Below are 54,984 nucleotides of genomic sequence, written 5' to 3'. Positions count from 1 at the left end.
TCTGAGAGCAGAAAACATAGCTAACTTTCTTAAATATTTTTTAAGTGTACTTATTTATTTGAGGGAGAGAGAGAAGGAGAAAGCTGGGGAGGGGCAGAGAGAGAGGGAGAGAGAGAGAATCCCAAGCAGGCTCCACACTGTCAGTGAAGAGCCTGATGCAGGACTTGAACTCACAAACCATGAGATCATGACCTGAGCTGATCTCAAGAGTTGGATGCTTAACTGACTGAGTCACCCAGGTGCCCTAACATAGCTTACTTTCTTAGCACAGAGAAACAGACACAGAGAGGCAGACAAAATGAAGAGACAGAGAAATTTATCTCAAATGAAAGAATAGGACAAGGACATAGCCAGAGATCTAAGTGACACAGATATAAATAACATGACTGATAGAGAATTTAAAGAAATAATAATAATAGGGATACTCACTGGACTTGAGAAAAGACTGAAAAACATGAGTGAGACCCTTAACACAGAAATAAGGAATAACATAGCAGAAATAAAGCTCAATAAATGAAATGAGAAACATGATTCATGGATTGAACAACAGGCTGGAATAAGTAGAAGAACGAATTAATGACCTAAAAGACAGAGTAATGGAAAGTAATCAAGCTGAAAAAAAAGAGAAAAGAGAATTACACAAAACAAGATTAGATTTAGGAAACTCAGTGACTCCATTAAATGTAATAACAGTTGTATTATAGCAGTCTCAGAAGAAGAAGAGAGAGAAAAGGGAGTAGAAAATTTATTTGAAGAAATTCTATCTGAAAACTTCCCTAATCTGGGGAAGGAAGCGGACATCAAGTTCCAGGAGGCACAGAGAATGCCCATCAAAATCAATAGAAGCAGACCCACACCAAGACATATTGTAATTAAATTTGCAAAATATAAAGAAAAAATCTGTAAAAACAGAAAAAGTAGTCAGCAACTTACAAGGAAAAGCCCATAAGGCTAGCAGGAGATTTTTGAACAGAAACTTTGCAAGCCAGAAAGGAGTGGCATGATATATTCAACATGCTGAATAGGAAAAATCTGCAGCCAAGAATACTTTATTTAGCAAGCCTACCATTCAGAATAGAAGAACAGATAAAGATTTTCCTAGACAAACAAAAACTAAAGGAGTTCATATCCACTAAACTAGCCCTGCAAGAAATATTAAAAGGGACTGTTTGAGTGGAAAGAGAGAACAAAAGTGACAGTATAAAGGCAGGAAACACAAAAACAGTAAAAACTAACATTTCTGTAAAAAAATAGGTCAAGGAACTCACAAAAAAGGATATGAAGTATAATAACATATACCTAAAATGTGGGGGGAGGGAGGAGAAAAGAATGGGTTCAGATTTAAATGACCATTCAACTTGATATAGACTGCTATGTGCAGAAGAGGTTATATACAAACCTAATGGTAACCGTATATCAAAAACCGCTAGTAGATATAAAAAGAATAAAGGGAAAGAATTCCAGATATATCAGTAAAGAAAATTAGCAAAATGTGAAAGAGAGAAAGAAAGGATCAGAGAAAATCTTCAAAAATAGCCACAAAACAAGTAATAAAATGGCAATAAATACATATCAATTGGTAAATGCTTTGTAAATAGACTAAATGCTTCAATCAAAAGACATGGGGTAACAAAATGGATTAGAAAAACCACAAGACCTGTCTATATGCTGCCTATAAGAGACTCACTTCAAACCTAAAGACACCTGCAGATTGAAAATGATGGAGAAACATAGATCATGCATATAGATGTTAAAAGAAAGCTTGAGTGGCAACATGTGAGACAAAATAGACTTTAAAACAAAGACTGTAACAAGAGACAAAGGAGGACACTGTATAATAATAAAGGGGACAATCCAAAAAGAAAAAAATAACAATTGTAAATATTTATGCACCCAACATAAGGAACCCAAATACATGAAATAGTTAATAACAAACATAAAGGAACTAATGAATAATAATACAATAATAGTAGGAGACTTTAACACCCCACTTGCATCAATGGACAGATAATCTAAACAGAAAATCAAGAAGGAAACAATGATTTTGAATGACACTGGACCAGATGGACTTAACAGATATATTCAGAACATTTCATCCTAAAACAGCAGAATACACATTCTTTTCAAGTGCACTCAGAACATTCTCCAGAATAGGGGTGCCTGGGTGGCTCAGTCAGTTAAGCAGCTGACTTTGGCCTGCGTCATGATCTCATGGGTCATGGGTTCAAGCCCCGTGTCTGGCTCTGTGCTAACAGCTCAGAGCCTGCTTCAGATTCTGTCTCTACCTCTCTCTCTGCCCCTCTCCTGCTCACTCTCTCTCTCTCTCAAAAATAAACATTAAATTTTTTTTAAAAGAATGTTCTCCAGAATAGATCACAGAATAACCCACAAAAGAAGCCTCAAAAAATTTAAGAAGATTGAAGTCATACCATGCATCTTTTCTCACCACAATGATATGAAATTGGAAGTCAGACACAAAAAATCTGGAAGGACCACAAATGCATGGAGGTTAAATAACATGCTACTAAACAATGAGTGAGTCAACCAGGAAATCAAAGAGGAAATTAAAAAATACATGGAAACAAATGAAAATGAAAGCACGGTAGTCCAAAATCTTTGGGATGCAACAAAGTGGTTCGAAGAGGAAAGTTCATAGCAATACAGGTCTACCTCAAGAAGAGAGAAAAATCTCAAACAACTAACCTGATACCTAAAGGAGCTAGGAAAAGAAGAACAAATAAAACCTAAAACCAGCAGAAGGAAAGAAATAACAATATAGATTATAGCAGAAATAAATGATACAGAAACTAAAAAATAATAGAACAGATCAGTGATACCAGAATCTGGTTCTCTGAAAAAATTAATCAAATTGATAAACCTCTAACCATACTTACCATAAGAAAAGAGAAAGGACCCAAATAAATTCACAAATGAGAGAGGAGAAATAACTAACACCATATAAATGCAAACAATTATAAGAGAATATTATGAAAAACTATGTCATAAAAATGGACAACCTGGAAGAAATGAATAAATTCCTAGAAACATATAAACTACCCAAACCGAAACAGGCAGAAATAGAAAACTTGAACGGACCAATAACCAGTAAAGAAATTGAGTCAGTAATCAAAAATCTCCCAACAATAAAGTCCAAGTCCAGATAGCGTCACAGGCAAATTCTGTCAAACATCTAAAGAAGAGTTAATATCTATTCTCCTCAAACTATTCCAAAAAAATTGAAATGGAAGGAAAACTTCCAAATTCATTCTATGAGGCCAACATCATCCTGATACCAAAACTGGATACAGATCCCACTAAAAAAGAGAACTACAGGCCAATATCTCTGATAAATGTAGATACACGTATCCTCAACAAAATACTAGCACACTGTATCCAACAATACATAAAAAAAAATCATTTGCCATGATCAACTGGGATTGATTCCTGAATTGTAAGGGTGGTTCCATTTTCCAAATCAGTCAATGTGATACATCATATTAATAAAAGAAAGGATAAGAACCACATGATCATTTTAATAGATGCATAAAAAGCACTTGACAAGTACAACATTCATTCATGATAAAAACCCTCAACAAAGGGTTAGAGGGAACATAACTCAACATAATAAAGACCATCTATGAAAAAACCCACAGCTAATATCATCCTTAATGGGAAGAAACTGAAAGCTTTTTCCCTAAGGTGAAGAATAAACGAGGATGTCCATTCTCACCAATTCTATTCAACATAGTACTTGAAGTCCTAGCCTCAGCAATCAGACAACAAAAAGAAATAAAAGACATCCAAATTAGCAAGGAAGAAGTCAAACTTTTACTATTTGCAGATGACATGATACTCTATGTAGAAAACCCAAAAAACTCCACCAAAAAATTTCTAGAACTAATACATGAATTCAGCAAAGCTGCAGGATATAAAATCAATGTACATAAATCCGTTGCATTTCTATACACCAATAATGAAGCAGCAGAAAAAGAAATCACGGAATGGAGCCCACTTACACTTGCATCCATAACCACAAGATACCTAGGAATGAATCTAACCAAAGAGGTAAAAGACCTGTATTCTGAAAACTATAGGACACTTATGAAAGAAATTGAAGATGACACAAAGAAATGGAATATTCCATGCTCATGGATTAGAACAAACATTGTTAAAATGTCTATACTACCCAAAGCAATCTATAGATTTAATGCAATCCGTATCAAAATACTACCAGAATTTTTCACAGACTAGAACAAACAATTATAAAATTTGTATGGAACCATAAAAAAACCTTGCATAGCCAAAGCAGTCTTGAAAAAGAAAAGCAAAGCTGGAGATGTCACATTTCTAGACTTTAAGTTATATTACAAAACGGTAGTCCTCAAGATAGTATGGTACTGGCACAAAAATAGACACATAGTCAGTGGAATAGAATTGAAAACCCAGAAGTGAACCCACAACTGTGTGGTCAATTAATCTTTAACAAAGCAGGAAAGAATATCCAGTGGAAAAAAAGTCTTTTCAATAAGTGGTGCTGGGAAAACTGGACAGCTGCATACAAAAGAATGAAACTTAGACTACTTTCTTACACCATACACAACAATAAATTAAAAATGGATGAAAGACCTAAATGTGGGATGGGAAACCATCAAAATCCTAGAGGAGAACACAGGCAGTAACTTCTTTGACATCAGCTATATCTTCTTTCTAGATATGTCTCCTGAGGCAAGAGAAACAAAAGCAAAAAATAAACTGTTGGGACTTTATCAAAATAAAAAGCTTCTGCACAACAAAGGAAACAACCAACAGAATTAAAAGTCAACCTACAGACTGGGAGAAGATATTTGCAAATGGCATATTCGATTCAGGGTTTGTATCTAAAATATACAAAGAACTTATAAAACTCAACACCCCAAAGCCAAATTATCCAATTAAAAGTGGGCAGAAGACATGAAAAAACATTTCTCCAAAGAAGACATACAGATGGCTAACAGACATATGAAAAGATGTTCACCATCACTCATCATCAGGGAAATACAAATCAAAACCACTACGAGATACCACCTCACACCTGTCAGAATGGCTAAAATTAACAACACAGGAAACAACAGATGTTGGCAAGGATGTGGAGAAAGAGGAACCCTCTTACACTATTGGGAATGCAAATTGGTGTAGCCACTGTACAAAAACAGTATGGAGGTTCCCCAAAAAGTTAAAGATAGAACCAGCCTACAATCCAGCAATTGCACTACTGTGGGTATTTACCTAAGGAATACAAAAACACTAATTCAAAGGGATACATGCACCCCTATGTTTATAGAAGCATTGTCTACAATAGACAAGTTATGGAAGCATCCAAAGTGTCGATCGACAGATAAATAAAGAAGAGGTGGCATATACATACAATGGAATATTATTCAGCCATAAAAAAGAATGAAGTCTTGCCATTTGCTACATGGTGGATGGAGCTAGAAAGTCTTATGCTAAGTGAAATAAGTCAGTCAGAGAAAGACAAATACCATATAGTTTCACTCATGTGGAATTAAAGAAACAAAACAAAAGATCATAGGGGAAAAAAAGGAGAGACAAACCAAGAAACAGACTCTTCACTATAGAGAACAAACTGATGGTCACCAGAGGAGAGATGGGTGGGGGAATGGATTAAATAGGTGATGGGGACTAAGGAGTGTACTTGGGATGAGCATAGGGTGATGTATGGAAGTGTTGAATCACTATATTGTACACCCCAAACTAATATTACACTGTATATTAACTAACTGGAATGAAAATAAAAACTTAAAAAAATAATCAAGCTCAGAGTAGAGAAACCACCTGAAAACTAGTTGGCTTTTGATTTCCAAGTGTTAGAATGAAATTTTGGGTTGAACTCCAGAAAGGCCAAGAATAGAAGACTCAGACCACAGAATTTAAAAAATGAAGGCACAAAATAGGGAAGTAGCTATAAGAACCATTTTTCCGAGGAGAGACATGTGTATCATAGGTAGACAGGAAGAAGTGTAGGCACCCAAGTCTGATGAGGCCTGGATTCTCAGGGGTATGTCGTGTCCCCAGTAATTGGGCCTTGGCCCAGGAAGGTGGTCTTGGGATGATGGTTGGGGGCTACTTCAGGACACAGAGGCAGTGCCATATTCTGGAGGTTGCCTGGAAATAACATGAGCACCAAAGATAAGCCCATGTCCAGCACACTGCTGTTGGTCCTGTGGAGAGTAGACAAGAAAAGGCTGAGGGAGATGCCCCAAGGCATCCTCCAGGGAAGGCCCCATGCAGTGCATGCCAGGAATGTTGAAGAGAGGTCCTGGAATTGGTTTCTATAAGACCCTGTAGCAGGTGTGGCCTGGAGGAGCCAGGGTCACGACAGGAGGTAATGGCACCAGGCCAGCCAGCCGCATGGCAGTGATTACATACAGGGGAGACCCTAACTCTGCCCAGAGCTGCTGAAGAGTGGAGAGTGAACTCTGGGGAGCCTCTACAACCTCCCCAAACTTAGATCACCCTCAGGGATGAGGGGAGCTGATGGAGAATTGGGGGAACCTTGACATGCCAAGCATTTACCCAAAGGAGCCTGAGTTAGCTTGAGAGGAACTGAGATTCAATTCAGAAATGACTAAAGGGACATGTAGGCACAAGTGTGTTTACAGAATCTGTGGAAACAGAGGATGTTGTCCAGTAGTAACTTCATTCAATTATGGATAAAGAGCCATGCATTTATGTGCCTCTGAGTTACAATATGTCCATGTCAAAACTTCCGCATTTGTGAGACAGAGAAAAGCTCAAGAAGGGATTTGGTTAAGTAGGTTAATTTAGCTTCACATCATGAAATCCCAGATAGCCATTAAAAGGTGGTGCTTGCTTTATATGCACTAACTTGGGGAGATGCCCTTGAGATATGATTAACTGAAAAAAAGTACAAATGACAGAGCAAACATTGTCCCTTTAAGTGAGAGAAAGGAAGGCAGATGGGGACACAGGTGGGAAGGATGAATAGATCTCAGGACCTGCCAATTGAGACACTGCCTCATGGTCAGGGTGCTGCTGTTCCACTCTTCAGGGCCCACCTGAATGGAGGAAGAGGAAGATGCCCAGGTGGAGCCCCTCCCCCTACACACACCAGCAGCCCTGACCCCACCCTACAGGCCACCCTACCTGCTCATCCTCATTCCCTCCCCTGCACAGGGCACAATTGTGATTTCATTTACCCCTGAGATTGGCCTACATGGGGATAGTACTGGTACTCAAATACCTAATGGGCTATTGTGGAGAACAGGATTTGATTTCTTCCATCTGTCTCTGGTGGAGGGCAACTTAGGAACACAGTCTTTTTGAATGGTTCTAGTTTTCTAAAGGCCCTGCATAGTTGAAACCATATATTTATCAAGGTTAATTTTTCTGTATTTTCTCTTCTCCACATTGTCTCTTTTACCTCACAGACTCTCTGGCATTATAGCATGTCATACTGTAGTAGAAGTTTCATTGGCTTCATAACATTGTAGCACATGTAATTTCAAGCACTGATTCTTATTTGTGTTTCTCAGCTCTGGCACTAATGTTGCCACCTAATGAATGTGGTACACTACTGTGGTACTTCTGGGAAACACAGCTTACAGTATGATAAGAATTTTAAAATAGTATAGTCACATTGTAGAAAGAAAGAAAAAGAAAGAAAGAAAGAAAGAGGGAAAAGGAAGGAAGAAGGAAGGAAAGAAACAAAAGAAAGGGAGGGAGAGAGAGGGAGAAAGAAAAAGAAAGAAAGAGGGAAAAGGAAGGAAGAAGGAAGGAAAGAAAGAAAAGAAAGGGAGGGAGAGAGAGGGAGAAAGCAAGCAAGCAAGCATAGTGAGAGACCACTTGCAGGTGAGATGTGGGGATATTGCAGCCTGGGTTTCAAGATCCTAAGCAACTGCAGCAAAAATTTGGTTACTTCCTAAAGGGCGCCACCGTGTGGCTATATTGTGCTGTGTGGCCATGAACCTAAAACTGCTTACCTATAAAAATCACTGGATCTTGAGAAACTCAACAGAAGACCACAGGGGAAGGGAAGGGGTAAAAAATAGTTATAGAGAGGGAGGCAAACCATAAGAGACTCTTAAATACAGAGAACAAACTGAGGGTTGGTGGGGGGGTGGGGGAGAGGGGAAAATGGGTGATGGGCATTGAGGAGGGCACTTGGGATGAGCACTGGGTATTGTATGTAAGCAATGAACCACGGGAATCTACCCCAAAAACCAAAAGCATACTTTACACACTGTATGTTAGCCAATTTGACAATAAGTTATATTAAAATAAATAAATATTAAAAATGAAAAAAATCACTGCCATTCGCAATGACATGCATGGAACGTATTATGCTAAGTGAAATAAGTCAGTCATAGAAAGACAAATACCTTATGATTTCACTCATATGTGGAATTTAAGGAATGCAATTATGACGAACACAGGATAATGTATGGAAGTGTTGAATCACTACATTGTATTCCTGAAACTAATATTACACCGTGTGATAGCTAACTGGAATTTAAATAAAAACTTAACCAAAAAAGTCCAGAAACATAAAAAAATCCAGAAACATACGAAAAAAAATCACTGCCCCAATATTTTTTTAATTTAGAAGGATTCACATTATTTTTAAAAACCGTGCACAAAGAGAGGACTTATGAATGATTTTTAGCATGCAATTTCAAATTCACATAATTTATACCTATGGAGAAGAGCATACTTAGGGAGAGACGAGCTGCACTACTTTGAAGAAGAGCTGTGTAGACAATGTGAGTCAAGAGGGTTCATCTTTCCCCTTTCCACCGGTGCTTAGGGGCGTGTGCCTAGAGAAGAAAATCCCTCTTTAAGATAGGTGACCAATCCAGTTATATTTTACTGAATGCTGACTGGCCAGCCCCCATGGTAAGTACTCCATGCATTTATTTATTTGCTTATTCATTCAGTAGTGACACCTTGCACTCCTACTATGTGACAGGATCTCAGGATATAGGGGTGAATGAGTAGGAGCTCCTTGCTCCTTTGTAATCTATTGGCCTCACCACAACTCTGTGAGGTAGGTACTATATTCATCTTCACTTTTCTTATTGGAAACTGACTTGCCCCATAGCATTACTCTGTCGCTAGTTTGGACATGCCCCTGCCATTTTATGGTCCCAAGTAGGGGCCATCTCTTTGGGGATGCATCATGCAATCAGGAAGGGCCACAGAGGTGAGGAGCACTGCCTGGTATGCCAGATCTCCACACACCTCCATTATCTGTGGATTTTCTACTTACTTGCTCATGCAAGAAGGACCCATTAGGCCTGTATAAGGAGCTCTTGTAGACACATGTATGAATGACCTCTCAGGGCTACTCAGTGGGAACTTTAAGTTGGAAGGGCCATGAGAGGTGATAGCTTGTCCTCTGACCTTGCACAGTACCCTCTGCATGGGACCTCTGCTTTGGCTTGCATCCTTTCAGTGATAGGGGCTCAGCCCTTGTAAAGCAGCTGGTGAAACAAGCCAAGCTTCCCTTTATATCTGAAGAAAACCACAGAAGACCCATGATGAAATGAATCTTTTACTCATGAAATTAAGACTTACTTATTTCTTTGCAAAAAAATGCAAAATACTTAAAATACAGAAATTGAGTCACCTCCTCAGACCCTCAGAACTGTCAAGCTAGGACCTGTTTGAAAGTTGCATATGAGCTAGGTCTGTTTCTGGGCTCTCTGCTCTATTCTATTGGTCTATTCATCTATCTCTGTGCCAAACCATCTTCATCATTATGGCATAATCAGGAATAATCAGGAATAAATCCTGATGTCTGGTATAGCAAATCACATCCCTTTAGGCTTTTTTGGAAGTGTCTTGGTGATTCCAAAATTTTTTTTGAATATAGGTTTTATTATTATATGGGTCTGGCTAGGCCAACAGATGATGAAGTCATTGTCATCGAAAAGATCCCAGGAAGAAGGTACATGCTGCCACACTAAGGGGCCACAGAGGGAAGCATAGGGTCAGCAGATTTAGGATTGACTAGTTTGAATAATTTTAGGGGGCTCTGGATGAGATTAGAGCAGGTGGCAGAGTGTGAAAGCCAATAAAGGAGGTGGTTGGGGGTGGTCTCTGGGTTATGTGGTTTGCATATGAAAGATGCACTCTCTCTCCTGGGAGTTGTTCGCTGTCTCTGGGAATTGGGAGACCCTGGAGGGGGAGCCCCTCTGGCGTCCCCATGACTCCAGATGTCAAAACACCAGAACCCAGAAAATAAAAGACACCATTAATACTGTACCCATTTAAAGCTTTATTCTAAAATTTAGTTACAATAAAATTTTGTGATATGCAGTTTTGTAAATTTCATCTAATGCATAGATGGGTGTATCAACTACCCTAATCATGATACACAATTTTATCGTTTGCCCAAATTCCTTTATGCTGTCCTGCAGCCCCAACACCTGGCAACCACGAATGTAATTTGCCTTTTTCAGAATATTGTACAATGCAATCATGCAAGAGGTAGGTAGGCCTTAGAAGTGGCTTCTTTTACATAGCATAAGGCTTTTGAGATTCATCTAAGTTATTGTATCCATAATTCATTCCTTTTTGTTGAGGTAGAATTCGCATAACAAAATTCACTATTTTAATCATTTTGAAGCGTACCATTTAGTGGGACTTAGTACTTTATAATGTGCAACCATCACCAATATCTAGTTCTATAACATTTTCATCTCCCCAAAAGGAGATGCTTTCTTTATAAAGCAGGCATCCTGATTCCCCCTCTCCTCATCATCTGGCAACCACAAATCTGCTTTGGGTCTCTGTAATTTGCTTGTTCTAGATATTCATAGAAATAGAACCATGCAGTCTGTGGACTTTTGTGTCTGGCTTCTTTCACTTAGCATTGCTTTTGAGGTTCATCCATTTTGTAGCACATATCAGTACTTCATTCCTTTTTGTGACTGAACTGTATTTTATTGTATGGATAGACTGCATATTTATCCATTCATCTGTTGATAGCCATTGAGGGTGTGTTCACCTTTTGTCTACTGTGAATAATGCTGCTATGAACATATGTGTACATGTATGTGTTTGAGGGCCTGTTTTCAATTCTTTTGGGCACATGCTTAGAAGTGGAATTGCTGGGTCTATGGTAATTCTAACTTAATTTGTTAAGGCACCATCAAACTGCTTCCCATAGCAGCTGTGCCATTTTACATTCCTGCTAGTAATGTATGAGGGCTCCAATTTCTCCATGTGTTGGCCAACACTTGACATTTTTTGTTTTGTTGATTATGGCCATCCTAGTGGATATGCAGTGGTATTTTACTGTGGTTTTGACTTGCATTTCCCAAATGACTAATCACATCGAGCATCTTTTCATAGGCTTGTTGGTCATTTGTATATCTTTTTTGGGAAAATGTCTATTTCACCTCCCTTGTCCATTTTTTTAAATTGAATATTTTGTCTTTTTGTTATTGACTCAAAGGAGTCTTTTATATATTTTGGATACTAGAACCTTGTCAAGATATATGATTCCCAAATATTTTCACCCATTCTTTGTTTTTTTCTTTTAATGTTTATTTACCTTTGAGACAGACAGAGAGACACAGTGTGAGCAGAGGAGGGGCAGGGAGAGAGGGAGACACAGAATCTGAAGCAAGCTCCAGGCTCCAAGCTGTCAGCACAGAGCCCAACCCCGGTCTCGAACTCACTGACTGTGAGATCATGACCTGAGCTGAAGTCAGATGTTCAACCGACTGAGCCACCCAGGCACCCCTCCTTACCAGTTTTAAAATCTGATTCAGAACTAATAAATACTTGTTGTATTTTCTATTATTTTCCCCAGGATATAATTCTTTTATGACCTCATTTGAAATATTTAGTTAATGAATATATCTGGGGTTCATTTGGCATATAAATTGTGGAGTTAACATAACTATTTTTGCTGAATTGTTATATATTTACCACAATACTTCCCACTACTCTATACCTACTTCCTTTTTAAATAAGCTTACTGTACAAAAAAAAAAAGAATACACATATATCATCATCTTTCTTTTTTTTTGGTTTTCCAGTCTGTTACTGTACTCTATATTTCTACTTTTGTACTCGTGTCAAAAGCTTTAAAGTTTGTTGTTTTATAATATGCTGTAATATCTGCTCTTATCTGGGTGGTCTTTTGCTATCTACTTCTAGTACATTTTTTTAAGGGAATTTTAGAATCATTGTGTTAAAAACATCCTTTGAGGATTTAGATTTCAATTTCATTTGGTTTGGTTGCATTTAAAAATGTATTTACATCTTGGTAATTGTGATTATTTAATATTCCTCTCCCTGTACTTGATTTTTATCTATTTCTTCTAATACAACTTTGAAGGTTTTTTTTTTTTATAAAAAATGACTGATTTTTAAAAATTAATTGATCATATATGTGTGGGTATGTTTTTGGACCTCATTGATCTATTTGTGTATTTTTATATGAATGACAAACTGCCTTGAATCCTATGGTTTTTTAAAAAGTCCTGAAATCAGATAGTGCAAGTCTTCCAATTTTGTTCATCTTTTTGAAATGTATTTTGGCTCTCCTAAGTCTTTTGCATCTCCATATGAAACAGGTCATCATTTTCTATTAAAAAAAAAAAAGCCTGTTGAAATTTAAATTTAGATTGCATTAGATCTATAGACCATTTGGGGAAGAATTGATACCTTAACAATATTTCATCTTCAGGTCAATCAACTGAGAGTCTTTCTTTCTTTCTTTCTTTCTTTCTTTCTTTCTTTCTTTCTTTCTTTCTTTCTTAATTATTTATTTCTCTTAGCAATGTTTTGTAGTTTTCAGTGTGCGGGTCATATGTATTTATTATCAGACTTATTTGCAAGTTTAAAAAGTTAATTTAATTTAATTTTTTAAAAGTTTGTAATTAAATTCCAATTAGTTAACTTATGGTGTAACATTAGTTTCAGGTGTACAATACAGTGATTCAACACTTCCATACAACACTAAGTGCTCATCACAACAAGCACATTTCTTACTCCCCATCACCTATTTCACCTATCGCCCCCCCACTTCCCTTCTGGTAGCCATCAGTTTGTTCTCTGTAGTTAAGAGTCTGTTTCTTGATTTCTTAATTTCAATTCCAGTGTTTTTTATTTATTTTATTTAATCTGTTTTATCATTTTTGTTGATTTTTATATTTTGAATTCCAATGGTCTTTGTGAGTCCATAGAAATATAATTGATTTTTGTTTATTGATTTGGTATGGTGCAACATTGCTAAAGTCACTTATTTCTAGTAGTTTTTGGTAGATTCCACTGGAATTTCTATCTAAAAGATTATGTCATCTGCGAATAAAGAGTTTTACTTCTTTTAAAATCTAAATGGAAATCTTTATCTTGAGTTATTATACTTTCTAGAGCCTTTAATGCAATGTTGAATGTAACTTGTGTAAGGAGATATCCTTGCCTTGTTTCTGATTATAGAGGATAGCATTTGGTCTTTCACTATTAAGTGTGACACTATTAAGCAGTCACACCAGAGGCTGCACACTACAGGGAAAGCTGAGTTTAAAGGAAAGTCACTGAAAAAGCAAAAAAGAGTAAAAACAACATTCCCTAGGGGACCAAAATTCAGAATTACTTCAATCTGATATTTACAGTTTCCAGTATTCAAAAAAATCTATACAATCTATACCAAAAAAATCTATACAAAGAAACAGGAACATATGACTTATAATAGGAAAAAAAGTTAGGTAATAGAAATTGTCTTTAGAGGGCCCAGATGTTGAAATTAGTAAACATATTTCAAAGCTGTTAGTATAAATATGTCCAAAGAACTAAAGAAAACCATATTTAAACAATTAAAGAAAATTATGACAATAATCCATCAGATGGAGACTACCATTAAAGAGGTAAAGATTATTAAAAAACAAATGAAAATTCTGTAATTAAAAATAAAATGACTGGTATGAAAAATTTCTAGAGGTGCTCTAGATTTGAGCTGGCAGGAAAAAGAATCAATACCTTAAAGACAGAGGAATAGAGATTATGCAATCTGAAAAACAAAAGTTAAAACAATGAAGAAAAAGAAAAAGAGCCTCAGAGTCTTGTGGGACACAACTAAGCATAATGGGAGTACCAGAAGAAGAAAAAGATTGAAGGACAGAAAAACAAAACAAAACAAAAAAACCCTCAAGTAATATTGGCCAAAAATGTCCCAAAATATTTGATGAAAAATAATCCATACATCCAAGAAGTTCAATGAACCCCATGTTGGATATATTCAGTCATCCACACGGTCCCCTCATCGTCAAATTGTTGAAAGCTAAAGATAGTGAGAGAGTTTTGAAAGCAACAAGATAAAGCTAACTCCTCAGAAACAACAGAGGACACGTGTGTGATAATATATTCAGTGTGATGAAACCTCTCAGCTAAGAATCTTATACTGAGCAAAAATATTTTTCAAAAATGAAGATGAAATAAAGGCATTCCCAGATAAACAAAAATGAAGAAATTAACTGTTAGCAGACCTGCATTACCAGAAATAGTTTAGCAAGTTTTTTTTCAATGTGAAAATAAGCAACACCAGACAGTAAATGAAGAAAGAACAAATATCAATAAAAGCAAGTATGTAGATAATTATAAAACAGTATAATTATACATTTTCTCTTTTTTCTCTTATGTTATTTAAAAATAAGTGCGTAAGACAATAATTATAAAATTGTATTGTTGCTTTTTAGCATATAAAGGAACATATATATTATCTATATCAATAATAGTACAAAGGGGGAGGTAGAGATGAAGCTATAGATTTTTTTTTCTTTTCAAATTTTTATTTAAATTCATTAGTTAACATACTGTGCAATATTGGTTTCAGGAGTAGAATTCAGTGATTCATAACTTACATATAACACCCAGTGCTCATCATAACAGGTACCCTCTTTTTTTTAAATGCTTATTTACTTTTGAGAGAGAGAGAGAGCGAGCAGGACAGTGGCAGAGAGAGAGGGAGGCACAATCCAAAGCAGGAACCCAACTCGGGGGCCCAACCCACAAACTGTGAGATCATGACTAGAGCCGAAGTCAGACTGAGCCACAGGCGCTCCAACAGGTACCCTCTTCACTATCCATCACCTGGGGCATCTGGGTGGCCTAGTCAGTTAAGTGTACAACTCATTATCTTATGGTTCATGAGTTTGAGCCCTGTACTGGGCTCTGCACTCCTACCTGGGATTCTCTCTCTCCCTCTCTCTCTGTCAACCCCACCCCCACCACATGCTCTTTCTCTCTCTCAAAAATAAATAAATAAACTGAAAAAAGTACCCATCACCCATCTAGCCCATCCCCCACCCACCTCCCTCCATCAACCCACAGTTTGTTCTCTATCTTTAAGAGTCTGTTATGGTTTGCTTCCCCTTCTCTTTTTTCTTCCCCCACTCCCATATGTTCATCTGTTTTGTTTCTTAAATTCTATATATGAGTGAAATCACATGGTATTTGTCTCTCTTTGACTTATTTTGCTTAGCATGATGCTCTCTAGTTCTATCCATGTTGTTGCAAATGGCAAGATTTCATTCTTTTTGATGGCTGAATAATGTTGCATGGTATATATATACACCACATCTTCTTTATGCACTCATCTATGGACACTTGGGCTGCTTCCATAATTTGGTTGTTGTAAATAATGCTGGTATAAACGTAGGGGTGCATGTATCTTTTTGAATTAGTGTTTTTATACTTTTTGGGTAAATATCCAATAGTGCAAATCCTAAATCATAGGTTAAGTTCTATTTTTAATTTTTTTTGAGGAACCTCCTTACTGTTTTCCACAATGGTTGCACCAATTTGCATACCCACCAACAAAAGCGAGGGGGTTCCTTTTTTCTCCACATCCTTGCCAACACTTGTTGTTTCTTGTGTTTTTGACATTAGCCATTTTGACAGATGTGAGGTGATATGTCATTGTAGTTTACATATGCATTTCCCTGATGATGAGTGATGTTGAGCATCTTTTCATGGGTCTTTTGGCCATCTGGATGTCTTCTTTGGAGAAATGTCTGTTCATGTCATCTGCCCATTTTAATTGGATTATTTGTTTTTTTTCAGTGTTGAGTTGTATCAACTCGTTATTTGTTTTGGATACTAGCCTCTTATTGGATATGTCGTTTTCAAATATCTTCTTCCATTCAGTAGGTTGTCTTTTAGTTTTAATTTTTTTAATGTTTATTTATTTTTGAAGGAGAGAGAAACAGAGTGCAAGTGGGGGAGAGGCAGAGAGAGGGAGACACAGAATCAGAAGCAGGCTTCAGGGTCCGAACTGTCAGTACAGAGCCTGATGTGGGGCTCGAACTCACGAACTGTGAGATCATGACCTGAGCTGAAGTTAGACGCTCAACCGAATGAGCCACCCAGGCACCCCATTGTCTTTTAGTTTTTTGATTATTTACTTAACTGTGAAGAAATTTTTTATTGATGTAGTTCTAATAGTTTATTTTTGCTTTTATTTCCCTTGCCTCAGGAGATATATCTAAAAAAATGTTGCTATGGCCAATGTCAGAGAGATTACTGCCTGTGCTCTCTTCAAGGATTTTTATGGTTTCAGGTCTCACATATAAGTCTTTAACTCATTTTCAGTTTGTTTTTGTGTATGGTGTAAAAAAGTGGCCCAGTTTCATTTTTTTTTTTTTTTTTTGCATGTTGCTGTCCAGTTTTCCTAGCACCATTTGTTGAAGAGACTGTCTTTTTCCCATTGGATATTCTTTCCTGCTTTGTTAAAGACTAATTGTCCATATAATAGTGGGTTTGTTTCTGGGTTTTCTGTTCTATTCCACTGATCTATGTATTTATTTTTGTGCTGCTACCATTCTGTTTTAATTACTACCGCTTTGTAATATAACTTGAAATCTGGAATTGTGATGCCTCCACTTTTGTTTTTCTTTCTCAAGATTGCTTTGGTTATTCAGGGTCTTTTATGCTTCCCAAGTTTAAAACTTGTTACAAAGCTACAGTAATCAGACAGTTTGATAGTGGCATAAGAAAAGAGATACAGGCCTGTGGAATAGAATTGAGAGGCCCAGAAATAAACTCTTACATTTAAGATTAATTGATTTTGAACAAAGGTGTCAACACAATTCAGTGGGGGTAAAGGATAGTCTTTTCAATAAATAATGCAGGACATCTGGATAGCTCAGTCACTTAAGTGTCCAACTTCAGCTCAGGACATGATCTCATGGTTCGTGAGTTCGAGCCCTGAATTGGGCTCTGTACTGACAGTTCAGAGCCTGGAGACTGCTTCAGATTCTGTGTCACCCTCTCTCTCTACCCCTTGCCTGCTCACACTCTGTCTCTCTCTCTCTCAAAAATAAATAAGCATTAAAAAAATTATAAATAATGCTAGTACCTCTGGATAGCCACATGCAAAAAGATGACTTTGGACAATTACTTTACATAACACACAAAAGTTAATTTAAAATATATCATACACCTAAATGTAAGAGCTAAAGCTACACGATTTCTAGATACAAAAAACAAAAACACAAGAGCAAACCTTTGAAACCTTGTATGTAGGAAAAATCCTCATTCTTCCTTCTGTGTGTTTCTCCATTACTCTCACATGGCTACCACAGTCACATTTCTGACACCTGATGTGTGTGGGATTTCCCAACACCAAGCAATTCTGTGACACAAGCTGGGTTTCCTACCATTTAATTCCACTCTGACACTATCTACCTGGAGATAGAGTCAGATCCCACAGGTTAAGGGCTCAGTCCCACAACACTGCCCCCACTTTAGATGCTAACTGCAAGTAGTAAGTCCCTAGGTTACCCACAACTTCTGTCCAAGTTGGCTATAGATCAGAGGTTCCCATCACCCCCTTCCTCTTTGATTTGATTATTTGCTAGAACAGCTCACAGAACTCAGTGAAACACTTATGTTTACTGGTTTATTATATAATAAAGGATATAATAAAGGACATGGATGAACTGCCAGGTAAGGAGATACATTGGGCAAGATCTGGAAGGGTCCTGAGAGCAGAAGCTTCTGTTCTCACAGAGTTGGATCACATCACCCTCCTGGTATATGGTTGTGTTCACTGACCTCAAAGCTCTCCACACCCTTACTATAGAGATTTTATGGAGTTTTCTTTACCTAGCCATGATAAATTATTAACTACATTTCCAGCTCCTCTCCCCTCTCTGGAGAAATACAAACTTTAAAAGTTCTCCTCGTGAAATCTCAGATGAATATGAGGAATATGTTATTGCAAACTGGAACTTGGCCAATCCTGAACTTGGCCAAACTATGTTTCCATGTGTTGTGAAAAGTAGAACTTGTAAGTGTTGAACTTGGATATTTGGTTGAGGATATTTCCAAGAAAAATGTTGACAGCATGGCTTGCACTCTCCTGACTGCTTATAGTGAAATGTGAGAGGAGAGAAATCATTGAAAAAGGAATTATCAAGCAAAAAGGAGCCAGAATGTGAAGATTCGAAAAATTGTTTATCCATATTGCAAAAAATGAGAAGCTGTGCTCATAGAGAACACCATGTGTGGCTGAACAACCTCCACTACAGAGATTGTGGGTGTGGAACACGTGGATTCAATCAGCCATCTCAGTAGAAGCACTGTAGCTTGGATTGAGGAGGGCCAGAGGTGGGATGAAATGAAGAAAGCCCATCAAACTTCTGGAATTCCATAGGCAGGAAATGGAATGGCATAGCTCTCTGGATGTGAACATGCATCATCCCTCAGTAACAAGGAAAAATGACCCCAAAAGGAGCTCAGAGGTCAGCAGGGCTGTCACTGCCCCCATGGGTTTAGAGGCAAGTGCCCAGGCAGCAAGACTGTATCCTTCTTCATTCTAGAGGGTTTGGGGCTGCAGCTCAGGGCTGAGGGAGCAGGGCCACTACCTTGGCTGGTCTGGAGGACAGAACATTTAAGCCAAAGAGGATTATTCTCTAGCCTTAAAATCTGGTGGAATTTCCCACAAAAGCATCTTGAGATTAGCTGCATGTATTTACGTTGATAAATGAGTTCTGTAGAAGTATTGCAGGCTGAAGAAGCAAAGATGTGAATTCTAGTGCTGATGTTGATATAATACACTAAATATATGAATAACTTACAAATCTAATGGAATTTGCCCTGCTAGGTTTTGGGCTTGCTTAGGACCTGTTACCCTTCTTCCTTCCAATTTCTTTTTTTTGGGGAATGAAAATTTCTATCTTATGTCTGTCCTACCGTTGCATTTTGTAAACAGATAACTTGTTTGTTTTCACTGTTTCAATACTAGAGAAGAATTTTGCCTTAAGATGAACCGTACCTCTAATCTCACCCATACCTGATTTAGATGCTATTCAGGTGGTATTTTGGACTTAAAGTTGATGCTGGGATAGGTTAAGACTTTTGTGGCTGTTGGGATAAGGCAAATGTATTTTGCATGGGTGGACATGAATTTTGGAGAACCAAAGGATAGAGTGCTATGGGTTAAATTGTGTCTTTGTACAATTCACACTTTGAGGCCCTGAGTACCTCAGAATGTGAATGTACTTGGAGATAGAGTTTTCAAAGTGGTAATTAAGTTTAAATGAGGTCACTGGGGTGGGTTCTAATCTGACATGACTTGTTCTTATAAGAAGAAGAGGCTAGGACACACACATACACAAAAGAAACAACATGTGAGGGGCATCTGGTGACTCAGTCAGTTAAGTGTCCGACTTTGGCTCAAGGTCATGATCTCATGGTTTGTGAGTTCAAGCCCTGCTTTGGACTTTGTGCTGACAGCTCAGAGTCTGGAGCCTGCTTTGGATTCTGTGTCCTCCCCTCTCTCTGCCCCTCCCTCATTCACGTTCTGTCTCTCTCTCTCAAAAATAAATAGACATGAAAAAAATCAAAAATTAAATAAAGAAAAAAAGAAAGAAAGACCATGTGAGCACACAGGGAGGAGACAGTCATCTACAAGCCAAAGAGAGAGGCCTCAGAAGAAATCCACTCTGCTGACAAGTTGATCTCAGCATTATGAGCAAATAAGTTTCTGTTTAAGCCAAAAAACCAGTAATAAAGTATTAATACATGTTACTACATAGATGGCCCTCAAAAATATTATGCTGAGTGAAAGAAACTCAACACAAAAGAACACATATTGTAAGAGTTTGTTTATGTGAAATGTCTAGAAAAAGCAAATTTACAGAGACAGTGGTTGCCTGGGTCTGGGAGTAAGAATGGGGAGTGATTGCAAACAGGCACAAGTTTTCTTTTTGGGTTAACAGAAATGTTATAAACTTAGATTTTGGTGAAAGTTACATACTTTGTAAAGATACTAAAAATTCTTGAAGTGTAATCTTAATATCAGTAAATTTTATGGTGTGTACATTATGTCTCAATAAAGCTGTTTAAAAATTAATGGTTGAAAAGAATTATTCAACATGGTATTTGTTGGATCACAGAAATATGATTATGTTTTACTTTATTGTGTCTACAATTAAGATTTCTTTCTTTTAAAACTTTTTTTAAAAATTTATTTCTGACAGACAGAGAGAGAAAGAATGTAAGCAGGGGGGATGGTGAGTGGGGGGAGAGAGAGAGAGAGAGAGAGAGAGAGAGAGAGAGAGAGAGAATCTGAAGCAGGCTCCAGGCTCTGAGCTGTCCGCACAGAGCCCGAAGTGAGGCTTGAACCCATAAACCGTGAAATCCTGACCTGAGCTGAAGTCAGACCTCAACTGACTGAGCCACCCAGGTGCCCCAAGATTTATTTCTTTTTTTTTTTTAAACTTTTTCTTAATCTTTATTTATTTTTGAGAGAGAGAGAGAGAGAGAGGGAGAGAGAGAGAGAACGAGAGAACGAGCGGGGGAGGAACAGAGAGAGAGGGAGACATAGAATCCAAAGCAGGCTCCAGGCTCCGAGCTGTCAGCACAAAGCCCGTCGTGGGGCTTGAACTCACAAACTGTGAGATCATGACCCGAGCTGAAGTCAGACACTTAACCGACTGAGCCACCCAGGCACCCCAAGATTTATTTCTTTAACAGAGTAGAGGGCTACCTTTAAACACCTAGGATAATTTCATTCATTTTGTGGTAGTATCATGAGTTTTTCCTCTTTTTTTATTTTAAAAAGGGCGTTGAAGCACAAGAGGCTGATGAAACACTGGGAGGTTGAAAAGTCAATATTGTCAACATTTTTTTGCATAAGAATGAAGGTCCAACTCCTGGGTTTTAGAAACCGTTTGTATATCTCATTAATGTACATCCCTTTAGATATAGGTTATATAGAATCATATTTCCTTCTGTTTGCTGAGAGCAGTACAGATTGTCACAACTACTTTGAAAAACTACTTGGTCTAATAAAAGGACTTGGGTCATTCACTAAGTGATAATAATCGAAATGCAGGCAAAAAGATTTAAAAAACAACAACAAAGAAGCGGGGGTAATTATTAGAACATCAAAAACTTTTAAATAGTCTAAGTATTCCAAAGTGTGCACCATCGAACTAATCGTATTAACTTCAGTCAGAGTGTTTGTAAGGGAGCTGACTTCTGAGTTCCACCTCGCATTGCCAGGTCATGTCTCTTATCCCATAGACTCAGACTTAGAAAAGAAAGACACAAAGGCCTACAGGATCTGTTAAGGTGCAGAAAACAAAGATTAGGGTGAAGAAAAGCCTGACCTTGAAAACAGGGATCAAATTTTAGGCCCAGATAATATTGCTCTTAGGTGTCTAAAATGATATCAAGTTGCTACCTCTAAGTTCTGATTTTTTTTATCCAATGTGTTCTTTTTTATTGAGATATGATGGACAGACAACATTTTATTTCAGGTGTATAACATAATGATTGGATATTTGGATATATTGCAAAATAATCACCACAGCAAGTCTAATCAACACCTATCACCATTCATAGTTACAGAATTTTTCTATTGTGGTAAGAACTTTTAAGACTTAGTTTCTTAATGACTTTGAAATATGCAATGCGGCATTATTTTTTATGAATATAATTTATTGTCAAATTGGCTTATATACGACACCCAGTGCTCATCCCAACAAGTGCCCTCCTCAATGCCCATCACCCATTTCCCCCTCCCTCCCACCTCCCATCCACTCTCAGTTTGTTATCTGTATTTAATAGTTTCTTGTGGTTTGTCTCCCTCCCTCCCTGTTTGTCTCTATTTTTTTCCCCTTCCCTTCTCCCATGGTCTTCTGTTCAGTTTCTCAAGATCTACATATGAGTGAAAACATACGATATCCGTCTTTCTCTGAGTGATTTATTTCCTTCAACATAATACCTTCGAGTTCCATCCACATTGCTGCAAATGGCATGATTTCATTCTGATTGCCAAGTAGTATTCCATTGAATATATAAACCACATCTTTATCCATTCATCAGTTGATGGACATTTAGCCTCTTTCTATCATTTGGCTATTGTTGAAAGTGCTGCTATAAACACTGGGGTACAAGTGCCCCTATGCATCGGCACTCCTGTATCCCTTGGGTAAATTCCTAGCAGTGCTAGTGCTGGATCATAGGGTAGCTCTATTTTTAATTTTTTGAGGAACCTCCGCACTGTTTTCCAGAGTGGCTGCACCAGTTTGCATTCCCATCAACAGTGCAAGAGGGTTCCCATTTCTCCACATCCTCACCACCATCTGTAGTTTCCTGATTTGTTCATTTTAGCCACTCTGACTGGTGTGAGGTGGTATCTCAGTGTGGTTTTGATTTGTATTTCCCTGATGATGAGTGACGTTAAGCATCTTTTCATGTGTCTGTTGGCCATCTGGATGTCTTCTTTGGAAAAGTGTCTATTCATGTCTTCTGCCCATTTCTTCACTGGGTTATTTGTTTTTTTGGGTGTTCAGTTTGGTAAGTTTTTTTTTGGATTTTGGACACTAGCCCTTTATCCGGTATGTCATTTGCAAATATCTTTTCCCATTCCATCGGTTGCCTTTTACTTTTGTTTATTGTTTCCTTTGTAGTGCAGAAGATTTTTATGTTGATGAGGTCCCAATAGTTCATTTTTTTGCTTTTAATTCCCTTGCGTTTGGAGATGTGTCGAGTAAGAAATTGCTGCTGCTGAAGTCGAAGAGGTTTTTGCCTGCTTTCTCCTCTAGGGTTTTGATGGTTTCCTTCTCAAATTTAGGTCTGTCATCCATTTTGAGTTTATTTTTGTGTATGGTGTAAGAAGGTGGTCTAGTTTCATTCTTCTGCATGTTCTCCCAGCACCATTTGCTAAAAAGACTGTCTTTTTTCCATTGGATGCTCTTTCCTGTTTTGTCAAAAATTAGTTGGCCATACATTTGTGGGTCTAATTCTATGTTCTGTATTCTATTCCATTGGTCTATGTGTCTGTTTTTTGTGCCAATACCATAATGTCTTGATGGTTACAGCTTTGTAGTACAGGCTAAAGTCTGGGATTGTGATATCTCCCACTTTGGTTTTCTTCTTCAATATTACTTTAGCTATTCAGGGTCTTTTGTGGTTCCATACAAATTTTAGGATTGTTTGTTCTAGCTTTGAGAAGAATGCTGGTGTAATTTTGATTGTTATTGCACTGTGTAGATTGCCTTGGATAGTACTGACATTTTAACATATTTATTCTTCCAATCCATGAGCATGGTTTTGCTATTTCTTTGTGTCTTCTTCAATTTCCTTCATAAGCTTTCTATAGTCTTCGGTGTATAGATTTTTCACCTCTTTGGTTAGGTTTATTGCTAGGCATTTTACAGTTTTTGGTGCAATTGTAAATGGGATCAATTCCTTGATTTCCTTCTCTGTTGCTTCATTATTGGTGTATAAAAATGCAACCAATTTCCGTACATTGATTTTGTACCCTGCAACTTTGCTGAATTCATATATCGGTTCTAGGAGTCTTTTGGGTTTTCCATGTAGAGTATCATGTCGTCTGTGAAAAGTGAAAGTTTGACTTCTTCTTTGCCTATTTCATGCCTTTTACTTCATTTTGTTGTCTGATTGCTGATGCTAGGACTTCCAACACTATGTTAAACAACAACGGTGAGAGTGGACATCACCAACCAACAATGGTGAGAATGGAGATCATGACCTGAGGTGAGGTCAGATGCTTAACCAACTGAGCCAACAAGGTGCCTCTGATTTTTTTTTTAACAAAAAATTAAAAAAAAATTTTTTTTACATTTATTTATTTTTGAGAAACAGAGTGAGACAAAGCGTGAGCGGGGGAGGAGCAGAGAGAGTTGGAGACACAGAATGTGAAGCAGCCTCCAGGCTCTGAGCAAGCGGTCAGCACAGAGCCTGATGTGGGGCTCCAACCCACAAACTGTGAGATCATGACCTGAGCCGAAGTTGGAGGCTCAACCGACTGAGCCACCCAGGTGTCCCATAACAAAAAATTTTTTTAACGTCTATTTATTTTCGAGAGACAGAGCATGAGCGGGGGAGCAGCAGAGAGAGAGGGCGACAGAATCCGAAGCAGGCTCTAGGCTCTGAGCTGTCAGCACAAAGCCAGTGGTGGGGCTTGAACCCAGGAACTGTGAAATCATGACCTGAGCCAGTCAGGTGCCCCTACAAGTTCTGATTTTATAAAATGTGTCTAGAATCCTTACTTCCCAGGAAAGGGGAAGGAGAGACAAGAAGGAGTAGCTGGAAAGTCAGGTTCTAGGGAAAGGGAAGAGGGTAGGTTAGGGACTCCACTCTGGTGTCCCACGCCTAGCCAGTTCCCTCCTGGGGTCCTCCCGCCTCCTGAACACTCAGGTGGTTGTACCATCCCTTAGGATCTAGGCACCACAGATTCTGAGTGGTTTGACCTCTGGGTATGGGGGGCTAGAGTAAGCACAGGTAGACCCTGGTGTTGACTCTGAATCTCTGGATTGGAGGGAGCACTCCTGAGCCTGGAGCCGTTCCTGGGTTCTGGGAACCATGGTGTTGCACCTTCCCCACCCCCAAAGGAACTGGGGCCTGGCTGATGAAGGGCGGCTGTGCCCGCAATAAGCTGGTCTATTTCGTGCCTTCGATGAGAAGCAGGGGTTGGGAAGCGACCTGGGTGCGCGCGCCCATCCCTCCTGCAGTACTCGCGCGCCCCTTTCTTTGTTCACACGTTCCAAGGACGCGTCATAGGCGGGACACCCAACAGTGTGCGCTTTGCCTGGCCCCTTTGGCAGCTAACGGAAACCTGAGCCACTGACTCCATTTGAAGGACCCGACCTTGCAGAAGTGCTCCTCATGGGCAGTTACCTGAGCCGGCCCCGCCCTCGGCCGCTGTCCCCTTCTCTGGTAGGCGGGGACCCGCCCGAGACGCTTGAGAGCCTCGGGCCCGCACACCCAGCCCGCAGTGTTCCTCCGACTTGCCGAGTTCACTCGGCGGCCCCGACCCTGGACCTAACTCGCAGGCCGTCATGCGAGAATCTTGTGGCTTCACCCCGTCGTCGTCGGTACCGTCGGCGGTTTGCCATAGTCCATCTGCGGCAGTATCCAATCCAGCAGGCCCGGTGTTTATTTCTGGGGGTCTTTTCCTCAGTGCCCCACACCCGCCATCCGAAGCCTGTGCTGTCTGCCTACAGGTCCAAGATGTTCTGCACTTCAGTGATCCTGAAGATGGCATCTGCTAAGGGCAAGCTGACGCTGCGTTTGGCTCTGAAGGAGACAGTCCTCTGTATGTGGTCTTCGCTGTCTAGTCACCTCCCAAATCCTTGTGTAAGGGAGACCTTGATGAGGGCCCTCGAAGAGAATGGTCAAGCGAAAGCCAAAGAAGAGAAAGACCTGACCTCCCTGGTTGAGAGCAGGGAAGAGCTGGCAAAGCCTGGAGAAGGGTACCCAGTCCCCAAGAGGCAGGATGATCTGAGAGGGGATGCCGAGTGCAGTGGGAGCATGCAGTCAGCATTTAGGCGCCTGATGGTCAATGGAGTCCTCTCTTCCTTTGTGCCCAGGCCGGGGCCTCTGAAGAGAGACTTCTGTTCTACCAGCTTAGAAGACAGCCTGATTAGGAAATCCCACACCTGCTTTTTGAGCTCATGCAGCAAACGCAATGCCATCACCAGTTCTTACAGCTCCACTCGAGGGTTCCCACCGCTGCCGAGGAGCTTCCCAGGCACAGCTGGGATCCGAAGCCCAGCCTCATACCAGCCCCAAGTGGCCGCAAAGAAAGCCAGTGAGGAAAGCTATCATTCTAGCTCTTCAGCCTCAGTAGAACCACAAAGGAAGATCAAGCATGAAAATGTTGCAGATGCACCTTCTGGGCAGAAGCAAAGTTTGAGGGATCGCTCACCTCTACCTGACAGCTCCAGGCCCCGGAAGCGCAAGATTCCTCTGCTGTTGTCCTCTAGGCGACATGACCCACTGATCCTGCTCCCACCACCCCAGGTGGGTTATCGAGTCACTGCTGAAGACCTTGACTTAGAGAAGAGAGCTGCGATCCAGTGGATCAACAAGGCCTTGGAAGGGTAAGACTGAGGCCATCTCCAACTGTAGCGCCCCTCAGCTTTCCTGTTTGTCCATACCCGCCTGTGGCAGGCACTCCCTCCTCCAGCTCCCAGCACTAATTCACAGCAGAAGACTTCTGGCAGATGCAGAACTCCCCAGGCCCAGTGGCCTTCCCATAGTTGGATGGAGGGGCACCTCCATGGGCTGTTTTTCTTGGTTCTCTCTAAACCTTTGCCTTACTTGGCTTGGCTATAAGAAAGGGGTCCTCCTTTCCCTGGTCCACCAGGGTTTATTCCCCAGTACTTTGTGCAGGGCCTCACTGGTTCTTTGGAGGAGCATTGTAGGAAACCATCAAAGTTCTGCTATGCCCAGGGCACTGTGCCTGTGGGCCAACTACCCCCATCAGGTAGCTGTCTCCATAGAGACAATGTTTCATTCCCATTGTCTTTCTGCCTGATGTGTCCCTAGAAATTGGGTGGCTGGAGCTTGTTAGGCCGGCCCACCCAGTGATCCCTGCAACCGAAGAACAAGATTTGGACCAGTTTTTCTCTAGGCAGGAGCAGGCAAGACAGCCTTCAGTCTTTCTCTTTCTACATATGAACACTTGGTACCACATAAACATTCAATAAATGAACAAAGTTGTATATGTCACACACATATATAGTCATATATGTTTATATGTTATATATGTTTTATATAGTCATATATAATATATATGTATATAATATGTATTATGTGTATTGTTAGATGTATTATATATATTACATAATTTACTATCTGTAATGTACATAATGTATATGTAATGCATATGTATAATATGTATATTTAACATGCTACATATGTATAATGTATAATATATAATTATTATACATAATAGAATATACAATATAAAATATATGCATACATTATATACATATGTAATATATGTATATATAGGTGATATATATAATAGGTGATATATATAATAATTCTTGTACATATAAAATGTATATAATATGTGTAATATATACAAAATATACAATATGTATCATATAATAATATATATCGAATACATATGTGATTTTTTGTTATGCCAAATGTTCCATGTCTTTTCTCTTTGAACATAATGGAGGAAAAATTGACTCGTACAAGTAGCTGGTCTTAACTGTGTCAGGTTTTCTGTGGCTCAGCTGATGGGAAAGCAGCACCACTTTATGCCTCTAGACACTGACTCCTGATTTTTGTATTTGAGACCATGAGGTGGCAACCCGTGCACCAGCCTTTTCCCTCTTTTGTGTCTCACAGGCTCACCCGACATCACTCTGGGCTTGATCATGCCTACTGTATGTTATGAAATGGCTGTGACAACTTAGTCTTTTTAAAAATTTTTAAATTGGATGCAACTGTAGACTTACAGGACAGTTACAAAGTTACAGAGAATCCCCATCTAGTCTTCACTGAGCTTCTCCTAATGTTAATATCTTACAGAACAATGGTTGAAACCAGGAAACTGACACTGATATGATGCTATTAGCTAAACTTCAGACTTTAATTGGATTTTCCTAGTTTTTCTAGTAAAGTTTTCTTTCTGTCCCAGTATCAGTCCAGAATCTCAAATTTGATTTAGTTGTCATGTCTCCTGAGTCTCCTCCCAACTGACCATCTCTCTGTCTTAATATCATGTGTAACCTTGATATGTCTGAAGAGTACTGGTTAGGTATTTTGTAGAATTTCCCTCAGTCTGGATTTCTCTTTTTTCTCATAAGAACATTGAGGTTAGGATTTTGAAGAAAAATCTTAGGTGATGTACCCTTCTCAGCACGTCACCTCAAGGGTACATAATATCCATATATCTTACTATGGGAAATATTAGCCTTGATCACCTGGTTAAGGTGATGTATACCAGAGTTCTCCATTGGATAATTATTTTTCCCTGTGTCATAAATATTTGAGGGGGGAAATCATACTTTGATGCTACAAAAAAATTCTGTTTATCCTTGAACTTTGCATCATCAGTGGATCTTGACTACAGCAATTATTATTGTGCTGTTTTATAAAAATTTTTTAATGTTTTTTTATTATTTATTTTTGAGGGAGAGACAGAGTGTGAGCAGGGAAGGGGCAGAGAGAGAGGGGGAGACACAGAATCTGAAGCAGGTTCCAGGCTCATACCTGTCAGCATGCGGGGCTTGAACCCACCAACCATGAGATCGTGACCTGAGCTGAAGTCAGACACTTAACCGACTGAGCCACCCAGGTGCCCCCAAAACACTTCTTGTAAGAATCACTTGGTTCAGATCCTTTCAGCTTCCTTTAAGTGAGGTTATGTGATTCATTTGTATCACACTTAGATTCATTTCTCACAGTCTGCATTCCATTTCAGGTTCCCCTAACAGTCTAACAATCTAGTTGATTTTAATTTGCAAACAGTGAATCTCACTCTTTTTGGTGTACAGTTTGGTTATGTTTTGTTGAGTACTTTTGTGTCTGAGTATTCTGTGTTTGAGTATCCATGAGAGATATTGGTCTGAAATTTTATTTTCTTGTGCTCTTTTTGTCTGGCTTTGATATCAGAGTAATATTGCTCACATAGAATGAGCTGGAAGGGTTCCCTCCTATATATCTGGAAGAATTTGTAGAAGGATTGGTATAATTTCTTCTTGAAATGTTTGGGAGGATTTACCAATGGAGCCATCTGGGCCTGGGTTTCTATGGGAAGATTTAAAAATTACTAATTCAATATCTTGCTGTAGGCCTACTAAGGTTTTCTAATTCTTCTTGAATCAGTTTCAGTAACTGGTGTCTTTCTGGGAATCTGCCCATTTCATGTAAGTTGTCTAATGTGTTGGCATAAAATTGTCCATTGTATTTCCTTATAATCTTAATATTTGTAAGGTAGAAAATGATACCCTCTCTTCAATTTCTAATTTTCTTAGTGACTTTACTCTGTATCTCCACCTAAATGTCTCCCATTCTCATTCTTGCTTTCTTTTTGGTCAGTGTGTCTAAACGTTGTTAATTGTGTTGATTTTTTGTGGTTTTTATTGCTGTTTTCTATTTTTGTTGTTAATTTAGGTTCTAATCTTTATTATTTAATTCTTTCTGCTTCCTTTGGGTTTAGTTTGCTCTTCTCTTAGAAGTTTCTTAAGGTGGAAGATTAGGGATTTGAGACCTTTCTCTTCTGTAATTTAGGCATTTTAAGCTATAAATTTGCCTTTTTAATAGCATTAGAATAATGTTGAAACTATGTTTGGATGACATTCAGTTCAATATATGTTCTAATTTCTATTATGATTTTTTTCTTTTACCCTAAGTTTAGAAGTATGTTCTTTAATTTCCAAATATTTGGGGATTTTTGCACATTTCTTTCTGGTTTTGATTTATAATTTTATTCCACTGTGATCTTAAACCTACATTTAATGATTTCAATCCTTTTAAATTTGTTGGGGCATTTTTTATGGCCAACCATATGCTCTATTTTGGAAAATGTTCCATAGGTACTTAAAAAAACGTATATTCTACTGTTTGGGGGCAGAGTGTTCAATCAATGTCAAGTTGAGTTGTTGGATAGTGTTGTCCAAAACTTAAAAATAAGTCTTTTAGGGGAGCCTGGGTGGCTCAGTTGGTTGAGTGTCTGACTTCAGCTCATGGTTCGTGAGTTCGAGCCCCGTGTCGTCTCTGTGCTGACAGCTCAGAACCTGGAGTCTCTGTGCTGACAGCTCAGAGCCTGGAGCCTGCTTCCAATTCTGTCTCCCTCTCTGTCCCTCTGTCCCTCTCCCCCTCACGCTCTGTCTCTATCTCTCAAAAATAAATAAACGTTAAAAAATTTTAAAAAATGTCTTTTTATTCTTGCTGTTTTCCTGTCTAATTTTTCTATCAGCTATTGAAAATGGAGGCTTAAAATACTCAACTATAATTGTCTTATTGTCTGTTTTACATTTCAATTCTGTAAGTTTTGGCTGTGTGGATGTTGGAGCTCTGTTGTTAGCTGCACAGAAGTTTTAAATTGTGACAGCTTCCTGATTATTGATCATTTTATCATTATGAAATGTCCCTCTTTCTCTTTTGTAATATTTTTAGACTTAAAGTTAGCTTTGCCAAATATTGTTACAGTTAATCCAGCTCTTATGGATACTGTTTACGATTAATATATTTTTCCATTCTTTTAATTTGAATTTGTTTTTATACTTGAATCCAAGCTGTATCTCTTATAGCCCAGCATATAATGGGTCTTGCTATTTAAAATCCAGTCTCTGTTCTTTTATTTGTACTTTTTAATCTATTCACATTTATTGTAATTATTGCCAAGGTTGGGTTTACTTTTTACATTTTGCTACTTATTTTCTATTTGTCTCACGTGTGGTTTTTGTTTTTTGTTTTTTGCTTCTCTGTTGCTCCTTTACTACCTTTGTGCTAAATAGATTTTTTTAGTGTATAATTTTAATCTCCTCTCTTCCCCCTTTATTTTTACTATTTTTGAGTTATTTTCATAGTGGTTTCTCTAAGAATTACAATATGCATCTTAAATTTTCAAATATCTACCTCCTTACATGCAGATGACAAATAAATACATGAAAAGATATTTAACATCATTAGCTGGTAGGCAAATGCAAATTAAAACCACAATGAGCTATTACTACATGCCTATGAGAATGGCTAAAATAAGTAGTGATGATATCAAGTGCTGGTGAAGATGCTAGGTCATTCATACATTGATAGTCAAAATGCAAAATGATACAGCCACTCTAGAAAACAGTTTGGCAGTTCCTTTGAAAACCAAAAGTGGACTTACCATTTGTCTGAGTTGTACTCATGGCCATTTATCACAAAGAAATGAAAACTTATTTCCATGAGAAAACATGTTCACCAATGTTTATAGCAGCCTTATACCTGATATCTCAAAACTGTAAACTACCCAAAAGTCCTTCAATGGGTGAATGGTTAAACAACTATGTACATCATTCTATGAAATACTATTCAGCAATAAAAATAAACGAGGAACACCTGGGTGGCTCAGTCAGTTAAGTGTCTCCCCTTTCTCTCCGCCCCTCCCTGATCACTCTGTCTCTCAAAAATAAATAAATGTTAAAAAAAATGAACTATTGATATACGCAATTTAGATGGATCTCAAGAGAATTATGATGAGTGAATAAAGTCAGTCTCCAAAGGTTACACAGCATATGATTCCATTTATGTAACATTCTTGAAATAATAAAAGTATGGAAATAGAGAATAGATTAGTAGTTGACAAAGGTTAGGCATGGGGTGGATATATATGGCTATGAAGAGATGTCACAAGGAAGGCTTTTGGTGATAGATTAGTTCTGCATATTGATTGTGGTGGTTACACAAATCTGCATAGACATTGTAATTGAATTGCATAGAAATACACACACATAAACACATGTAAAATAATGAAAAATGAGTAAACTTTGTAGATTGTACCAATGTAATTTTTCTTGTTTTTATGTTGTTCTATAGTTATACAGGTATTGTGATTGGGGGAAATTGACTAAAGGGTACATACAAACTCCCTGTACCTTCCCCCAAATTTGCTGGCAAACATAAAATTATATCAAAATAAAATGTAAAGGAAGTATATCTCAGATTAATATGAATTAATTGATTAATACTAATTTATTTCCAGTAAATAACGTAAACTTTGCTCCAACATAGATATATTATTTTTCCTCTCTGAGAGACTATTGCATCTTTATATGTTATAAGCCCAGGTTGATTATTATTTTGTAAACTTATGCCTTTTAAATCAGTTTCTTCATGATAAGAGCTAAGATGATGGAGTAGTAGGAGGACCCTATGCTTACCTTGTCCCTCAAACACAGCTAAATGAGTATCAAATCATTCTGAACACCCAACAAATAGATCTGAGGACTGAGAGAGCAGACTGCACAATTAGTGGGAGAGAAGAGACTACATCATGGAAGATAGGAGGTGCAGAGATGTGATTTGAGGAACAAAAGGATCTCAGGTGCTGCAGAGGAGAGGGAGCCCTGATCACAGAGGAGAGAGAGCAGCACAAAGGAGATTGCACAAAGAAAACACTTCCCCAAGGCTATTTACTGGGAAAAGGAGAGGGACTGATTATTTGAGTTTTTACAACTAGCAGAGCTCAAAGACTGGAGTTCTAGAGGTCCACACCCTGGCTGGTGTTGAATCTGGCAGGCACTACAGTGGATCCAGTGGATAAGGCAGGGAGAGGGCTGGGAGCAGATGGTGTGATCTGAGAATCCCTCAGATCCTCGCTGAAAATAAATGATATAGAAGATAATAATAATAATAATAATAATAATAATAATAATAATAATAAAACAAGTAGAACAGATCAATGAGACTAGGAGCTGGTTCCTTGACTTAATAAAATTGGTAACCCCAGCTTTATCAAAAAGAAAAGAGAAAGGACCCAAATAATAAAACCATTAATGAGAGAGGAGAAATCATAACCAACAGAAATACAATTATAAGAGAATATTATGAAAAATTCTATGTCATCAAATTGGGCAATCTGGAAGAAGTGGATAAATTCCTAGGAACATATAAACCACCAAAACTGAAACAGAAAGAAACAAAATTTAAACAGACTGATAACCAGCAAAGAAATTGAATCAGAAATCAAAAATCTCCTAACAAAAAAAATTACAGGGCCGAATGGCTTCCTAGGGGACTTCTATGAAACATTAAAAAAAAGAGTTAAAATGTATTCTTCTGAAACTGTTCTAAAAAATAGAAATGGCAGGAAAACTTCCAAACTCATTCTACAAGGCCATAATTACCTTGATTCCAAAACCAAAGACCCCACTAAAAAAGAGAATTATAGGCCAATATTCATGATGAACACGGATGCAAAAACTCATAACAAGTTACTACACATTAAATCCAACAGTACATTAAAGGAATCATTCACCACAATCAACTGAGACTTATTCCTTGGCTGTAAGTTTGGTTCAATATTCACAAATCAATCAATGTGATATACCACATTAATAAATGAAAGGATAAGAACCATATGATCCTCTCAATAGATGCAAACATATGTCAAAAAGCATTTGACAAAATACAGCATCCATTCTTGATAAAACCCTCAACAAAGGGATGTTAAAGGGGACTCTGAGTATAAAGGAAAGGCCATGAGTAAGAATTAGAAAAATAAGAAGTATAAAAGGAGTAAAAATAAGGATATCAGTCAAGGGACTCACAAAATAAAAGGACATAAACTATGACACCATATACCTAAAACGTGGGAAGAAGAGTAAAGAATGGGTTCAAACTTAAGTGACCATCAACTTAAGATAGACTGCTGTGTGCAGAAGATGTTATACACACTTAATGGTAACCACAAATCAAAAACCAGTAGTAGATATGCAAAAAATGAAGAGAAAGTCATCCAGGTATGTCACTAAAGACAGCAAACTTATGGTGAGAGAAGACAGCATGGAAAGAAAGGAACAGAGAAAATCCACAAAAAGAAACACAAAACAAATAACAAGATGGCAGTAAGTACATACCTATTATAATTGTTTTTAATGTAAATGTACTAAATGCTCCAATCAAGAGACATAGGGTGATAGACTGGATAAAAAAAAAAAAAAAAGAGCCATCTATATGTTGCCTACAAGAGACTCATGTAAGACCCTAACAACACATGCATATTGAAAGTGAAGGGATGCAGAAGCATTTATCATGCAAATGGATGTGAAAAGAAAAGCAGGGGTAGCAATACTTATATGAGAAAAAATTGACTTTAAAACAAAGACAGTAACAAGAGATAAAGACGGACACTATATAATCATTAAGGAGACAATCCAAAGAGAAGGCATAACAATTGTAAGTATGTATGCACCCAACATGTCAGCACCCAAACACATAAAATGGTTAATGACAAATATAAGGGAACTAACTGATAGTAACACAATAATAGTAGGGGATACCCCACTTACATTGATGGACAGATCATTCAGACAGAAAATCAACCAAGAAATGGTGGCTTTGAATGACACAGTAGACCATACAGATTTAATAGATATATTCAGAGCATTTCATCCTATAACAGCACAATACACATTCTTTTCACCAGCACACAAAACATTCTCCAGAATAGATGACATATTAGTCACAAAACAAGTCTCAACAATTTCAAAAAGATCAAATTATACCATGCATCTTTTCTGACCACAATGCAATGAAATTAGAAATCAACCACAAAAAAAATTTTGGAAAGAGCACAAATATTTGGAGTCATTTTAAATAACATGCTACTAAACAATGAATAGTTCAGTGAAGAGATGAAAGAGGAAATCAAAAAATACATGCAGACAAATGAAAATGAAAACATAGTAGTCCAAAACCCCTGGGATACAGCAAAAGTGGTTCTAAGAGGGAAATTAATAGCAATACAGGCCTGCCTCAAGAAGCAAGACAAATGTGAAATAAAAAATCTAAACTTACACCTAATGGAACTATAAAAAGAACAACAAACAAAGCCTAAAGCCAGCAAAAGGGAAATCATAAAGATTAGAGCATAAATAATCAATGAAACCAACAGCTTGTTCTCTGAAAAGATCAACAAAATTAATAGCTTCTACCCAGACTCATCAAAAGAGAAAGGGAAGGAGGGAGGGAGGCAGAGTGAGAGAGAGAGAGAGAGAGAGGACTCAAATAAAAAAACCCAGAAATTAAAGAGGAGAAATAACAACCAACACCACAGAAATACAAAGGATTTTAAGAAAATTTTATGAAAAAATATATGCCAACAAACTGGACAACCTAGAAGAAATAGATAAATTTGTAGAAAGAAATAAACTACCAGAACTGAGTCAGGAAGAAATAGAAAATCTGATTAGACAGATTACCAGCAAGATAATCTTTTCCAAAATATAGAAGAGAAAAGATCACTTCCAAATTCATTCTATGAGGCCAACATTACCCTGATTCCAAAACCAGATAAAGATACTACACAAAAAGAGAACCACAGGCCAATATCTCTAATGAACATAAATGTAAAAATCCTCAAAATTATATTAAACTGAACCCAACAATATATTTTTAAAAATTCACCATGATCAAGTGGGATTTATTTCTGGGATGCTAGTGTGTTTTAATATTTTCAAATCAATCAATGTAATACATCACATTAATAAGAGAAAGGACAAAACCATACGATCACTTCCTTAACTGCAGAAAAAGCATTTGAAAAAGCATAAGATACACTCATGACAAAACCCTCAACAAAGTATTTAGAGGCAACATACCTCAACATAATAAAGGCCTTTTATGAAAAACCCATAGCTAACACCATAGACAAAGGTGAAAAATTGAGAGCTTTTCCTCCACGGTCAGGAACAAGATGGGGCTGTCCACTCTCACCAGTTATCCAGCGTAGTACTTAGAAGTCCTAACCACAGCAATCAGACAAGAGAAAGGAATAAAAGGTGTCCAAATTGGTAAGGATGAAGTAAAACTTTCACTATTTGCAGATGACCTGATACTATATATACAGAAAACTCCAAAATCTACTAGAACTGATAAATGAATTAATCAAGGTCACAGGATACAAAATTAATGTACAGAAATCCACTGCATTTCTATATGCCAATAATGAAGCAGCAGAAGAGAAATTAAGAAAGCAATCCCATTTACAGTAGCACTAAAAGTAATAAGATACTTAGGAATAAATTTAACCAAAGGGGTGAAATTGAAATTGAAGATGACACAAAGAAATGGAAAGTAATTCCATGCTCATGAATTGGAAGAATGAATATTATTAAAATGTCTATACTACCCAAAGCAATCTACACATTTAATGCAACCCCTATCAAAATACAAATGGGATTTTTCACAGAACTAGAACAAACAATCCTAAAACTTGTATGGAACCACAAAAGACCCCAAATACCAAAGCAATCTTTGAAAAAAAAGAAAAAGAAAAAAGAAAACAGGAAGCATCACAATTCCACACTTCAAGTTATATTACAAAGCTACAGTAATCAAGACAGTATGGTACTGGCACAAAAATAGAAACATAGATCAATGGAACAGAATAGTAAGCCCAGAAATAAACCTGTAATTATATGGTCAATTAATCTTCAACAAAGGAGACAAGACTATTCAATGGGAAAAAGACATTCTCTTTAACAAAATGTGTTTGGAAAACTGGACAGCTACATCCAAAAGAATGAAATTGGACCACTTTTTTTTTTACATCATACACAAAAATAAACTCAGAATAGATTCAGAATTTAAATGTGAGACGAGAAATCATAAAGATCCCAGATGAGAGCACAGGCAGTAATTTCTCTGACATCAGCCATAGTGACATCTTTCTAGATAAATCTCTTGAAGCAAAGGAAATAAAAGCAAAAATAAAATATTGGTATTACATCAAAATAAAGAAGTTTCTGCCCAGCAAAGGAAACAACAAAACTAAAAGACAACCTATGGAATTGGAGAAGATATTTGCAATATAAGAGATATTCACTGAAAAGGAAAAAATAAAACTCCATTTCCAAATGGCATGATGGTCTGTATAGAAAATCCCAGGAAAATCTACAAAATAAATCCTCCTGAAGCAAATTATTGAGCTTGACCTGCTCTCAGGATACAAGATCAATACACAAAAATGAATTTCATTTCTATATACTAATGGTGAATAGGTAGAAACTAAAATCAAAGCCACGATAACACACTTACAATTTCTTTAGAGAAAACGAAATACTGAGGTATAAATCAAACAAGATATGCACAGGATCTGTGAGATAAAAATAAAAAATGCAAATGGAAGAAATAAAAGATGATCTAAATTCTTGGAGAGACCTACCACATGAAAGGACCAAAAATCTCAACATAATAAAGATGTCAAATCTCTCTGAATTCATTTATAGGGTTTTTTTTTGCTTGCTTATTTGTTTGTTTGTTGGGTTTTTAAATGTTTTTAAGTTTTAATTCCAATGTAGTTAACATACAATGTTACATTTGTTTCAGGTGTACAGTATAGCGATTCAACAATTCTATATACTACTCAGTGCTCATCAAGGTGTATACTCTTAATCCCCTTTACCAATTTCATCCATCTCCCCACCCACTTCCCCTCTACTAACCATCTCTTCTCTATAGTTTGTTGATTTTATTTTTTTCAGAAAAGTGGGGTTTTGCTTAATTTTCTCTATTTTCCTGTTTCAATTTCATTGGCTGCTGCTTTTGTCTTTAATAATTCTTTCCTTCTGCTTTCTTGGTATTTATTTTTATTTTTTTCTAATTTCTGGAGGTAGGAACTTAGATTATTGAGTTCTATTGAGTTCTGTTTTTTTTTAATGTTTGTTTGTTTTTAAGAGAGAGAGAGAGAGAGACAGAGAGACAGAGTGTGAGCAGGGGAGGGTCAGAGAGAGAGGGAGACACAGAATCCAAAGCAGGCTCCAGGCTGTGAGCTGTCAACACAGAGCCCGATGTGGGGCTCAAACCCATGAATGGTGAGATTATGACCTGAGCCAAAGTCAAACGCCCAACTGACTGAGCCACCCAGGTACTTAGTGAATTCTGTTTTCTAAAGTAAGCATTTGTTGCTATAAGTGCCTCTCTCAGCACTGCTTTGGCTACATCCCACAAATTGTGATAAGTTGTGCTTTCATTTACATTCAATACATAATATATATATTTTTCCTGTGGGACTTTCTCTTTGACTCATGAATTATTTAGAAGTATGTCATCTAATTTCCAAATATTTGAAGATTTTTTTGTTCACTTTCTGTAATTTATTTCTAGCTTTATGCTAGTATGGTCAGAGAACCTTCTCTATGATTTCTACTCTTTTAAATTTGTTAAGGTTTATTTTATGGTCCTCCTTAAGTGTTATCTTGATAATTGTTCTATGGATGTCAGAAAAGAATGTGTATTTTACTATTTTTGGAGTATTTTACAAACGTCCATCAAGTTCTTTTTCTTTATATCATTGCTGAATTCTTCTATTTTGCTGATTTTCTGTTTAATTTTATCAATTGATAAATGAGGACTGAAACCCCCAACTATACTTGTGAATTTGTCTATTCTTTTGGTGCTTTCAGTTTTTTGCTTCATGTAGTTTGTTTTTTTTAAAAAAAAAATTTAAATGTTTATTTATTTTGAGAGAGTGACAGAGTGTGAGTGGGGGAGGGTCAGAGAGAGAGGGAGACACAGAATTCGAAGTAGGCTCCAGGCTCTGAGCTGTCAGCACAGAATCTGATGCAGGGCTTGAACTCAACCTGAGCCCAAGTCAGATGCTTAACCGACTGAGCCACCCAGGCGCCCCATGCTTCATGTGTTTTGAAGCTTTATTGTTTGGTACATACACCTTTAGGATTGCTGTATCTTCTTGGTGGATAGGTCCGTTTGTTGTTACGTAATGTCCCTATTTATCCCTACTTACTTTCTTTGCACCAAAGTCTACTTTATCTGATGTTAATATATCCCTTTCTGATTAAAAAAATAATGTTTGCATGCTTTGTCCTTTTCCTTTCCAGCATAGGTATGTCATTATGTTTGAGGTGAGTTTTTGCAGGCAAACTACGTTTAGGTCTGCCAAACTCTGTCTTTCAATTTGTGTATTCAGACCATAGACATTTAAAGTAATTATTGGTATATTCGGGCATGGTTCTGTCCTTTTATTATTTGTTGTCTGTTTCCTATATTTCTCGTTCTTCTGCTACTTTTTCCTTCTATCCTGTAAGTTAGCTGAACATTTTTAGAGTTCCATTTTGACTGATTTATAGTGTTCTCCAGCATATTACTTTTTGTGTAGTTTTCATAGTAGTTGTTCTAGTTATAATCATACATATATGTAATCACAGCCTACTGGTGTTGATGTCTTATCACTTCAAGTGAAATGTAGAAACTTTACCTACCTTTACCCTTCCACTTTAAAAAATATAATTATTTCCACTATATACTTTAAGTACCACATCACATGGTGTTATAACTTTTGCTTCAACCATAAAATATGATTAAAGAAACTCATGAACTGAAGGATTGTGTATTATATTTACTTCCAGTTTTATCATTTTCTTTCTATTTGGAGATCTTCCTTTAGCTGGTATTTAAGACTAGGTCTGTTAGCAATAAATTCTCTTAGTTTTCCTTGTCTTAGGATATCATTATTTCTTATTCACTCTTGAAGGAAGGACATGGGATTCAAAATTGACAGTTCTCTGCTTTCAACGCCTGAAAGATGTGTCTTTTCTTTTTAGCCTCCATTGTTTTAGATGAGAAATCTGTTGTCGTTCAAATGGGTGCTCTCTTCAATGCAATATCTTGCTTCTTTCTGGCTGTTTTAAAGTTGTTTCCCTTTTTGGGGCACCTGGGGGGCTTAGCCAGTTTAGCATCCGACTAGATTTCTGTTCAGGTCATGATCTCGAAGTGGTGAAATCAAGCCCTGCATCAAGCCCCAAGTTGGACTGTGAGCATGGAGCCTGCTTAGGATTCTCTCTCTCTCTCTCTCTCTCTCTCTCTCTCTCTCCCCCTCCCTCCCTCCATACCTCCCTCCCTCTCTCTCTCTCAGCCCCTCCCCTGCTCATGCTCACTCTCTCTCAAAATAAATAAACATTAAAAGAACAAATAAAATTGTTTCCTTGTTAGTTTTCAGAAGTTTAGTTTTGCTGTGTCTCGGCATGGATTTTTCTTTTCTTGTTATCCTTTTTGGGAATTGTTCAGCTTCTTGAATCTGTAGAATTATGTCTTTTGCCAAATTTGGGACTTTCAGCCATTATTTCTTCCAATACATGTTTATTTCCACACGTTGTCCTCTCCTTCTTCTGGGGCTCTGATAGTATAAATTCTATGAATGGTAGACCTCCTTTTTATTTAGTCCTTTAAGTTCCCGAGGATCTTTCACCCACTCTTCCCCCCTTTTTTGGTCTACTGTGTTCTCTTTACTCAGATTGGGTAAATTCTACTCACTTGTTTTCATTGATTCTGTCCTCTGTCATCTTCACTTACTATTGAGTCTATCTAGCAAGTTTTTAAACGTTAGTTATTTTATTTCAGTTGTATAATTTCCACTTAAGGTTTTGGAGAAGTTAAAATGGCAGAATAGTGGGGGTTATGCTGAGCTTGCCTTGTCCTTCCAACACAGCTAGATCATCATCAAATTATTTTTAACAACTAGGAAATCAATCGAAGGATTAAGAAAATAATCTGTACAATTGGAGTGGGAGAACATGGCAGATGTGAGGTTCAGAGCTATTAATTGAGGGAGAGGAAAGTCTCAGTACCACAGCGGGAAGGGAAACATTTTCACGGAGAATGGTCAGGAAGAGAGGGAGAGAGTGGTGGGGAAGGAATGACTTGTAGGATTCACACAAGACTCCATGGTGTGTGGATCCCCTGGGTCGCACTAAGAGATATTGCTTCCTTTCCCGGTGTATATTTGGAAGAGGGCTTTTGTTTGTTTTTGGTTTTGTCTCTTCAAGGACAACAGTCCTGTTGGGAGCCATTGAGTGGCCATTCAATAGCAGGGAATTGCTATGGTAGCACCTGCAGATGGTAGACATACTGGTTGCAGCTTTTTGCTGTTCACTGCAGTAGACTCCAGCCACTTGGCTTGCCTTGTGTGACTGCTTTTCTGGAACAGAGGCACACAGAGACTGCAAATAACCTGATCACAGCTTTTCACTGTGTGCCACAATATATTCCAGCCACTGTGAGCGTGCCATGTGACTACTTTTCTGGGACAGGCCAGTGAAGGGCAGAGGAAGAGAGCAGGTCTGCTCTCCAGGCCTGGCCCTTTAAGACTTGGGGTTTTGAATCACAGTCACCAGCCAGAGATAAAACACAGGAGAACTGTGGTGCTGGGTGTGCCAACTGCCAGGTACAGACAGGTTAAGGACAGGGATTTGACAAAAGCCTAGGACGCTTTTCTGTTAGGGCCACCTGAACAGAGGTGAGTTCCCCTCCTATGGGATTAAAGGGTGATGTGATGCCATCTTCCATCTACTCCCCAATCCCAGCAACATCAGGCTTCAGAGGGAAGCACAGCGCCATCTAGTGGAGGCTGAAGTCTTTAACATCAAGTCCCACCCCCTGCATCCTGGAAGTGTTTCCATGACACACGTCAGCCTGAGAGTCAGTGATGCAGGACCTTCCGGCAAAGACCAGCACAAACAACTCCCTTGCACCAAGTCTACAGATCGTAGTGTTGCAAAGTTTCGGCTCGAGGGAAAATATGATCTAACTTCAGTTTTACCGTTATTCTTTATTTTATTATTATTTTTCATTTATTTTCTTGTTTTTTAAATTCTTTTTATTATTATTATTTTTATTTATACATTTTATATATATACATATTCTTTTAATTTTATTGTTTCTTGTTTTTTATATTTTGTTATATATATGCATATATATATATATATATATATATATATATATATATTGAAGTTTATTTATTTTGAGACAAAGACAGAGTGTGAACAGGGGAGGGGCAGAGAAAGAGAGGGAGAGTGACAATCGCAAGCAGGCCCCGCACTGTCAGCATGGAGCTCGATGAGGGGCTCAAACTAAAAAACTGTGAGATCATGACCTGAGCTGAAACTAAGAGTAGGATGCTTAACCTACTTAACCACTCAGGCACCCCTATTTTATTTTCTTATATTTTATTTTATTTTATTTTTGGATCTAGATTTCTTTAGCAAGTAGACCAAAACACATACAGGATCTAGGCGGTTTTTTGTTTGCTTGTTTTTCTTTATTTTTTTTCTTCTTCTTTTCTTTTCTGGACAAAATAACAAGATGGAGAAATTCATCCCAAAAGAAAGAACAGTAGACTTCAAGTTGTGTTACAAAGCTGTAATCATCAAGACAGTATGGTACTGGCACAAGAACAGACACTCAGATCAATGGAACAGAATAGAGAACCCAGAAATGGACCCACAAATGTATGGCCAACTAATCTTTGACAAAGCAGGAAAGAATATCCAATGGAATAAAGACAGTCTCTTCAGCAACTGGTGCTGGGAAAACTGGACAGAAACCTGCAGAAAAATGAACCTGGACCACTTTCTTACACCATACACAAAAATAAACTCAAAATGGATGAAAGACCTCAATGTAAGACAGGAAGGCATCAAAATCCTCGAGGAGAAAGCAGGCAAAAACCTCTTTGACCTTGGCCGCAGCAACTTCTTAGTCAACACGTCTCCGGAAGCAAGGGAAACAAAAGCAAACATGAACTACTGGGACCTCATCAAAATAAAAAGCTTCTGCACAGCAAAGGAAACAATCAGCAAAATGAAAAGGCAACCAACAGAATGGGATAAGATATTTGCAAGCTACATATCAGATAAAGGATTAGTGTCCAAAATCTATAAAGAACTTATCAAACTCAACACCCAAAAAACAAATAATCCAGTGAAGAGATGGGCAAAAGACATGAATAGACACTTCTCCAAAGAAGACATCCAGATGGCCAATGGACACATGAAAAAATGCTCAACATCACTCATCATCAGGGAAATACAAATCAAAACCACAGTGAGATGCCACCTCACACCTGTCAGAATGGCTAACATTAACAACTCAGGCAACAACAGATGTTGGCGAGGATGCAGAGAGAGAGGATCTCTTTTGCACTGCTGGTGGGAATGCTAGCTGGTGCAGCCACTCTGGAAAACAGTATGGAGTTTCCTCAAAAAAATTAAAAATAGAACTACCCTATGGCCCAGCAATTACAGTACTAGGTATTTATCCAAGGGATACAGGTATGTTGTTTTGAAGGGGCACATGCACCCCAATGTTTATAGTAGCACTATCCACAATAGCCAAAGTATGGAAAGAGCCCAAATGCCCCTCAATGGATGAATGGATAAAGAAGATGTGGTATATATATACAATGGAGTATTACTCAGCAATCAAAAAGAATGAAATCTTGCCATTTACAACTACATGGATGGAACTGGAGGGTATTATGCTAAGAGAAATTAATCATTCAGAGAAAGACAAATATCATAAGACTTCACTCATATGAAGACTTTAAGATGCAGAACAGATAGACATAATGGAAGGGAAGCAAAAATAATATAAAAACGGAGGGGGACAAAGCGTAAGAGAACAAACTGAGGGTTACTGGAGACGTTGTGGGAGGGGGGATGGGCTAAATGGGTAAAGGACATTAAGGAATACACTTCTGAAATCATTGCTGCACTATATGCTAACTAACTTGGATGTAAATTTAAAAAATAAATTAAATAAAATGGTAAAAAAATTTAAAAAAAGAAAGAAAGAACAGGCAGTAGAACTCACAGCCAGGGATTTAATCAATACAGATATAAGTAAGATGTCTGAACTAGAATTTAAAACCATGATTACAAGGATACTAGCTGGGCTTTAAAAAAGCATAGAAGATGCTAGAGAGTCCCTTTCTGCAGAGATAGAAGAACTAAAATCTAGTCATGCTGAAGTTAAAAATGGTATAATTGAGATTCAATCTCCAATGGATGCCATGATGGCAAGGATGGATGAAGCAGAGTAATAAATCAGTGACACAGAAGATAAAATTATGGAAAATAATGAAGCTGAAAAGAGTGGGAAACAAGGCAAAAGACCCACAATACAAGACATAGAGAGAACCCAGTGACTTATTAAGAGGAAAACAATTATATCATAGGAGTCCCAGAAAATGAAGAGACACAAAAAGGGGCAGAAGGTGTATGTGAGCAAATTATAGCTGAAAACTTTCCTAATCTGGGGAGGACACAGACATCAAAATCCAGAAGCACAGACAACTCCCTTTAAGTTCAACAAAAGCTGACGATTACCAAGGAATATCATAGTCAAATTCACAAATACACAGACAAGGAAATAATCATGAAAACAAGGGGAAAAAAACCTTACCTACAAGGCAAGAGAGATCGGTTCACAGCAGATCTGTCTACAGAATCTTGGCAGGCCACAAGGGAATGGCAGGAAATATTCAACATGCTGAATGGGAAAAACATGCAGCCAAGAATTCTTTATCCAGCAGGGCTGTCATTCAGAATGGAAGGAGAGATAAAGAGTTTCCGAGACAAACAAAACTAAAGGAGTTCATGACCAGTAATCCAGCCCTGCGAGAAATTTTAAGTGAGACAGTGAGACTCTTTCAGTGGAGAAAAAACAAAACAAAACAAAAGACCAAAAGCAACAATGACTAGAAAGGACCAGAGAATATCACCAGAAACACCAGTTCTACAGACAACACAATGTTCATATTTTTCAATAATCACTCTGAGTGTAAATGGACTAAATGTTCCAATCAAAAGACATAAGGTATCAGAATGGGTTAAAAAAAACCAAAAACAGGATCCATTTATATGCTGCCTACAAGAGCCTCATTTTAGACCTAAAGACACCTGCAGATGGAAAGTGAGGGGATGGAGAACCATCTATCATGCTAATGGACATTAAAAGGAAAGCCAGAGTAGCCACATTTATAGCAGATAAACTAGATTTTAAAACAAAGACTGTATCAAGAGATGAAGAAGGGCATTATGTCATAATTAAGGGGTCTATCTATCAAGAAGATTTAAGAATTATAAATAATTATGCCTCTAACTTGAAAACACTCTAATATATAAATCATTAATAACAAACACAAAGAAACTTATTGACAGTAACACAATAATAATAGGGAACTTCAACACCTCATTCACAGCAATGGACAGATCATCCAAGCAGAAAGTCAACAAGGAAATAATGGCTTTGAGTAACACACTGGACCAGATGGACTTAATAAATATATTCAGAACATTTCATTCTAAAACAGCAGAATACACATTCTTCTTAAGTGCAAATGGAACATTCTCCATAATAGATCATATACTGGGTCACAAATCAGCACTCAACAAGTACAAAAAGATCAAGATCATCCATGCATATTTTCAGGTCACAACACTATGAAACTTGAAGTTAACTACGAGAAAAAATTTGGAAATCCCTCAAATACATGGAGGTTAAAGAACATCCTACTAAAGAATGAATGGGTTAACCAGAAAATTAAAGAATAAATAAATAAATGAATGGAAGCAAATGAAAATGAAAACACGACAGTCCAAACCCTTTGGGATGAGGCAAAGACAGTCCTAAGAGGAAAGTACATTGCAATTCAGGCTTATCTCAAGAAGCAAGAAAGGTCCCAAATATACAACCTAATCTTACACCTAAAGGAGCTAGAAAAGGAAAAGCAATAAAGCCTAAAGCCAGCAGAAGAGGGGAAATAATGAAGATTAGAGCAGAAATAAATGATATAGAAACAAACAAACAAAAAACCTCGAGTAGAACATATCAATGAAACTAAGAGCTAGTTCTTTGAAAGAATAGATAAAATTAATAAACCCTTAGCCAGATATATAAAAAAGAAAATAAAAAGGACACAAATAGATAAAATAATGAGTGAAAAAAGACAGATCACAACCAATACCACAGAAATACAAACAATTATAAGAGAATACTATGAAATATTATATGCTAACAAATTGGGCAATCTGGAAGAAATGTACAAATTCCTAGACACTCACAAACTATCAAAACTGAAACAGGAAGAAACAGAAAATTTGAACAGACCTATAACCAGCAAGTAAATTGAATCAGTAATCAAAAATCTGCCAACAAACAAGAGTCCTGGGCCAGATGGCTTCCCAGAGGCATTTCACCAGACATTTAAAGTAGAGTTAATACCTATTGTTCTCAAACTGTTCCAAAAGAAGAGAATGGAAGTAAACTTTCAAACTCATTCTATGAAACCAGCATTACCTTGATTCCAAAACCAGACAAAGATCCCACTAAAGTGCAGAGTTATGGGCCAATATCCCTAATGAACACGGATGTAAAAATTCTCAACAAGATGCTGGCCAATCAATTTCAACAGTATATTAAAAGAATTATTCACCACGATCAAGTGGGCTACAGGGCTGCTTCAATATTTATATATCAATCATGATACACCTCATTAATAAAAGAAAGGATAAGAATCCTATGGTCCTGACAATAGATACAGAAAAAACATTTGACAAAATACAGAATTCCTTCTTGATAAAAACCCTCAAGAAAGTATGGATAGATGGAACATACCTCAACATCATAAAAGCCATATATGAAAGATCCACATCTAATATAATCCTCAATGGGGAAAAACTGAAAGCCTTTTTCCCTATACTGAGGAATGAGACAAAGACATCCACTCTCATCATTACTATTAGCCTCAGTAATCAGAAAACAAAAAGAAATAAAAGGCATCCAAATCAACAGAGAAGAAGTAAAACTTTCACTATTTGCAGGAGACATGTACTCTACATGGAAAACCTGAAAGACTCCATCAAAAAATTTCTGGTACTGATACATGAATTCAGGAAAGTTGCAGGATATAAAATCAATGTACAGAAATTGGTGTATACCAATAATGAAGCAACAGAAAGAGAAATCAAGGTATTAATCCCATTTACAATTGCACCCAAAACTGTAAGACATCTAGAGAAAAACCTAACCAAAGATGTAAAAGATCTCTACACCTGAAAATTATAGAATGCTTGTGAAAGAAATTGAAGAAGACACAAAGAAATGGAAAAAGTTCCATGCTCATGGATTGGAAGAACAAACATTTTTAAAATGTCTAAACTACCCAAAGCAATCTACACATTTAATGCAATCCCTATCAAGATACCAACAGCATATTTTGCACAGCTAGAACAAACAATCCTAAAATTTGTATTTAACCACAAAAGACCCATATAGCCAAAATAGTCCTTAAAAAGAAAAAAACTGGAGGCATCATGATTCTGGAATTCAAGCTATACTAAAAAAACTCTAATGATGAAAACAGTATGGTATTGACCCCCAAACAGACACATTAATCAATGGAACAGAATAGAAAACCCAGAAATGGACCCAGAACTATATAGTCAACTAATCTTTGACAAAAGAGGAAAGACTCTCCAATGGAAAAAAGACCGTCTCTTCAACAAATGTTTCTGGGAAAATGGATGCCATGACATGCAGAAGAATGAATCTGGACCACTTTCTTACACCATACATAAAAATAAATTCAAAATGGATGAAAGACCTAAATGTAAGACAGGAAACCATCAAAATCCTAAAGGAGAATACAGGCAGCAACATGTTTGGCCTTGGCTGGAGCAACCTCTTACTAGACATGTCACCAAAGGCAAGGGAAACAAAAGTAAACATGAACTATTGGTATTTCATCAAAATAAAAAGCTCTGCACAGTGAAGGAAAAAATCAAAGGCAAACAAAAATCAAAAACAAAACTAAAAGGCAGCCTATGGAATGGGAGAAGATATTTGCAAATGACATATCTGATCAAGGGTTAGTATCCGTAATCTATGAAGAACTTATCAAACTCAAAACCAAACAACCCAGCTATGAAATGGGCAGAAGACATGGACAGTTTTCAAAAGAAGGCATCCAGATGGCTAACAGACACATGAAAAGATGCTCAACATCACTTCTTATCAGGGAAATACAAATCAAAACCATGATTAGATACCACCTCACACCTGTAAGAACGGCTAAAGTTAAAAACATAGAAACAACAGCTGTTGGCAAGGATGCAGAGAAACAGGAACCCTCTGGCGCTGTTGGTGGGAATGCAAACTGGTGCAGCCTTTCTGGAGAACTGTATGGAGGTTCCTCAAAACACCAAAAGTAGAACTGCCCTACAATTCAGCGATTGTACTAGTCAGAATTTACCCAAAGGATACAAAAATATGGATTTGAAGGGGGTACAGGCAACGTTTATGGCAGCATTACAAACAATAACCAAACTGTGGAGAGAGTCCTAATGTCCATTGACTGATGAATAAAGAGGAAGTGGGGTGTGTGTGTGTACACACACAATGGAATATTACTCAACTATCAAAAAGAATGAAATCTCGCCATTTGTAATTACATGGTTGGAGCTAGAACGTATTATGCTAAGCAAAATAAGTCCATCAGAGAAAGACAAATACCATATGTTTTCACTCATATGTAGAATTTAAGGAACAAAACAGATGAACATATGAGATGGTGGCAGGGAGGAAGAGAAGAGAAGGAAACAAACCACAAGAAACAAACCACAGACCAAACTGTGGGTTGATGGAGGGAAGTCGGTGGGGGATGGACTAGATGGGTTAGGGGTATTAAGGAGTGCACATGTTATGAGCACTGGCTGTTGTATGTAAGTAAGTGATGGATCACTAAATTCTACTCCTGAAACCAATATTGCACTGTATGTTAACTAAAATTTAAATTTAAAAAATTCTTCTTGGTTCTCCCCCCCCCATTTTTTTCTTTTAAAAATAACTTCTATTTTATTGCTTAAAATTTTAGTCTTTTTTTATTTGTTTCAAGAGAGAATTTGTAATTTATTATTGATGCATATTTATGATGACTGCTTTAAAATATTTAACATTCCATCATCTTACTCATTCTGGTTTTGGTGTCAGCAAACTCTTTTATTCAAATTGTGATTTCACTGGTTCTTGGTATGAGGAATGATTTTTCTGTTATATCCTCAATGTTTTGGTTACGTTGTTAAGAGACTCTTTATCCTATTTCAATATTCTATTTAGCAGGTAGTTTTGCTGTTTAAGTTTAGCCTGTATGTTCTGACCTATTTTTGTGAGCTTGACAGTTTAATTCCAGAGACTTGCAATGTTATTCTGTTCTGCTTTATTCTTAATTCTCCTTAATTCTGCTAGTACTCTCTGTGGGGACAGTGAGTGTTCACTGGGTTGCCTGGTATCCCTGAGCTACCTCCTGTTGAAGATAGGGTGTCAGTAGCCATTTCTTTGAGGTCTTCTTATGCCACTGTTAAAGGGCAAAGAGACAAAGGGCTTTGCTGCTGCTGCTGCTGCTGTTGTTGCTGTCATGGGCAGTTGGGGTTGTTTGCTGATGACTCAGTTGTAGAGTGAGGGTTGAATCTCTCCATGAAGTCTCTGTTGGGCTTCTCTATTCTTGTTCTTTGGCCAGAGACAGCAGGATTTTATTGTTGTTGTTGTTGTCGTTTTGTATATGCCCATTGGTGGTTCTAGGTTCTAGAACCCAGGTTCTTGGTTCTGGCACCAAGTCCTGGATATATGAGAAATTAACACACACAAGGAATTTGTCATATGTCATTCCTCCTGTTCCTAGTTAGTCCACTTTCATTTTTCCAGTCTTCAGAGTCTTTTTCATTGCTATCTGCATAATTTCTGAGGTGTTTTGTTCCATTAGAGGGGAGACACAGGGAACAGTAGTAAGTTTATACCATCTTGTTATGGTTCTGGTGTCTCTAACATTGCTTTTTGAGGAGAGGCTTTGCTGACCACCCCACTCTGCCACTGTGGAAGTCCCATACCCAAATCAGTTTAACTGTAAATTTGCTGACAAAAGTCTCATTTATTCCATATTTGTATCCTCCTCTGAAGGATCCTAACACAGTCCCAATACCCATCAACTGTTCCCATTAATTAAAAAATAACAATTTTTATACATGTGTGTTTTAAATGGGTAAAGATACTGATTACATTACATAATTATGCATTTCTGGGATCCTTTTTCCTGTATTCTAAGTCTGTTCTCTAGGCTCACTTTTGTTCTTTCTGATACTATTATTAAATAGTTCCTTTAAGTGAGGCTGTATGGGAGTAAGTTCTCTTATTTTATATCTATGACTTTTTTAGCCCTTACTTTTGAAAGATAATGTAGATACGTATAAGGTTTTTAGGTTGATACATAAATCCCCTTACCACCTTTATATTAGGGCATGGTTATGTGAAGACACTATAAGTTTTTAGTCTGTTGGCCAAGTACATTCCCATGGATAAGATTTTGTGTTCTTGTGTCAGGGTCAGTCATTCAAATGTGGACTCACATGTGTGTTGGGTAAGTTACTAATCCTCTGTTTACTTACAGATAAAATAAGGATAATCATAAGTGAGAGTTACAGAGTGCTTATATAAGTCCTCCTCTATGTCAAGTGCTTTGTGTCTAATACCCTTTTTTATTATTTATGTTGTTACTATTATTTTTTTCTCTTTTACAGATGATGGAGCTAATATCCAGAGCAAACTTGAGGACAGTGACATCATGACTCATCTGCATATGAGCTGACCCTCAAATCTGAGTACATATACTGTACTCTGTACTTGTAGTGCAATATTACATTCTATGTAGGGTCATTTTGATACTTAAATAAGATAATCATCTAAAGTGCTAACTGTTGTATCTGACTTATACTTGTATTCAGTACATTTTATCCCTTATGATTTCCTCCCCTTCTGCTGGCCACATCTGTGAGCCCACAGCCTTTTAGAGAATCCTCTCATTTCCCCTTGGCTGTCATGGGAATGCTCATGTGTTGGCTGAAGTGATGGCCCAGATACTTCTTAACTCCTCATTCCCCAGGGTTCCAACAGTGGTGCTGTCTTCCATGTAGAGTCTGGGGAAAGCGCCACTTCTTCCTCCCATATTTACTCTCTGTGTCATGCCATGGAAGCATCTGTATTTACGTACAGAGCATCATAAAACCTTTCTTCAGTAACACCATGGGCTTCTCCATAGGCACTCAGCTCAGTATGTGGGATCAGGTTTTGGACAGATGACAGTCTGGTGTCCTCCACATACTCTTTTCCTTTTCTCTTGCCTCTAACCCCCCCAAATTTCCCTTGTCTTCCCATCCCACTGTACCACTACCAGTCACTCATCTTCTCCATTGCTAGCTTTACTGAATCCAATTTAATTTCCTGCTCTAGGATAGTGAGAGCCACAGGGAAGAGCTTCAACACTTCAAGATGAAAGAGAATGAGGTGCCTGAGACCTGAATCAGAAATAAGTCCTAAAAGAGGAGGGGACGGCTGAGGCAAGGTGCGCTACCAACACCAGAGCAGAGGGTTCTGTGAGGCCAGTGCCAGAGGAGGGCTAGATTCTTCTAGATTGGGACAGAGACGGATCTGCTGAGTGGAGTGCCTAGTGTTAGGTAGAGAAAATATCCCCCAGGTGTCTTTCAAAGGTACTAAGGAGGAGGAGGTCCTGTAGCAGCACATCTTGGGCTAGAGTCATTCACTGTGGAATGACAGACATGAGACAGGTACAATATGACCCTTGTTGGTTAGTGTTGGAATCTGGCATTTGTTGACTACTGCTGATGCCTAGCATCAGGGGATGGTGGCACCAGGGCACTGGGAAAATTGCTGTGGCCAGAACTCCTGGTCCTTCCTCCAGCAGTGATCAAATAGATACATAACAAGCAGGCCCTCAGCTCAGGGCCTCAAGATGTAATGGATGATTCAGAGGACATGCTAAATCCCACATGGCTTACATGTAAGGGGACTGTCTATCATCACTTGGGAGACCTGGACTCCTGGAGGAGGCAAGGTCTGACCTGAGAGAGGGGTCCCCACTGCTCCCACCTCTGAATGGTCTCCTGAAAAAAACACAACGTCTGGCTTCTGCAGGTGAGACCCTCTCCCAGTAGCCTTAGGTTTATTATCTGAGATGCTGCATTTTGTGTTATGTTCTATTTTGTCTGTTGTGGCCATGAGTGGCAGGACCTGGATCTTTCCTGAAGGATGTGGATATCATTTGTATTTCACATCTTATAAATCAAGGTGTCCACAGACAAGTGACTGGATATGGAAATGTGGACAAGAACCAGGAAGAAGAGGGAAGCTGGGGGACCAGTGGTTACTTCTCTGTTAAGTCAGTGGAGTAAAAAGACACCCTTCTTTTATAATGCAGCTTTAAAAAGTCTTATTTTTCCTCCATCCTCCCTGCATTTATCCAATGTTAACAATATTCTTATATGAATGTATACACATAAATGGCACACAGAAAAAGTTGGTCATCATTTGTTTTACGAAAATGGGGTTATAATGTATGCCTTCTCTGCCTCTTCTGAACACATCTGAGAGATCTACATGAATCAGTTAATAGAGATCTAGCACATTCCTTTTAAGACCCTAATCCTGGGGCACCTGGGTGGGTCAGTTTGTTAAGTGTCTGAATTCAGCTCAGGTCATGCGTCCGACTTCAGCTCAGGTCATGATCTCATGGTTCATGGGTTCAAGCCTAGCATTTGGCTCTGTGCTGACAGCTGGAGCCTGGACCCTGCTTTGGATTCTGTGTCTCCCTCTTTCTCTGCTCGAGCTCTGTCTCTCTCTCTCTCAAAATAAATAAACATTAAAACAATAATAATAATAATAATAAAAAGACCCTAATCCCGAGAGTCATCTTAACCCTAAAGTACCAACCTAAGCCCTAATCGTAAAATCTTAAATTTAAGGCCCTAACTCGAATCTTAACATTAGGGTCCTCACCTGAACCCTAATCCCCATGCCCTAATCCTATAAACCCCAAGAGTGACTCTGAGGCCCTTGTCCATGGTGGAGATAAACTGCAACGTACCTCCTCATTATTGAAGAGTACAGGAAATTTTTTTGCTTAATAACATCTTTGAATGTGATCTTTACTTAGTGATTATTTCCTCAGAATAGATATCCAGGAATGAGATTATGGTGTCTAAGGGTAGATATATTCTAATGCTATGGAACATTGCCAAATTGTTTTCCAAAACTGACTGAAAGATGTTTCCTTTTGTGATGTGTGAGAGGACCTGTATCAACAACCAGATATAGGATTTATCACCTCCATCTTTTCTCCATTTGAAGTAGCCATTGACCAGAAGTGGGTGGGAGAACAGGTCGCCGCCCCTTCATTCCTAAACCTAAAAAGGTTTAGGGGGGCCGAGGAACTCCTCCTGAGGTCCCTATCAGCAAAGGAGACTCCAACCCCATGCTAAAGTTCTCAGAGGATCCCTGTGTGCCGTCCCCTGGAAATGAATGAGGCCCTAGAAGAGCGTCAGACAAGGAGAGGCTGTAGGTTCATCACAGAGTAAGGGAGAGGGATGGTCTCCTGGTGCCACTCAGGCCAGGGCGCCCATTCCCAGCGCTCACGGACATATACCCTATTATCTTCGCGGTCCGACCTCTGGCGTCCCTAAATGAGCCGGACCTGATCAGGCCAGGGGGCGCTGCGGATAGCGGCAGTTTCTCTGAGTGAGCTTCCGTGCACCTTAAAACAGTGGGGGCATATCTGTTTCATTATGGGTAGAAAACCCAACACGGAAGAATCTGGCAATTAAGAACCGGGGCCAGAACCCGCAGGGGCAAAGGAAGCAAGGAAGGGGACTCAGAGAAGGCGAAAGAGGGATACAGGAAAGAGGAATCGGAGAGAGGCAGAAGGAAGCAAGGGAGCTGGCAGGGCGCCCCTCTCCGGGGTCTGGAAGGACGCGGAAGGTTGGGAGTCGGGGCTTGGGATCAAGTACTGTTGCATCCCCAGCCTCAGCCGGGAGCAAGCTGGCTGCCGGGCAGAATGCGTCTCTGGGCAGGGTGCAGAGAAGGACCAATCAGGAGAGCGGGTTCCGAGATCATTTGCATATGCACCGCCCCCTGGGGCACTCCCTCAGGGCGCCACCTCTGTGCTAACCGAACCGACCCAACTGTAGTAGGAGACTTTCTGTGCTTGGGCAAAAGCTGAGTTCCCAACCCGGGGGAGCGCTCCCAGAAGGACCCTAAGAGGGGTCGTCTGCGGACAGCAATGCTCCTTCCATTAAGGCACAGAGCAGACTCATTTATTTTATCTTACTTTTTTTTTTTTCTTTTTTTTTGAGAGAATTACAGAGTGCCAGCAGGGGAGGGGCAGAAAGAGAGGGAGACAACAGAATCCAAAGCAGGCTCCAGGCTCTGATCTGACAGTACAGAGCCCAGAGGTGGGGGCTCGAACTCACAAACCGTGAGATCATGACCTGAGTGGAAGTCAGACACTTAACTGATTGAGACACCCACACACCACAGAGCAGACTCATTTAAAAAGCATAGTGAAAATGGAGAAAAGTGGAGAATTTCTAGGGAAGAAAATGGGGAGAAGAGGCTAAAAGCAGGATGGCAGCATGAAGAGGGCAGGAGAAAAAATGAAGGCGGGGCCACCTGTCTCTACACAAGGGCTCGGGTGACAGGTGCCTCTTTGCAGTAAGGGTGGGTGGTGGGTCGGTAACGGTGGGTTGGTGGGTGGGTCGGTGGGTGAGGGCTTGGCGGTCTCAGTGACCAGCCTCTTCCGGTTGGAATCCTACTCTCTGGGGAGAAGGGAAGTCAAGGACAGGAAGGAGTTGGGGTTTGGGGGAACGGTGGCCATTTAGTGCCCACTGGGGGTTCTAGGAGGTTTGGCTCAGCTCTAAGGGCAGAAGAGAGAGTGAGAAGCAGAGCAGTGGAAACTCCAGTGGACCTGAGGGAGACTCTTATCCAGCTCTGCTTGTCCAGCATGAAAACATTCAACCCTGGGGGGGGGATCCTGGAGAGGATGGCTCAGATCCCTGGGAACACTCCCCCACTCTGTCCCTGGTCTTCCATTTCAGTCTTACTTTCCTATGGAAGGCCAAATCTTCTAATGTATTGATCTGTCCTGTGCTGTGGGACAGATGTTCCCTCCTGCTGTCTAGGGGGAAATTCCAAGGTGTTTCTAAGGTTTTGAAGCTGAACACTGTCTTACTCATCTTTAAACGGAGACATTAATCAGGGAATTCCTGGTTTCAGGGCAGCTTGAATTCATCTCTGGTCCCCTTCACCATTTCAAGTTCAGCAGGGGTCCCA

General features: G+C 38.5%; 1 protein-coding gene across 2 annotated transcripts; it reads left to right on the top strand.

Annotated features, from left to right (window-relative positions):
* The first annotated feature begins 25,062 nt into the window (after positions 1-25,062).
* On the top strand, positions 25,063-50,558 carry LOC122216059 (nuclear envelope pore membrane protein POM 121-like). 2 transcript variants are annotated; one of them, XM_042932293.1, is made up of 2 exons: positions 25,063-26,313; positions 50,385-50,558. In XM_042932293.1, exons 1-2 carry the CDS (start codon positions 25,177-25,179, stop codon positions 50,430-50,432), a joined length of 1,185 nt encoding a protein of 394 aa, XP_042788227.1. In that variant the 5' UTR covers positions 25,063-25,176; the 3' UTR covers positions 50,433-50,558. The 2 variants fall into 2 exon arrangements, with proteins under 2 accessions (XP_042788227.1, XP_042788220.1); XM_042932286.1 differs by having other exon boundaries at positions 25,064-26,393.
* The last annotated feature ends 4,426 nt before the right edge of the window (positions 50,559-54,984 follow it).

Source organism: Panthera leo, chromosome A1 (genome assembly GCF_018350215.1).
Source record: "Panthera leo isolate Ple1 chromosome A1, P.leo_Ple1_pat1.1, whole genome shotgun sequence".
NCBI lineage: Eukaryota > Metazoa > Chordata > Mammalia > Carnivora > Felidae > Panthera > Panthera leo.
The sequence above is the reverse complement of the archived record's forward strand: the minus strand, read 5'-3'. Positions and strand labels throughout refer to the sequence as shown.

Excerpts from the sequence above, each read along its gene's own strand:
- LOC122216059 (XM_042932286.1), top strand. The coding sequence starts at position 25,177 with ATGGGCAGTTACCTGAGCCGGCCCCGCCCTCGGCCGCTGTCCCCTTCT.